Genomic DNA, 65,299 nt, shown 5'->3' with positions numbered 1-65,299 from the left:
ATTTTATTCTAAGAAATGAGGGGACTATCTGTAAACAGTAGAAATCGGGGCTACCCGATTTCATTCTTCGATGGAAAAAGTGATACCACGTCGGAAGGCCAGGACGTCGAGCTCGAGGTCGAAGCTCCTTTTCAATGTCGAGGTCGATATCATTACCGAGGTCAGAAGAAGGCATGCTTTGAGATGATACCGTTATGATTCAGTAACGAAAAGAGCGAGATACCCGCAACGGGCCGAAGATCATGGTGATTTTGGAATGGATTGGTCTTTGGCGGTTAGACAACTGTCAAATATGATTTCCTACTGTAATTAGAAGTGTACCTTATTTAGGACTCCCCTATTATATAAAGGGGGATCCCATTCATTTTTAACCCATTGTTCACTGATAAGAAAATATACACATATTACTCTCTTGCTATTTCAGTTACTGTTCTTTATAGTTATTTTATCATTTATTCCTATCATCATATCTCGAGACTGTCACAGGTCGAGGTCGAGATTTAGCTCACACACTGGTTTGACCTACTTTATTCTTTAATTTATCTATTTAATCCGTTACTTATCAATTGACGTTGAATAAAATCACATATCTTTAAAACCACAATACAAGTTTAATTATTACTTATATTTTAGGGTAAACAAGAGTGAGCACAACTAATCTAAGAGATTGTCTTTAATGTGATATCCCGCGGAAATAAGGAAGATTCTTTAAAACAGTCTTGAATGATTCATCAGTAAGATAGACAATTGTATATACATTCATAAACTTGTGTTCCTTATAGGTTAAAAAATAAGACGCGCGTTACATATGTTTTATGGGGTGGAGTATTAGTCAATCAAAAACTATCATATTCAGAAGATAAAAGTAATAGAAATAAGGATGTTGAGATGGATTTATAAATATACTAGGAGAAATATAGTTAGGAATGAAGATATTTGAGATAAAGTAGGAGTAGCCTCACACGGAAAACCAGGCTGAGATAGTTCGAAAATGTAAAGAGGAGATGAACACATGCTCCAGTAAGGAGGCGTAAGAGGTTGGCAGATTGAAAGAATGAGGAGGGGGGGGGGGGGAGGGGCTCAACATAATATGTGGCCTAATTAGGCGAAAATAAAAAGTGAGGTCTTAAATTTTTTTAATTAATTTTTTTGCTCTTATAATTTATCGAAATCTAAATAAGTTATAATTAGTTTTAACTATGCCAATGTCTAACCAAATTATTTAATGTCTCTTGTGTTATCATGTTGAACTTTATTGATTTAGTTTTAAAAACTTTTTAGCTGAGGCAAGTGATATAGAAATTGTTAAATGTAATTGTGTTAACACTTTTTACCCGATTGAGTTTGCCAATTAGAGTATTCATCTGCTTATACAGTTTCTCTTAGAACTTTTAATTCTAAATATAAGTTGAAACAAATAATTTTGTAGTAACTACTATGTTTCAAGAGTCATTCAATATTAAGGAAGAATTTTAATAGTTGCTTATCAAAGTAAAAATATCTACAAAGGCACTCAAAGAATTAAGAAAAATTGTTCTAAACTAACATCGTAAGAAAATTGATCTAAGTTGGGACGATTAAAGATAAAAAACAACTAGTAACTACAATTTAAGATGTGTAAAACTTTAGCTATAACTACTTTAACCAAATGATTTAAAAATTCTATCAATAATGCATAATTATTAAATCGATAGTGCATAATTATTAAATGTTATATATATTATTTATAGATTTTGGGGGCCTAAGGCCATTGCCTTAGTGGCCTTAGGCTTCAGCCGACCCTGATGAGAAGAGGTAGTGGTAGGCCGATAAAGTATTGGGGAGAAGTGATTAGGCAGGACATGACACATCTTCAACTTACCGAGGACATGACCCTTGATAGGAGGGTTTAGAGGTCGAGAATTAGGATATATGGTTAGTAGGTAGTCAAGTCTATTTCTTTCCTATACTAGTAGTATTAGTATTATTCTCGTATTACCTTATCCTTAGAACTCTTTTACTACATGTTGTTTTCTTGTGCTTCGATTATCTTATTATCTTGTTATTATTATTGTTTTCTTTTTGCTTCTATACTATTATATTTTTTCTTAAAACTGCTATGATTTTGCTTTACTTGAGCGGATATAGAAAATATCTCTACCTTCACAAAATAGAGCTAAGGTCTGCATATATATTACCCTTCCGCGACCTTATCGATAAGATTATACTAGATATATGGTTGTTATTATTGTTGCTACACATACTCTTCTCAAATCAATTATGAATTTGGAATCTAATTTCATGTTGGTGTTATTCATACAATGTGAGACATGATCTCATAATGGTAATTTTTATATGGGGTATAAGTGGTAATGATGGTATTATGTCAGGTTTGATCCTATCCTAGGTAAATTTCATAATTTTCAAACCTCATCATATCTTTTCATTTTTCATGTCTTGTCGAGTTAACCCAAATGAAATCAAACTAAAAGAGCATCCCCTAGAAAGTAAAATAAAGTGAAAGAAAACTAAAGAGAGAAAAGAAGAAGACGACGACGACTCCTCATTTGTCTTGCTTTAATATTTACATAATACTCAGAGGCGAATTCAGGATATAAATCTCATGAGTTCAACCTTTAAAATTTTTGTCATTGAACCCATTATAGTTTTAAAGTTATAGATCATATTTACTATTTTTGTAATTTTAATAAATTTTTACTCCGCGTAGAAAGTTATGAGTTCAATTAAACCTGTCGAATATACGCTACATCCACCCCGGTAGTAGTTAATACTCTTGACACAACCATTTTTCAGAAGGATAACTAAAGAGATAGTAGATATATGTCAATAAATTTAAAAATGGCCAGTTAATATGATTAGATCACTTAGAAAAATAACGCGCGAAAAACATAGAAGATGAACGAAAATTTATATAGCATTCGTAAATGATCCACAAATATTGTTAAAAACTTATCGTCCTTGATCCTCGGATCGGTGATCTATACGATGTGGCTGTTGCAAATAGTTCCCTCTAACTTTAGCAATAATTTAATTATATCCGCTAAAGTTTTTGAAACTAAATTTATTTTCTCTGAGTTATATAGTTGATTCACAACTCAATTATAGCATGTTTGGCCAAGCTTTTTTGTGACCTATTTTTCTTTGGGGGTCACTAGTATTTTTTTCTTTTAAAGTTAAGGTGTTTGGCCAAGCTTTTAGAAGGAAAAAAAATACTTTTGAACAGAAGCACAAGTAGATTTTGAGAAGTAAAAAAAAATAATTCTTCGCAAAAGTACTTATTGAAAAATACTTTTGAGAAAAATATACTTAAAAACGTTTTTTAAATGTTGAAAGAATTACAAGAAAATACACGTGACTTCACACCATAACAAAAAATGACCTATGTTTTTAAGTTTTATCCGACCTAGCCCATATTATGCACATTTTGAAAGCACTAGCAAATTCAAAATCCGTGTTCTTACAATCATTGCTTCTAAAAGCTATGGAGTTAAATGTGTGTTCTCACAACCATTGCTTTCACTCTCTCTTCTTTTCACATCTTCTACATATGCTTCAATGAGCCGTGTATTTTTTACTTCTCCCCCCTGTTTTACCTGGTTGCAATGTAAGAAAATTGAATAGTAGAAGTGCACCATTGAAGGCCATTCAAAACTTTGTTTTCGAAAATAGGATTTTTTGAGTTTGTTAGTTGTTTGGATTGAGTGTTGTTCCAATTGATTGAAAATATCACAAAGAGTTCAAAATTTAAATTTGAAGTGATTTGGAGCAGATTTGAGCAAGATTTGAGTTAAATTTCAAAAAAGACGCAAGGAAGAAGACGAAGTAAGTTTTTTTGTATAATTATGTATAATATTGTATAATAGTGTATATAAGTGTACAAATACATCTTATACACTATTATACACTTTTATATACCTTTATTCAAGCGTATGTAGACGAACTTCTTCCACGATTTTCAGTTGCAATTCTTGTTCAAAACTAGTCAAAATCTCCATTAAATGACTTCAAATTTTATGTACAACCTCTTTATACTATTTCTCACAAGTTTAAATAACACCCACTCCAAATTTCTCATAAAATCAAATTTAGAATTTAAATCCACATATTTAAGCTTGTTAAAAATTTAATTTTCACCACCTAAATGAATTTGGTTTGTTGAACTAATATTTGAGTCACAATTACTGATTCAAAAATTAACTTAAAAACTTGAGCAATTTTTTTTAAAAATAAATAGTAATTTCGAGAACCTATTGGAGTTGGATGTTGAATCTTATCCTATTATTTTTGGGTTTGTTGGTTGTAAATTGAAAAGTAGGGAGCACAGTTGCTCTTATGTGAAATTTTCCCTTAAAAGTTTGGCTAGATACTAATTACTCTCAAAAGTACTTTTCAAATTAACTTACCAAATATAAAATGTTTTTCACAAAATATTTTTTTGAAAAACACTTTAAAAAAATATTTTTTGAAAATGTTAAGAGAGGCATAGCCATTAAAGGAGCCACAGAAAAAGGAAGCAGAGGAAGAAGGAAGAGAGCGAATGAGCTGAGTATGGGAAATATCGAATCTCATTTCTCATGTACTATACATGTATATATTTATACAACACTTAATCACCTAATAATATATTAGTTGTTGACAGCTGTACGTATGGCCCACTAACTAACTTCTAACAACCTAACTAACTTCTACACTATACGTTCTTCTAAACACTCTCCCTCAAGCTGATGAATGGAAAAGGTTCTTCATTCCCAGCTTGCTAATCAAATACTCATGTTGTGGTTTGCATAGACTCTTGGTAAGTAGATCAGTATGTTGTTTTTTAGTCCCTATGTGTTGTGTTTGAATTTGACCACTCTGAATTTTCTCCCTTACAAAGTGACAATCAATATCAAAGTGTTTTGTTCTTTCATGGAATATGGGATGTGCTGTAATCTGTATAGCAGCCTTACTATCACAGAACAACTGCACAGGATTGGTTACTGCAATTCCAAGCTCTCCAAATAAACCAACTAGCCAAGTGACTTCAGCAACAGTAGCTGCCATACTCTTGAATTCTGATTCTGCTGAGCTCCTGGAAATTGTGCTTTGTTTCTTAGACTTCCAGGAAATTACAGCTTCACCAAACTTGACTATATAACCAGTGATGGATTTCCTTGTTTCCACACACGAACCCCAGTCTGAACCACAATAGGCAACTAGTTCCTTATTACCTTTTGCTAGCATAAACAGGCCCAAACCTGCAGTTCCATTGATGTACTTGACTACTCTTATAGCTGCTCCCAAATGTGACTGCTTAGAAGCATGCATATGTTGACTCAATACCTGAACAACAAAGGCAATGTCTGGCCTTGTCATTGTCAGGTACAACAGTCTACCAACAAGTCTTTGATAGCTTCCTGGGTCCTCAAGTTGTACATCTGTAGAGGCTTCCCCTTTGTTCATAAATTCATCAAATGCTACTGAGGTGAGTTTATGATTAAACTCAAGAGGTGTATCAACAGGCTTACTGCCAGCCAATCCCATCTCAGACACAAACTCAAGAGCATATTTCCTTTGATTCATCAGAATGCCTTCCTTAGATTTAAAGAACTCAATTCCCAGAAAGAACTTTAATTCCCCCAAGTCCTTCATTTTAAATCTAGCCTGCAAGTCTATTCTCACTTGATGAATGAGCTTCACATTGTTCCCAGTGACCAATAGGTCATCAATATACACTAAGATTACTATTAGATCACCACCTACCCTTTGCATGAAGAGTGAGTAATCATAATGAGATTGAACAAATCCCATATCCTTGAGAGCAGAAGTCAGCTTCAGGTTCCATTGTCTGGGAGCCTGCTTGAGTTTCCATACAAGGACTTATGCAATCTGCACTTTCATTTGATGACACTCCCCCTGGCTGGCAAAGCCATCTTGGATCTGCATATAAACTTTCTCAAGAAGGTCTCCTAGGAGGAAAGCATTGTGCACATCTATTTGAAAAATGAACCATCCAGATGCTAAAGCAAAAGCCACCACAGACCTTACTGTCACCATTTTGGCCACAGGAGAAAAGGTCTTTTTGTAATCCAACCCTTCAAGCTGACTATACCCCTTAGCAACCAGTCGAGCCTTATACCTCTCCACCTCCGCATTAGACTTATATTTGACTTTGAACACCCACTTACAGCCAATATGAGACTTGCCAGGAGGCAGATCAACAATGGACCAGGTCTGATTTTCCTCAAGAGCTACAATTTCACACTACATGGCTTCTATCCACTTAGGATCAGTGCTGGACTCAACATAGAAAGTAGGTTCAAACACAGCAGAATATGCAGCAATACAAGTCTGATAGGTAGGATACAGCTTGTCATAACAGACATACTGGGAAATGGAATAATTGCAAACTGCTCCTTTAGAGGGGACAACATAGTCTTTTAACCATATAGGAGGAACAAAGGTCCTGGATGATTTTCTAATAGGATGAGGAGGAGCAATAGGAGAAGGACTGGATAATGGAGGGTAAGAAGATGTCTGAGGAGAATCAACTGATGGACCTGAAGTAAAATAAGGAGAGTTAGATGGAGGAGGTATATGAGAAGGGATGAACTGACGAGGTAAATAATCAGGTTTTATCATATCCAAAATAGGAAATAGAGGGGAAGAGCCAGAGAGGTCATGCTTAAAAGGGAAGATATCCTCCTGGAAAACAATATCCCTGCTTACAAAGAATGATTTGGAGTGAAGACCATGGAGAATGTATCCCTTTTGCACAGAGGAATAGCCAAGATGGACATCAGGAATAGCTCTGGGACTAAACTTATCAGATTTACTAGTAGAGGTGGCATAGCAAAGACTTCCAAAGACTTTCAAGTGCTGGAGAGAGGGGACCTTACCATAAAGTTTCTCAAATGGGGAGGCTCCTTTCAACAAGACAGTAGGTAATCTATTCAAAAGATATACTGATGTGGAAACACACTCACCCCAGAAATGGAGTGGAATAAAGGCTTGAAATCTCAAAGCCCTTGCCATGTTAAGAATAAACCTGTGCTTTCTCTCAACTTTACCATTTTGCTGAGGTGTGTACACACAAGAACTCTGATGAATGATTCCATGCAACTACAGGAGACTAGTTACCTGCTCATTGAAGAACTCAGTACCATTGTCAGACCTGAGACACTTAACCTTGTTATCAAATTGAGTCTAAACTAGTGATAAAAACATTTTTAGCACAACAACAGATTTTGCCTTTGTGTTTATTAAGAAAATCCAGGTATACTTAGAAAAGTCATCCACCAATGTCATTTAGTACCTTTTACCATTATGAGTTGGGACCCTGTATGGACCACATACATCAGTATGCACAAGTTCAAAAGGAAGAGTAGAACTAGAGGTGCTGTGAGAAAATGGCAGTCTAGATTGCTTAGCAATAAGACAGACAGTACAATGATGATCTTACATAGGAATGTAAGGTAAACTACTAAATTTCTGTAGAACTTTCAGAGGTGCATATCCCAATCTCTTGTTCCATAGAGACACACTACAATTCTTAGTAGGCTTACAAGAAACTGTCTTATTAGAACTAGAGATATTATTTGCAGAAAATGCTAGCTTGTTACTGTGCTTTGCATTCAGCTGTTGTACTGGTCCTTCAGGAATATCTGGCTTCAGGATGTAAAGTCCACATTCTTCCTTACCAATCCCCATTACGTTCCCACTCAAGAGATCCTGAAAAAGACAGAAATCAAGAAAGAAGGCAACAAGATATCTTTAACTCCTTTGTAAGCTTTGAGACTGAAAGCAAGTTGTATTTGAAGTCTGGAATGTATAATACATTTTGTAATGATTTAGTTTTGAAGATTGTGGAGACTCATGAGTAACCGATAGCAATCTGCTCACCATTAGGAAGGTGAACCTTATTATGGCCTATACTAGTCAGATCTTTGATTTCACTTAGTAGTTTGAAATTGTGCACCATATGGTTGGAGGCCCCTATATCTATTATCCAGTTACCATTAACTAGATGAGACATGAAGGCTCTTATAGTACCTGTGTTATTCATAGTTGCTGCATTAGCCACTGATTCTACCTGCTTTCCTTTGTTCAGCATATGCAATATCTGATCATATTGTTCTTGAGTAAACACTGGAGCAGGGGAAAACTGAGGGTAGGTTGTGGAGATGGTTGTGGAATAGGCTGAGGAAGGTCAGGAGATTGAAATCCCCTGGCAGTAAATGCATTGTTCACCTGAAGGCCTGAATAACCTCTTCTCTTGGCCTTTAAATCAGTAGGGTATCCATGGAGTTTATAGCAGGTGTCATTGGTATGACCTTTCAAGTGACAGTAGTCACATTATAGTGTATATCTCCCAACACTGTTTCTAAATTTGAAGTTGCTATTTCTATTTCCTGCATTAGCTTTACTCATCAGTGCTTTAGAATCACTAATGCCAACACTTAGATCTGCACTATTTTTACTTTGACTCTCAACATTAACTACCATAACATAAGCCTGATTGACATTTGGAAGTGGCCGAATCATAAGAATCTGATCTTTGGTAATGTTCTGCATGTTGCTTTGATTCAGGGCATCCACATGAAGGAGGAGGAGCTAAAGCTTCATACTCATCCCATAACTCTCTAAGTTTTGAGAAATACTTTGACACTGTTAGCAGATTTTGAGTCAAATTTGCAATTTCCTTGTGAAGATAAAACGATCTAGCAGCATTCACCTTATCAAATCTTTCACGAAGGTCATCCCAGACCTTGTAAGCATTAGATGCGTAGATCATAGTGCTTAGTAGATTAGGTGCTATAGTATTCATTATCCAAGTTAAAACGATAGCGTTACATCGATCCCAAAGTTCATGAAGACTTGGATCATAAAGCTCCTTTCTACAGGTTCCTAGCACAAAACCTAACTTGTTTTTGCCATGCAACACAATTTTCATAGATCTACTCCAAAGAGAGTAGTTTTCAGATCCTCGAAGTTGAATCGAAATGAGAACAACACCTTGAGTATTAGAAAGATGAATATACAAAGGATGATTGTGATGAACTAAGTCAATATTCTGAGTATCAGATGTAGGTGATGTAACAGTAGTCGACGCCGAATCATTTTCATTAATCGCCATATTAATTTTGTAGACTTGGAGATTGAAGAGAGTTACTTACTCAAATTGTTGTGAAAATCAGGAAGAAATTGGTGAATTTCTCAGAAATCAACAAACCCTAACTAGAAGAGGAGATCGTATCTTTAGCTGCAACTTGAACTAGATGAGAAAAAAATAATCCTCAATTGTACCTTCTCCTTACTCGTCTGCCATTGTTGAACCCGTCAGAATTAAGCCGAGCTCTGATACCAAGTTAAGAGAGGCATAGCCATTAAAGGATCCATAGAAAAAGGAAGCAGAGGAAGGAAGAAAAGAGTGAATGAGCTGAGTATGGGAAATGTCGAATCTCATTTCTCATGTACTGTACATGTGTATATTTATACAACACTTAATCACCTAATAATATATTAGTTGTTGACAACTGTATATATGGCCCACTAACTAACTTCTTACAACCTAACTAACTTCTACACTATACGTTCTTCTCAACAGAAAACAAACTGATCTTAGAATCTTGGCTCCCCTCGCTTAATTATTACTGTAGATAATTTAAAGCATACAAATAGTCATTCAATAAATAGTGTCACACAAATTTATCAAGTTTTCAACACTTCCAACCACCAAGAACAAAAGGAAACCCATTAACTACACTAAATTTAAGGAATCTAAACAGTCATAATCATTATATAAAAATTTCCTAAGCAAGATATTTTAATCCATGAAATTCAGCGAAATTGAAACAAAATTCAAAGAAAATGTAGAAATAATTGGGCCATGGCAAGAGGAGCTAGAAAGTTACCATTGCAGGAGCAGACCCCCTCCCCCCAATACAATTCTTGAATTTATCATTTTCTGTTTGGATTAAAGAAGTCTGCAGAAACTGAAAGTGTTGCTCTGAAAGTAAATTCACTCTTGAAACATGACGCACGTAGCAAACATAAGTTATTCTTGGTTTGTCCAATATTGAGCCATCAAATTATGTTGTCCATTTCTAGATATTGTTCTGTTAGAATTTGAAGGAATCAAAACTCAACACAGGAGAAAAATCGGAGAAGAATCGTCTCACAGAGAGAGAGAGAGAATTGATTTCAGCAAAATGATCGTCATGCTTCCTCTGGAAGCTTCTTAACTGGAAGCTTCTATTACTTATATAAGATCCAAAACGTTTAACTGACCCGAAATCTACTACAAATGAAAAGAACTAATAATTAATCCCAAAGCAGTCAGAGTCCAAATACAAGTAAAATATAACTGACTAATTCTAACACACCCTCTCCAAGTTGGAGGGGGTTTTGCCACAACCAACTTGCTCAAGATGAAGCGATGAACCACTCCAGGTAGAGGCTTGGTCAGCATGCCAGCAAGCTGCAATTTGCTAGGTACAAAAGACAATGAAATCAGACCCTCATGAAGCTTTTCTCGACAAAATGGCAGTCGAGTTTGATATGTTTGGTTAGAGTTGTCAAAACGGGCTAGCCCAGCCCAAGCCTAGTGGGCTTTTAATTTTTGTGGACTAGGATGGGCCTGCCCGCCATATGAGTGGGCCTTAAAACGATCAGCCCTACCCAACCCTAAGAGGGCCGCGGACTAGGGTAGACTGGCCCTTTAATTTTTTTTAGAAATCTTTTTTTCTTTAAATCCTTAAATATTTTTTTCGTGATATAGTCGATTAATCATGTAAACAACTTCTGTTTGCTTAGAGCGTACAAAAAGCTTGATATTTAACGAGGAATCTCGTAATTGAAATGCAAATTCTCTATATCTCTAGCTTTCTTTTTTAAAGTTACATGAATATTTTCTTAATACATTTCTTTCATTTTTCTCAGATTCAGGGATTGCTTTAATAAGCTTATATGCTGAGGTTTTTAAATTTAGGATTAACATCATTTGCTGATTTCATCATTATAATCCATAAAATTTTCAAAATTCCTAAAATTTGCTAGTTGTCAATTTTTTGTGTGTATATTTAAAATTGATCTTTTTTTATACTGAAGATCAGTTTAAATATTAATAATATATTAAATTAATCCAAACTGATCATTGGCCACTTAGAATAATACTTTCATTTGAAAAAAGATTATTATTGGCCACCTAAAACTTCTCGACTTCGTTATTAATTAAGCAAAAGAAAAATTAATTTTGTCATATTACATGCATGTCAAAACTCTAATTCTAGTTGATATGGAAGGGTAAATGAGCAATCTAGGTTTGTGGAATGGGGATTATAGTTAACAGTTTTTTTTTAGTTTTTACTTTTTTAAATATTAAATATTTAATAGTTAATTAATTTTTCGCCTACGGGCCGGCCTAGGCCCAGCCTCGGTCAAGCCTCAAGGGCCAGTGGGCTGACTTAGGCGGGGCTTAGGAGCCTCAGTTTTAAATTGGCTCAAACAATCCTAACCCAACCCTACCCAAGTAGCGGGTTGGGTTGGGTTGGCCTCATGGGCCTAGCCCATTTTGACGGCTCTATGTTTGGTGCACTCATGAAAAACTGGATTGCGAGCTATATAGATGGCAGATTGACTATCACAATGAAGAGGAACCGGAATAATAGAAGGTACAGACAATTCACTAAACAATCTGGTTAACAGGCCAATTCTGCAACCACTCAATGCATGGATGTATGTTCTGCTTCAGCAGAAGAGAGAGCAACATTGTTCTGTTTCTTGGACTTCTATGTAATAAGGGAACCCCCAAGTAAAACTAAAAAACCATTAACGAACCGCTAGGAAGAGGGACATGTGGCCCAATCTGAATCACAATAAGCTGGAAGGGAAAAAACAGGATCATTAGACATAAGTAATCCTTGACCCAAAGTCCCTTTGACATATCAAAGCATATGATAAGCAACATTAAGCTGAACAATAGAAGGAGTATGTATGAATTGGCTGAGAAACTGAACAGAGAAAGCAAGAGCAGATTCAATTTGCCAACTAATTTTCTGTAAAGTGTTGGATCAGACAAGGGCTCGCTAGGATTGTCTTTGAACTTTACAGTAATATCTATTGGACTAGCGACTGGAGGACAGTCTAGACAATTAAAATCAGATGAAAGGTCGAGAACAAATTTCCTTTGACAAACAATGACTCCTCCAGGTTCAGACAACATCTCCAAACCAAAAAAATTATGAAGATGGCCCAAATCTTTAATTTTGAACTGTTTGTCCAGAAGGAGTTTAAAAGAAAACATTTCTTGTGCATTATTGCCACTCAACAGAATGTTATCAACGTAAACAACTATAATGGTAATAAGGCCATTAACAGACTTAATGAAAGGTGAATAATCATTTTTAGAAATTGAATATCCCATGGACATAAGAAAATCACTTAACTTGGAATACCATTGTCGGGAGGCTTGTTTCAAACCATACAAAGAGTTCTTCAATTTGCATATCATATTATCCCCAGAAACCATCAAACCTTTAGAAATTCTCATGTATAACTCTTCATCTAAGTCCCCATGCAAGTAAGCATTATTTACATCTAACTGAAACATGTCCCAGCCCTTCTTAACAACAACAACTATGAGTGATTTAATGGTAGTCATCTTAACAAGTGGGGAAAAAGTTTTTGTGTAATTAACCCCTTCTTGTTGAGTATCCCCTCGCACAACTAACCTTGCCTTAAAGCTTTCTATACTCTCATCTCCCTTATGTTTTATTTTGTAAACCCATTTATTTCCAATGGCTTCTTACCACAGGGAAGGGGTATAATGTCCCAAGTTGCATTAGCCTCAAGGGCCTCAAATATTTTCAACATTGCTTCCTGCCAGGCAGGGTACATTGATTCCTGCTGATAAGTTGTTAGTTCATGAACATTATCTAAAGCCTTTAGGAGACCCTGATTAGATGAACTTAGACTACTGAAAACAGACTTCAAAAAAATAGGAATAGAAGTCAAAGTGATAGGTAAAGAAGAAGAAGCAGAACTACATACATAATCCTTTAAGTAAGAGGGTTGGTGATGCTGCCTAAAAGGATATCTAGGAGGAGTGTCAGGGGCAGGAATTGAAGGAGAAGTAGGAAAGTCAGGTGCAAGACTTGGAGATAAAGGAAGTATAGGAGAGAGATCAGGTGTAAAGTAAGAGGAGGACTGTGAAGAAGGAGATGGTGCAGAAACAGTCTGGTAAGGGAAGAAGTGTTTTGGTGGAAAAGAGTATTAGGGGTGAGATTAGTAGAAACATGATGGTCAAAGACAGAAGAATTAGGAATATTGGGGAACAAGGTCTTAGGGGAAGAGGACTTAGAATAAAGAAAGATATTTTCATGGAAAATAACATGTCTAGAAGTGAAGATCTTCTTGTCAGAAAGTTGCATCAGTTTGTATGCCTTTTTGCTAGGAGGATAACCAAGAAAAATACAAGGTATAAATCTGGGAGAAAATTTGTCTCTTAGAGGCTTGGGCACCATGGCATAACGTAAGCAACCAAAACTCCTGAAATGACTATATGAAGGTTGGACTCCATGTAAAACTTCAAATGGAGTTTTCCCAGATAATATAGAACTAGGAAATCTATTTATTAAGTAGGTAGCTGTGAGTATGCAATCCCCCCAAAAATGAAGTGGTAGTTTGGACTGGTATAAAAGTGCCCTAGCAGTCTCTAGGAGGTGTTTGTGTTTTCCCTCGACTACACCATTTTGTTGAGGTGTATAGAGACAAGAGGTCTAGTATAAAACTCCTTTGGATTGAAAAAATTAGGTGGCTTCAAGGTTGGTACCAAGTTCTAAGGCATTATTTGTTCTAATGGTTTTAATTTTGAGGTTGAATTGAGTCTCAACCATTGAAAAGAATAATTTTAAAATAGAAAGTACGTTTCCTTTATTGTTTAGAAGGTGGGTCCAGGTACCTCTACTGCAATCATCAATCAAGGTTAAAAAATATTTGCAGTTTCTATAGGTAGGAGTGTTATAAGGTGTTACAACCCATGTTTTTATTCGTGAAAGTACGTCGTAAGTCCGTTGATGTAAGCTCAGAAATGAGATCCTCTTAGAAAGTATATAAAGTGATTTTACGTCCCATATTTTTTTTGCAAGCCTTTGAGAGTTAATATTCAAGGATAAATGTTTGTAAGGGTACATGTTGTTACACCCCGTACTTCAGACGTTACTATTATTATAGGATTATCTAATATAAACTCAAAAAGGATGAAATTCTTCTACAAGGATAAGAAAGGTTTGCCGAAGTGTTAAGTAAGTTAAGCTGAATATGAGACTTGTTAACTATGATTTAAATGAGTTTAAAGCCATGATATGACTATATAGGATGTTTTTATATGAAGTATAAGGTTTGAGAAAAATCGGATCTATGTTGCGGAAAAACCGACTAAGGATTTGCCTTGTAACTGAGTTTTTGAGAAATATATTTTGTGTGCTATATGATGTTTTATTGGGACATATTATATACCAAATTGAAGGTCTTAGAATTTAGTTTCCAACGCTCTTAACCGTTTGCTCATACGACATCTGGATAAAAGGTTATAAGCGTTGGAAGACGAGCCAATTATAGGGTGCCAAGTAGCACCTTTTGACTTTTCAACAAAATGGAGATTTATCTCCTTTATCTCGTCTCTTTCTGCATATTTCCAGAGATCACGACCAAATAAGACCCCTAACATCACCCTTAAGCTATTTACAAGGAATTTTAACAATACTATCATCCGGGGCACGAAATCAAGTAGCGATAACATCAAAATGATCCCTGCGACGTAAGTATCGCTATATCACTTTTTTTCTTTATAGTTTGAGTTTAGAAGGTATTTTGAAGTTAATAAAAATGCCTAATTTATGGTTTTAAGATCTTAAATATAAAGGAAGGTTGATTAATTGATTTCATAATAGTTAGAACTCACGGGACGGTGATCGGAAGCCGTGAATTTGAGTTATTTGACTTGTAATGGACTGTTTTTGGGATGTTTCGTGTAGCTTTTGGGATGTCTATTTTGTTACTGTATGAGGTAATTATATTGTGTTCCTACAGGTTCTTAAGGTTATCTTGGCATTGGTTAAGTTAAATGGATGAACTAGACATGATCTAGTGAATAAAGTTGCTAATTAAGAATAATTGGAGTTGTGGATTATTTTCTTTGTGATGGATATATGGTATAAGGCTGGAAATATTGATGAATGACTTCATTATCATGTTAATGATACTATTAAGTTAAAGTAAAAAGTCTATAAGGGATGATATGGGGTATAGGAATTCCAATTGGAGCTTGTCGCTCGTCGTAAAATAGTTATGACTTGTTGTTGTTTTATGGTGTCTTGTTATTGATAATTATGTATTGCTGGATTTCTCTGGTAATTATTGTTGGTATATGATATTGGAGGAGGCTCTTGTTACAGGGGAGATGCTGCCCGAATTTATATGAATGAGCTACAAGTTTAAGTTGCAGACTTAGCCTTTATTCAACATTGATTTTGAATCTCCTTATGCAATGGTAGATTGAGTTGAGTTATTTGAAGAGTAGCTTGGGAGGTATTAAGGACTCACCATGGTTAAGGTATGTTAAGGCACTTACTTCTTTCTATTGGCATGATCTAAAGTGAAATGAACATAAACGTTATGCTAATTCATAACGGATCTACTCCTAGAAACTAAGGTTGTCCATGTTGTTATTTCCTTATAAAGTTATTCTAAGGTGTGTATGATCCTTAAATACTACTAAGGTTCATATTGATGGTAGGGATGTCCATAATGTTAATCGAAGGTGCAATGACCTTAAGTCACTCCAAAAGGTTTAGAACGTGATTCCATGAATCTAGCATGCATTATATATAGCATCTATTTTACTTTACTGAGCCGCGCTATAGTAGGCCGGGTACAACACCTATTGTGTAACCACTGATCAGTTGGGTTTACCAAGCTTCACGTAGCCGAGTATGATTCTACCGAGCCTTATGATGGCCCGGTACGTTTTTACCGAGTCCTCTTTGAGGCCGGGTACGATATGATGATTATGATGCCCACAGAGGCGTATGTTTTTAAAAGTTTATGTATATATATGTATTATGCATTTCATGTCAGTATCCCCTAGAGGCACTCAGATGTTACAGGTTGTATCTCCTCTATCTCTCTTTACATTAATGTTCTTGTTTATGGTTTCCTGCCTTACATACTCGGTTCTTTATTTGTACTGACATCCTTTTTACCCGGGGACACTGCGTTTCATGCCCGTAGGTCCTGAGTGATTAGTTAACAATCTTCCTAGTAGGCTATCAGCTCAGCGGATGTGTTGGTGCACTCCACTTGCTCCGGAGTTGCCTATTTGGTTAGTATGCTTTGGATATGTATTGATTGGTATGGCGGGACCTGTCCCAACCTTTATGATTTTATGTACTCTTAGAGGCTTGTAGACAGATGTCAGGTTTATGGATACTTGTATGGCCTATGTGTTGAGTTTACAAATGGTCATGTCGGCCTTATAGGACCGTATGTCATATGTATAAGTTTGTATATCATGTTGGGTTGTCATATGTTGAGTATTCCCTTTACGTTTTATTCTTGTTATCTCATGACGGGTTTCTGGCTCATTTACTCAAGATAGTATAATAAGAAAGATATGTTATGTTGGTACTCGATTGAGTAAGGCACCGGGTGCCCGTCGCGGCCCTTCGGTTTGGGTCGTGACAGAAGTGGTATCAGAGCAGTTCTATCCTAGGGAGTCTACAAGCCGTGCCTAGTAGAATCTTATTTATGGGTGTGTTTTGCACCACACTTATAAGCAGGAGGCTACAGGGCATTTAGGACTGTCACTCTTTCTTCTTACTCTAGATCGTGTTGTAGAGCTCAATTATAAGAATTCAAACTTCTAAATTCTATTGTATTCGTAATACAACGATACCTCATCCAAATAGATAGTTGGTATGAGATTGAATGTGGTTGTGGAAGAGTTGAGTCAGAGGAACTCGATTTTGCATCATGCTTATGACGAGCAAATATGGGGTCTTCAACTGATCATGTATGTATTAAGAAGTGTAAGCTTCTTGATAAGGAGTCATAAGGCAAGAATATATATCCACTCGTATGGTAAAAAAGAATAAGAGAATCGGAAAGTAGACACAAGTTTCAGCAAGTAAAACAAGCAAGATGACGAAGTGTACGATGTACCTGGTTAATGAAGATTATCAGTATTTACAATTCAGGCAGAGAAATGTAAGTATTGGTGTTACCTTCAATATTAATGGTGATATATACAATTGACCACACCCATCTCAGTTGTGCCCTATGGGAGCTAACAAATATAGTTTAAAAGAAGAAGGTGATATCAAGATTCAATTCGGGTTAGAGTAACGAAAAATTATGGATGGATTGTTATCATTAACTAATGTATCCGAAGGATAGTGCAAGTGTGGTAATAGATCTCCTTGTGAGACACCTAAATGGAGAACTTTAGAATAGTACAATCATATATGAATACTAGAATATTCAGAAATTTTAGAAGATAGGTAGTGGGATCCTAGAAGGGAAAAATATTTCCCTTAGTATGACTCCAGCCCCGAGTAAAAAAAAGGGAAAAATGTTAGGCATTCCGAAGATCCAGTGAGATAAAGCAAGGGGAACTAAAAGTGAAAGAACATTTTGTTCAAGTTTCAGAATAAAGTGATAGACAAAAATATTATCCGGAGAATAAGAAGAGAGTAAATGAAACATCATGAGTAAGATATGATATATGGGTGATAACAGTAAATCAAAATATGACACGATGATAGAGTCAATAGTCGATTGAAGGAAAATACAAGAGGTGATAGGCCTTGAGGCAATAAATGAGTATAGGCCATAAAGTCATATCCTTATTTCGAGAATGAGTTGGTGACTTCAACGTGATTACCAGGAGGAAAGGTTAGACCCCAGAGTAGTAGAAATTAGTATGGACTGGTGAACAAGATAAACTGAACATGAATTAGGGACTGAAGGATTTTATAATAGTTGATATCATGTGAATTTCAGAGATAACATTCCGATAATAATGGAATGGACAACAAAAGAATAACCTTTAAGGTTCATTTAGGAAGATGCTTCCCTAAAGCAAGCACGTGGAGCAAAGTTAAGCTTAAGGGACTAAGTGTGCCAGTTACATTAAGTGTCACCCTTGTGCGTAATAAATTCAATTATCCCTGGTATAGAGAGGTTACCACAAGGCGAGTAAGATGTTAGTGAAGATGTGAAAAAATACCAAGATGAAGAGGTAACTATGGAATGTAAATGAGGAACCGGTAAAAGGGTGAAAGGAATGAGATTGCATCTATTCAGATCCTATAGATATGATATGACTCCTGAACATTATGCAAGCAATATGCCGGAGAGAAGTGGTAAGGGTTACGCACCCGGTGATATTGATAAATAAGTGCAAATGAACACTTGATACATAAGGATCCAGTGCGAGAGGTAACTTAAGACAAAATAAATAACTAAAGAGAGATTACACGGAATATAGATATGAGATTAGATCAACGAGTAGTTTGTAGTTGATTCAGGAAGAGCCTAGTTATGGCTAGACAAGAGGGTATAAGCAAATCAACAGATCATGTAAGATAAACGTAGTAAATCCTAATCTAGTAAATTCAGTCTCGCAAATATGGTGTCGTAACCTTGAGAAATATTCAGATAGGAGTTGGGTTACTAAAGGTACCGTATAAGTGTTATAGAAATAATGGAGAGTGCTGTGAGCACGTGATTTTTGCCCTGCATGAAATACTCCCATAAATTCAAAACAAAGTAATTCTGTTTCATTATTTGCAATATTGTGGATTTTGTGGCATTTGCTGTTAATTATTTACATTTTTGTCTGTGCATTTCGTCTGTTAATTAATGAAAAATACAAAATATGCTGCATTTGCATTTAGGATTTAATTTTTTGCATGTTTGAAATAATTAGTAATTTATTGTTTTATAAAAATGGAAAAATTACAAAAAAATAGTTCATTTTGCATTTTAATTTTAATTTCTCGAATTTTGTTAGCTTTCTTTAATTTGGTATTTAATTAGTATGGTAATTATTTTTAGAGGTTAATTAGTTAATTTTGTAGGATAATACTAGTTTTAATAATTAATTTAGGATTTATTTCTAATTTTTGAAAAGAAAAGAAATTTGGAAATTGAAAAAAGAAGAAGAAAAGATTAAAAAAAACAAAGGGAAATTCAATTTGGGCCATTTATTTAAACCCCCCTTCAGCCCAATTGCCTCCCCCTCGTACCCGCCCAATTCCAGCCCAAACCCGCCTATACCCGGTCCGGATCCCCCTTTCAAGTGAAACGACGCCGTTTCGACCAGTGCCAATTTGAGCCGTTGATCCTCACTTGATCGAACGGCTCGGAACTAAAGCCGGGGGAGTATATATATGTCCGAACCCACACCCCCCTCAGTTTATCGTCCCCAACACCCCAACTTCAGAACCCTGCCCCCCAAACCCTAGTAGCCGCCTCATAATTCCCCACCGTCCGGTGGCGGCGCCGGCGTCCAATCGCCACCAAATTAACACCATGAACTCCTTTCCACCTCCCCATCCCAAATCTCCAAACAGTTCCTCTCGAATCCCCTTCCATCGCCTCGAATCTCAGATCTGAGGTTAGCACCAGAAACCCTAAAATTCCCAGATCCACCCAAAATCACACCATGCAACCCCTCATCTCCCTCCTGCCTCAAATACGTGTTTGTTTCATTTCAAAATGGTCCGTCAGTGGTAAAGCAGAAGGCCGGATAGCCAAGTTTCTCCTTGGGTTCCTTTCTGGCGTAGCAAGGTCAAGTGAACCTAATACCGTCATTAATCGTTTGTCTTTTGTTAAGGACAACCGATTAATGACCGTCAAAGGTTCACTGTCTCCTCCAAGGTTGTCCGAGTTCATGCAGTTCTTGCCGAAGCAGGTCTGGGATAATTTCCCTTTGCATCGATTGGTTTCTGTTGATCTCTTCTGTTTGTTTGCTTGGTTGTTTGTTTTACAGTTTTTCAGAATTTTCGTCTCTTGATTAATTGCATTATGTTCTGATTGCAAGTTTGTTAGTTAGATTGTTTGCATAGTTGTCGATGACAATCGGCTTCGTAAGTTTTGAGTTTAATTTGGTTTCAATTCACGAGATTTTCTTTTTTTCGCTGGGTTTCATTTCACATTTTGTGAATTAATTTTGGAACTGAGTCAAGTATAGTTCATCGTTCGCATTAATTCTTGTTTCAAGAACATTTTCTGAATTCATGTTTATGTGTGAAGGGTATTCAAGTTAGTTTCTCATAATTTCATTAGTTGTTTTGGATTTCAGTTTGTTTGAAAGTGTCATCCCGTTTGTTTACTGTTATTGAGATTGTGAGCATTGAGAATTTAAGGGGGTAAGTGAATAATGAGGAACTTTAGAGGTAATTTGGAGATTGTTTCAACTTAAAGAATCTTTAATAACTGATGAGAAGCTTCCTAAATGGACAATTGCCCAAAATGGTTAGGGAAAACAGGCTGTAAATTGAAAATATCTGAAGGGAATGGACAGCTGTCCAAAAGTCAGTTTTGAAAGATGCCCTATGAGGGTATTTTGGAAAAAAACTGCCTGCCTTGCCTTGGAAGGCACACAACAGACCCTCAGCCTTTAAAAGAAAGCCTTCTTCTCATTCAAGACAGTTTTTTTTTACACCTTAGAGAAACCAAAAAAGGGCTGAAATACAGGAGAAATCAGAACCACTAAAACAAAAAACAAAAATCACTGTTCCATTGAAAGTTTTTCTGTAATTCTTGAGGCTATCACTTCCGGAATGATCTCTGAACAATCGAGGGCTAAAATGGCTTGAGACTTAGTCAATAAGGATAGATGTTGGGTGTTTTCTTGTGTGAAAATGTGTTTGACACTGCAATTTGGTCTGCTGAATTGTATTTTCTGAGGTTTTGAGCTATTTTGGTACACTGTTCCATTGGATTTGAGGTTCACTTAGCTGCTGGTTACTCCTGCTGGGTTTCTGATTATCTCGCTGTTGCTTTCTTCACATTTTCAGGTAAACATGTTCTGAATTTAGAAGCTATGTATGAAGCTTTGATTTGCAGAATGAAATGAAATAGCTCCAATATGTCTGGGCTCCTTGATCAGTGCTACTGTTTTCGTGTCTCATGATTTGGTGTCTACTTAGTGTAGTGATTGTTTATTATGATGGCTGTAACTAATAGGTTGCTAACATGAAAATTAGCCGCAATAATTACTGTTTGATTAGTTGCGTAGTAGTTTAACAGGACTGGGAAAGACACTCAGCTGAATTGTGTTCATAAAACAGTCATGCAGTATTGTGCTTTTGGGTATGAGTTTCGCCGCATCTGCTATTTTGTTGCTTCTGTTTTGCAAATTATAGATTAATCTCAAGTTCACTGTGATGGGTTAAGCATATACGCTGTCCAAATGTTTAGGGGATGATAACTGGTAGCTGCAGTTTGTCAAATTCAGTTCAGTGGTGTTTGTACTTGGTCATTTCATGCATTATGGTCTGTCTATAGACGTTAAATCTTATATTTGTTTGCCCATTTGTTTGATGATTTAAAATGTGAAAATGTCAAAGATTAATCTCTTATTTGGTATGGTGAAATGCGAAATTAGAAACGTGAAATGCCCATTTGAGTTCTATTGAGCCTAAACTCAGAGGGCTGATCTGGGATGAGAATAAGGCATTAAGCCTTGATCCTGAATTTCTCCTTTTCTGCCTAGTGTGTACAAGCTGGGCCCGTTAACGAGTTTGGCCTAAATTATTTCAATTCTTAAGTGTTGTAATTGCAAATGCATCGTGGGGTTTAGACTCAAAAGGGGCGGACCCCTTGTTTATTTATCCCCTTTTAAGCTTAGTCTTAAGTTGTCATCTTTGAGTTCTTTTGGGTTTTCTCTTTATTTGAGTCAGGCCATTCCGAGTAATTAAGAAGTGAGCCATAATTATACACTTAGTAACAAATGGCTTCTTGTGCTAATCTCATAATATAAAGGTACAGTAACAAATATTCGTAGAGAAACCTTTAGGGCCGTTTAAAATACAATTGTGATTGTGTACACGTTCGCGTGACATGATTACAATTCTAAAAACAAATTCGGAGTATGCGTTCACGCAACTTCGAACAAACATTCTTAATAATAAAAATGGGTTTTCGTAGGTTATTAATTAAATTAGCTTATATAGTCCGAGGTGCGCCGTCTACCATTTAATCATACAAAAATGACAAATGTGCGTAGTTTGCCTTAGACATGTGCGACTTTGGCCAAATCTTTTATTTTTATTTTAATAAAGTGTTATTAATTGTGGACACGTTCACGTGGCATGATTTTTCACACGCCAAACAAATGGGTACACATACGCGTGACCCGTTTCGAGATAACTTTCTTAATTGAAAAGCGGTACAAGGTAAGTGCACATAGGTTCTAAAACGAGTAATTAAATAATTTAGTAAGCCAAGTATGATCAAAGCGACTGTGCTAGAACCATGGAGCTCGGGAGTGCCTGCCACCTTCTTCCGGGTTAACAGAATTCCTTACCCGAATTTCTGGTTCGCAGACTGTAATACAGAGTTAATCTTTTCCTCGACTCGGGATTTATACCGGTGACTTGGGACACCATAAATCTTCCAAGTGGCGACTCTGATTTTTAATAAACAAACGATCCCGTTTCGATTGTCCTTTAATTAGAAAAACTCCCTTGTATTTATACCCTTTACGGGGTGTAGGTAAAAAGGAGGTGTGATAGCTCTGGCGACTCTGCTGGGGACCGAACCCAGAATATCTGGTTCAGGGTTCAAGAATTCGAGCTTGTTTCATGATTTTTACTTGGCTTTATTTATTGTTCATAATACTGTATTCTGTGAACCTTTGTGCTAATTGCTATCTGTTTACCGCTTTGATATTGTTGGAATTGTATATAACTGTCTTCTTACGCCACCCATCTGAGTCTTCTGAAAATGGTGCATACGTTCGCGTAGCCCACTTTTTCTGTAGAAATTCTACCAAATAGAACGAGGCTGGGCAAGCGACAAGGCCGGGTAGACTTCAGGGCTCCCGGTACGTCGCCCCCTCCTTGGCCCTAGTTGTCCGCTCGGGTACCCCAAGTCTAGACCAAAACCCCAGGATTTAAACATAGAAAAACACAGCCCCATGCCGGATCCCTAGTAGGAACGTTTGTTTGCATCATGTGCATTTGACTTAGGGGACTCAACACAGGGGTTGGGTCTGTCTAGGACAGGTGCGCCCGAAATAACAGACCATCCTGATGCATCCTATGTGCTATGTGAATATTTATTTGTTTTGGCTTGCATACTGATCGGCTAGGGAGAATAAAGCGAAAAAAAGAAGAAAGGAAAACCAAGAGTGATAAAAGGAAGGAAATAAAACCTGGTTCTAAAACGTCCCGATATTTGAAAAACGTCCTGAAACTCTGCCCAAAAACTTTTCAAAAAAGTTTTTTTTTAAAAAAGAAAAAAGTCAAACACTGTGTTCTTTCAAATGTGTCAAAACTGACCGAACTACGAAGGTCTGATTCTCACTGGATGTGGGCTACGTAGGCAACCTACATTAGGTTCGGCCTTATTTTTGAAAATAAGAGAAAAGAAAAACAAGAAAAGAGAGTCGGAAAACAAGAAAAGAGAGTCGGTGGTCGAATGAATGCAATCTTGATTTTGGTCAAAATAAGCCGATCCAGCTTCGGCTATGTCTTAAACCGTTCTTGCCGAGGTAGCCTCAGAGTATTTTTCAGTTGTTGAAAGGCTATTTTCATAAAAGAATGGACAAGCTTGTGAGGGGTCTTAAAATAATTCCCCCGGCCTCAAAATTCGCGTGAAATTGAGAAGGGGCCGCATTTGCGGAAACAACTATTTGGCTAAAGTTGGCATATAGGGGAAGAGATTATGGTTATTTTCTTCTTTTATTTGTTCTTTTTCTTTTCTTTTTCGAAAAACTTTTTACAAAAGGGTCAACTCGAGTCAAACCCTAACCTTAATCCTCTACAGGAACAATGAGTACCATCCAAGAACTGCCAGAAGTGGTCAGGGAACAGGCTCGGCTACACTTGCGTATGTAGTGGAATGATCTAGACGAAGATGGTCAAAAATGGGTGAAAAAGCACTTGGGTGCTCTTATAGACATCTTTGAAATCAAGCCACGGGAAGATCTGATCAAAGCTTTGGTAACATTCTGGGATCCTGTCCACAATGTCTTTCGTTTCTCAGATTTCGAGATCACCCATACTGTGGAGGAGATAGCCGGGTACATTGAATTCGGACGGGACTTAAGGAAGCAACAACTCATATTTCCAAGGGCTCCATCGGTGCACAAGTTCTTTGACCTCTTGAATATTAGTAAACAGACAAATAAGGAACGTGTGAGCAACGAGTGCTGTACTTTCCATTTCTTATACTTCAGGTTCGGGCATTCCTCTGGTTTTGAAATGCATGAAAAGGGCCTGAGCAACAAACAAAACAAGGGCCTTTGGCAAATTCATCATCGGTTCACATTTATTGTGGCATTTTTGGGGATCATGGTTTTTTCGAATGAGAAAGGAACGGTGGATATTCGTATGGCTAGAATTGCACAAATCCTCACTACCAAGGAAGATCATACACTTGCCCCGTTAGTGCTAGCAGATATCTATCGCACATTGACTGTATGCAAAGCAGGGGCTCAATTTTTTGAGGGTTGCAGTATCATTCTGCAAATGTGGTTGATCGAGCATCTTCGCCATCATCCCAGATTCATGAGTTACGGTTTGAGCCCAAACAACTTCATCATTAGTTACGAGGAGAGGATAAAAGATTACAACACACCAGAAGGATTTGAAGCGTGGGTTTCTCATTTGAAAGCTCTTGACGTAGGTCAGGTTGAGTGGACTATAGGATGGCTCCTGAGGACAAAAGCCATCTATATGACTGCTACCAAAGAATTCCTGAGGTTAATGGGCGTCAGAAGTATTCAGCCATATGCACCGCAGAGGGTCTTGAGGCAATTGGGGAGATATCAGATTGTGCCTGAAGATGAAGATCTAAGTATCCAGGTCATAGAGTTGCATCCAGAAGCCGCATTTCCTGAGGTTGTAGTTCAGCAGGATTGGAATAGCTGCTGGTATCTCAAAAATGGCACCCAGGTACCAGACGTCACCAAGGGGGAAGTAGATCCAAATTATGCTGCTTGGTTTGAGGAAATGTCTTATGTAAACAACGAGCCAAAACACGAGAGGCCCGCCAAAAGGCCTCATGTTCAAGCCTTTGACGATAAAATTCAAGAGAGGTTAGCTTGGGGGGAGAAAGAGAAGGAACATAAGGCCATTATCCACGGTCTGCGAGAAGAATTGAGAAATGTCACCTTCAACAATGATTTGCAGGCACAAGAGGCCGAAGGTGAAAGGAGAAGATTGGTGCAAGAAAACTAGGACCTCAGAGCTCAGGTTCGACAGTTGAAAATTGAAGCCGAAAACCCAGGCCGAAGCAGGAAAGATGAGAGGCTCATTTACAACCTCACTCAAAAGGTACGTGACTATGAAGATGACCTGCAGAAAGCTGAGTCTAAACTAGAAAAAGCACGGGCAAGGTTGGCCCAAAGCGCCGAGGGGCATGCAATTTTTGTTCAACATATGAAATAAAGATATGAAAGAGGGGTCAGGGGTTGGGAAAAGGCAATCAGCAACCTCGAGGGGGAAATGGCTAAACAAGCCAAAAATTTTAAGGCTGAAAGAGAACATTGTTACGCCTTAATGGCACGGCTAGAAAGGGACTTGCAACAACTCCAAGAGCAGAACCAGGTAGTCGAACGAACTTTGGAAGCCAGAACCAAACAAATTGGGCATTTGTTGCAAGAGAAGGGTGTCATAAGAGAGCAAGTCAAAAGGGTTGCCAACTATATCGCAATGAAGTGTATTAGGTGTGAGGATATGACGAGATCCATGTTCTTCACCACTATGATGATTTTTGTTCGTCGGGTAATGGAAGATCTCTACCACCTTCAGGAAGACTTAGCAAGTCGGCCCACAGCAAGGCCGAATGCCGCCCCGTGGGTCCCAGTGACAGTTGAGGCATTGATGTATTCATGATTTCTTGAGTCTGTGTTTTCTTTCCGTTAAAGTCTGCCAACTATTTTGGAGTCTGTATTTCTGTTATTAGAGCATGCAGGTTGTTTGTTTTTGAGTCTGTATCTTGAGTCTGTTAGTTTCTTTCAATTCTGTTAGTTTCAGTCTTTGTAATAGCATTTTTATGAAAATCGAAAATCCTAAATGTTTTTACTTTATTTTACACTTATCCACCAGAACTACGCTCGGTCTGATTCATGCGGGGTCATGATACGTAGGAAATCTCCATAGAATTCGACCATAACCAAAAGAAAGAAAAGAAAGAAAAATAAAGAAAAAAGGGGGAAAGAAATAAGAGAAAGAAAAAAGGGGGAAAGAAATAAGAGGAAAAACAAGAGAGTAAAGAAAAAGAAAGAGCGGAAAAACAAGAAAGAAAAGAGAAAATAAGAGAGAGTAAAAACAAGGAGAGAACAGAGGCCAGAATGAAAGGGAGGGAAATGAAAGAAAAGAAGAGGGGATGTTTGCAACTAAAAGAAAGAAAAGGCCGGGATGATGCATGCAACCGATCAAATACATAATAGAGAGACGGTTAACTGTTTAGGTGCATTCATGCCCAATGTGCGGTTACCAATCTATTAAAGCCTAATCACTAATAAAGTTGTTTATTTGATGTATTAAGTTCAGGAAGGTGGTTAGTTGACTGGCATTCTAGCAACTCACTCCTACAACACCCGATCAAAAGACAGGCTGAATATGGTCGACCAGGAACCAGAAACAAGTATTATCGACCCATCGAAAGAGGTGGAAGAAATGGATGTTAATGCAATGAGGGAGGAAATGTATAAGCTGAAATAGCAGATGGCTGAAATGTACCAAGCTTGGGCGAAAGGGCATCCACCACCGGTTTATCCCGCCAATCCTGCTTATATCCCACCATCAGCCCAACCTCCGGAGCCTCCCACTGTGAACTCATCTCCAGCCTTTCCCCTCTACCAACAATGCCAAGGCACCACTTCCCATACTTCTCAAGCTCCACCACCCAAACAAGTCCCGTACCCTCCCCCGCCAATTACACCTGTTTTTGTGGCACCTCCACCTGCTACATTACATCGATCTTCCAGTGAACCCCTGTTCCAAACCCACGATAACCATTACTATCCCCCTGAACCCACCTTCAAAGTTCCAGAACCATATCCTTACACTCCTCATCTCGATATCCCGACAGAGACCGAGAAACCGCCCAAAAATCTTGAGCATGAAGAGATGATCAGAAAGGTCAAAAGCTTAGAGCAATCGTTCCGAGATATGAGGGGGCTGAGAGGCCAAATAAGTGTGGCCTATAAGGATTTATGTCTGTTCCCAGATGTTCAGTTGCCAGTGGGGTTCAAAATGCCCAAGTTTGATATGTACGATGGGCATGGTGACCCGGTAGCACACTTAAGAGGGTTCTGTAGCAAGATGAGAGGAGCAGGTGGAAGAGATGAATTGCTGATGGTGTATTTCAGCCAAAGTTTGAGTGGGTCAGCGCTAGAATGGTACACCAGACAAGATCATAGCAGGTGGTACACATGGGACGATTTGGACCAAGCCTTCGCCTGTCATTTTCAGTATAATCTCGAAATCATCCCAGATTTGGAGCCCATTTATTTTGGTCATTTGGTGTCAGCAGTGGGCAAGTCTTTTAATGAAGTTGTGAAAATGGGAGGCATGGTTGAGGAGGGACTCAAGTCCAATAAGATCATGAGTTACTCAGCAATCAAAGCAACCACCCAGGCCATTCAAAACGGTACTAGGGTGTCACGACCCAAACTGGAGGGCCATGACTAGCACCCGACCATACTTGCCGAGCACCAACGTACATTTCATCTAACCTTTATTATTATCTTTTAGGGATCACGAGATCAATATAAATGGTAGACCTGGATCATGGACAACCAACAATAAAATATGACGGCATGAACATACATAGCAGGGGCTGACCAGACAATCAAGAAACTACATATAAGGTATGAGCTACCACGCTACCATGAAAGACTATACAACAAAAACCAGCCGACAAGGCATACCAAACTATACATGAGTCGACACTTGTCTATGAGCCTATAAATGAACATAAGTGCTGCAACATAGCCGGAACAGGGCCCCGACATACCCATAATGTCTATAATAAAAATGCATACCAAGACCAAGGCAAGTCCGAAGAAGGGATCTCGCCAATCACCGCTAAACTGGACAGCCTACTGTGGTGGGGGAGCTGCACCTGCCTGTCTATCAGGACCTGCAGCACAACATGCAGCGTCCACAAATAAAAGGACGTCAGTACGAATAAAGTACTGAGTATGTAAGGCAAGGAACCATAAATACGATCAGTAATGTAAGCAAGGATAGAGAATATACAACCTGTAACATCTTAGTACCTCTGAGGGCTACTTACATGAAATGCATGATACATATGTATAAATACATAAACCTTTAAAGCATTCGCCTCTGTGGGCATCATCATCATCATATCGTACCCGGCCATAATAGGCTCGGTAGAATCGTACCCGGCCACGTGGAGCTCGGTAAAACCCAACTGATCAGTGGTTGCACAATAGGTGCCGTACCCGGCCAACTATAGCGTGGCTCGGTAGAGTAAAATAGATACATATATATAATGCATGCTCGACTCATGGAATCACATTCTAAACCTTTCGGAGTGACGTAAGGTCGGTATCCTCTGTACACGTTATTAGGACTAACTCTTCACTATGAACCTTATAAGAATCAGGAAGTACCAACAACATTGATAACATAAGAATAAGAGAAGCAACATTAACATCAATCGTTCCATAAGAGGGAAAACAATGTAAGTACTGCTAGCTTCTAAGAGTAGAGTATCTTGGAAGCTCGTTCATTACATTATGTACAATCGGAGTCGTGCAAAAGAAGGAAAGGGATAGCCTCACATACCTTGTATATACTGCCCCAATCTCAAGCTATGCAATTGTCAAAACTCCTTAGTCTACAATAAGAGAAACGATACTATCGTTATCATTTAAGCGTCATAACTATTATGTATCGACCACAACCTATTTTACGATGAAACGGACAGCACCTCCCCTATATATATGACCTCACACCATTCAAAACAGTCACCAAACAGCCCAAACAACATCAATAATAAACATATTGAGCCTCCCAAAATAGTCCACACACAGCCTAATCACTCCATACATACGACGACCACCGTAGTCGTGTCAAACAACCTGGAAATGTTACGAATAACTATCAGCCCATAACCCTACATATATATGGTGTTTCTCCACACCCTTCCTCCTCCAAAACTCCACAAGATAGTAGTAAAATACGCAGCCCAACAACAACGCAAAACAGTCCACAAAACAATAACATTACTACCAAGCCTTTCGATATATATCTCACAAGTTCTAGCTTCAATGGCTTAGCCGCAACTTGGATAATCTTAAATACATATAGAGTAAGAGGTTCCTTACCTTTATACAGAAAGAACAACTCCAATTTGACCTTAAATTTCCATGAAATATCCCTCCAATGCTGCCACAACAACAAAAAAGCGAAACTAGCGATCAATTAGTGTTTTTCGGCACTAGAATCACTTTAGAAGGCTTGAAATCAACTAGGATTGATATTAAGAACATTAGGGAGTATTTACAGAACATAAACCCTTTAAAAAAACCTCCCACATGAGCTGGAACGACACAAAAATGAGCAATAACAAGAAGAATAAGAGACTTACTAGCGCCACGGAATTCCCGACACTTGATTTGTGTTGTTTGCCCTTTTTTTGGGTCTTGAATCTTGAGAGAACCTTGAGAGGATGTGCCTAGGGTTCTAATGTCTTAAAATAGTGAGAAGAAATGACTTAAAACGGGTTGGAGGCATCCTATATAGGTCCAAATATCTTAAACCGACTTAGTGGGCCCCATAGAGAGGTGCTTGGCGCAATCTCGCGAAAATGCGAATATCTCTCTACTTCGAGATCGTATTGATGAACGGTTTAATGCGATGGAAACTAGACTCATAGATATTTAAATTTGTTGGTATATAACCCCGTAATTCCTTGTAAATTAGGAGAAAAGATTAGAAACATTTGACCTAATGTTTAAGTAAAATTATGAACCTAAGTTGCGACAACTTTTGTCGACTTTTGTTTCATAACTCGTTTGACTTCAAGACTTATGATACGGATATTATATGATTAAAATACCTTAATAAATGACCTCTTGAGTGTATTAAGCACCGCTAGATTACCTGAAAATACGAGTTACAACATCCTTGATTCGTTTAACTTCTAATACTGGTTAATCACCCTTATACACTCTTGTATCACTTAAGACCAATAGGATTGACTTCTTATCATCTCAAAGATAATTCCTTCTTGGATTTATGTTAACTAATATATGGCATGAACTAACACATGTGGATATGGGTTGTAACACCCTCCCCCCTTAGGAACATTCGTCCTCGAATGTAAGGGTTTATGGGGAGTTTAAATCATCGTGGATTCCAATGGAAATTTCCGATCAATTTTCCCCTTATAAAATGGTCACTAGCAAAACTTGCAATCAATTAAGCCCAACATATGGCTTCACAAGGCTACACAAAGCATTATGCATATTTACATTATCTACATATCACCATTTTGTATTAAGGAGGAGTATTATCAAATTATTGCTTACCTCATAGAGACGTTTCACCTTCCAATGTATCTTGTCTTCCACCAGCATCCTTGTTATCTTCATTCTGGAATAGGTAAGGGTATTTAGACTTCATCTCCTCTTCTGCCTCCCATGTCATTTCTTTCATATTTTTGTTCCTCCACAATACTTTGACGGAAGCTACATCTTTTGTTCTCAGCTTGCAGACTTGTCGATCTAATATCGCCACTGGCACTTCTTCATATGATAGGTCCTCTGTAACTTGTACATCTTTGATAGGGACGACTCGAGAAGGGTCTCCAATACATTTCCTCAACATAGATACATGGAATACCGGGTGGACAAATTCCAATTCGGATGGCAATTCTAACTCATAAGCAACCTGTCCAATCCGTCGAAGAATTTTATATGGCCCGATATACCTTGGACTCAGCTTACCTTTCTTCCCAAAACGCATAATACCCTTCATTGGTGAGATCCTCAGGAAAACCCAATCACCAACCTCAAACTCCAGATCACGACGTCGGACATCGGAATAAGATTTTTGCCTGCTTTGTGCCGTCCTCAATCGCTCCTGTATCACTTTCACCTTCTCAATAGCTTGGTGAATCAAATCTGGCCCATATAATTTTGTTTCACCGACTTCAAACCATCCAACTGGTGATCTACATCTTCTCCCGTATAGTGCCTCGTATGGGGCCATTTTAATACTGGAATGGTAGCTATTATTGTAGGCGAATTCTATGAGTGGAAGATGGTCATCCCAATTTCCCTTAAAATCTAGAACACATGCTCGTAGCATATCTTCCAGTGTCTGAATGGTACGTTCAGCCTGTCCGTCAGTCTGCGGATGAAATGCAGTGCTGAGATTCACTTGTGTGCCTAAACCCTTCTGAAAAGACCTCCAAAAGTTAGCTGTAAATTGAGCTCCTCGGTCTGATATAATAGATACCGGCACACCATGAAGCCTAACAATCTCCTTGATATACAACTTCGCATAATCTTCAGCCGTGTAAGTTGTCTTAACTGGCAGAAAATGGGCACATTTTGTAAGTCGATCAATTATCACCCAGATGGAGTCAAACTTATGATAAGAGCGAGGTAATCCAATAATGAAGTCCATATTAATCACCTCCCATTTCCAGGTCGGAATCTCTATATTCTGAAGCAATCCACCGGGTTTCTGATGTTCTATCTTTACTTGTTGACAATTGGGACACTGGGCTACAAATTCTGCAATAGACTTCTTCATGTTATCCCACCAATACTGCTCCTTGACATCATGATACATCTTTGTCGAGCCGGTATGGATGGAATATCGGGATTGATGAATCTCATTCATAATCTTCTCTCGCAACCCTGCCACATTAGGCACACATAATCGGCCCTGGTATCTCAGTGCCCCATCTCTTCCGATCTCAAAAGCCATACTTTTACACTGCTGAATGCTCTCTCTTAATCGTACTAAGATAGGATCTTCATATTGCCGTGCTTTTACCTCGGCTACCAAAGATGATTCTGATGTATTCTGTACAGTAACACCTCCGTCATCAGAGTCTAACAATCTGATTCTCATATTGGCTAGCTGATGAAGCTCTTTAGTCAACCCCCATCTACCTGCCTCAATATGTACTAAGCTTCCCATTGATTTACGGCTGAGAGCGTCTGCCACAACATTGGCTTTACCCGGATGATACAATATCTCGACGTCGTAGTCTTTCAATAATTCAAGCCACCTACGCTGCCTCAAATTCAACTCTTTCTGCTTGAAGATGTATTGTAAACTCTTGTGATCTGTGTAGATGTCAACATGGACGCCGTATAAGTAGTGCCGCCATATCTTCAAAGCATATATTACTGCAGCCAATTCCAAATCATGGGTTGGATAATTCTTTTCATGCTTCTTCAATTGTCTTGATGCATAAGCAATCACCTTCCCACGCTGCATCAATACGCACCCCAAACCTATACCTGAGGCATCACAATATACCACATAACCTTCTGTTCCTTCAGGAAGAGTGAGCACTGGTGCGGATGTCAATCGATTCTTCAGCTCCTGAAAACTACGTTCACAAGTGTCAGACCACTGGAACTTGGTAGCTTTCTGTGTTAACTTAGTCAATGGTGATGATATAGAGGAAAACCCTTCCACAAACCGCCTATAATATCCTACTAGCCCTAGGAAGCTGCGGACTTCTGATGGTGTTGTAGGTATCAGCCAATTCTTTACTGCATCGATCTTTTGAGTGTCGACACTAATACCCTCGTCAGATATCACATGGCCAAGGAACGCTACTGAGTTCAGCCAAAATTCACATTTGGAGAGCTTAGCATATAACTTACGATCCTGAAGCGTCTGTAATACTATCCGCAAGTGGCCCGCATGTTCCGCCTCCGAACGAGAATATACTAGAATGTCATCAATGAATACAATCACGAACACATCAAGATAGGGCCTAAATATAGTATTCATGAGATCCATAAAAGCTGCTGGGGAATTTGTTAGCCCGAACGACATCACCACGAACTCAAAGTGCCCGTATCTTGTCCGGAAGGCCGTCTTTGGAATATCCTTCTCCTTAACCCTCACCTGATGATACCCTGAACGTAAATCAATCTTGGAGAAATACTTAGCACCCTGGAGTTGGTCAAACAGGTTATCAATTCTTGGAAGTGGATACTTGTTCTTTATAGTAAACTTATTCAATTGTCGATAGTCGATACACATCCGTAACGACCCGTATTTCTTCCGCACGAATAGGACTGGCGCACCCCAAGGTGAATATTAGAGACGAACACTTACGACTCAACTCTACGCACGATCTAGATTCAGGAAGAAGGTAACAACCCTAGATGTCATGTAGCCTCCTGATTATAAATGTGGCGCGCTACACATCCATAATCAAGACTCTACTAGACATGGCTCATAGACAATCCCTAGGACAGACTTGCTCTGATACCAAGTTTGTCACGACCCAAACTGGAGGGCCATGACTAGCACCCGACCATACTTGCCGAGCACCAACGTACATTTCATCTAACCTTCATTATTATCTTTTAGGGCTGACGAGATCAATATAAATGGTAGACCTGGATCATGGACAACCAACAATAAAATATGACGGCATGAACATACATAGCAGGGGATGACCAGACAATCAAGAAACTACATATAAGGTATGAGCTACCACGCTACCATGAAAGACTATATAACAAAAACCAGCCGACAAGGCATACCAAACTATACATGAGTCGACACTTGTCTATGAGCCTCTAAATGAACATAAGTGCTGCAACATAGCCGGAACAGGGCCCCGACATACCCATAATGTCTATAACAAAAATGCATACCAAGACCAAGGCAAGTCCGGAGAAGGGATCTCGCCAATCACCGCTGAACTGGACAGTCTACTGTGGTGGGGGAGCTGCACCTGCCTGTCTATCAGGACCTGCAGCACGACATGCAGCGTCCACAAATAAAAGGACGTCAGTACGAATAAAGTACTGAGTATGTAAGGCAAGGAACCATAAATACGATCAGTAATGTAAGCAAGGATAGAGAATATACAACCTGTAACATCTTAGTACCTCTGAGGGCTACTTACATGAAATGCATGATACATATGTATAAATACATAAACCTTTAAAGCATTCGCCTCTGTGGGCATCATCATCATCATATCGTACCCGGCCATAATAGGCTCGGTAGAATCGTACCCGGCCACGTGGAGCTCGGTAAAACCCAACTGATCAGTGGTTGCACAATAGGTGTCGTACCCGGCCAACTATAGCGTGGCTCGGTAGAGTAAAATAGATACATATATATAATGCATGCTCGACTCATGGAATCACATTCTAAACCTTTCGGAGTGACGTAAGGTCGGTATCCTCTGTACACGTTATTAGGACTAACTCTTCACTATGAACCTTATAAGAATCAGGAAGTACCAACAACATTGATAACATAAGAATAAGAGAAGCAACATTAACATCAATCGTTCCATAAGAGGGAAAACAATGTAAGTACTGCTAGCTTCTAAGAGTAGAGTATCTTGGAAGCTCGTTCATTACATTATGTACAATCGGAGTCGTGCAAAAGAAGGAAAGGGATAGCCTCACATACCTTGTATATACTGCCCCAATCTCAAGCTATGCAATTGTCAAAACTCCTTAGTCTACAATAAGAGAAACGATACTATCGTTATCATTTAAGCGTCATAACTATTATGTATCGACCACAACCTATTTTACGATGAAACGGACAACACCTCCCCTATATATATGACCTCACACCATTCAAAACAATCACCAAACAGCCCAAACAACATCAATAATAAACATATTGAGCCTCCCAAAATAGTCCACACACAGCCTAATCACTCCATACATACGACGACCACCGTAGTCGTGTCAAACAACCTGGAAATGTTACGAATAACTATCAGCCCATAACCCTACATATATATGGTGTTTCTCCACACCCTTCCTCCTCCAAAACTCCACAAGATAGTAGTAAAATACGCAGCCCAACAACAACGCAAAACAGTCCACAAAACAATAACATTACTACCAAGCCTTTCGATATATATCTCACAAGTTCTAGCTTCAATGGCTTAGCCGCAACTTGGATAATCTTAAATACATATAGAGTAAGAGGTTCCTTACCTTTATACAGAAAGAACAACTCCAATTTGACCTTAAATTTCCATGAAATATCCCTCCAATGCTGCCACAACAACAAAAAAGCGAAACTAGCGATCAATTAGTGTTTTTCGGCACTAGAATCACTTTAGAAGGCTTGAAATCACCTAGGATTGATATTAAGAACATGAGGGAGTATTTACAGAACATAAACCCTTTAAAACAACCTCCCACACGAGCTGGAACGACACAAAAATGAGCAACAACAAGAAGAACAAGAGACTTACTAGCACCACGGAATTCCCAAGACTTGATTTGTGTTGTTTGCCCTTTTTTTGGGTCTTGAATCTTGAGAGAACCTTGAGAGGATGTTAATAGGGTTCTAAGTTCTGAAAATAGTGAGAATCAATGACATAAAATGGGTTGGAGGCATCCTATATAGGTCCAAATATCTTAAACCGCCTTAGTGGGCCCCATAGAGAGGTGCTTGGCGCAGTCTCGCGTAAATGCGAATATCTCTCTACTTCGAGATCGTATCGATGAACGGTTTAATGAGTTGGAAAATATACTCATAGATATTTAATTTGGTTGGTATATCACCACGTAATTCCTTGTAAATAAGGAGAAAAGATTAGAAACATTTGACCTAATGTTTAAGTAAAATTATGAACCTAAGTTGCGACAACTTTTGTCGACTTTTGTTTCATAACTCGTTTGACTTCAAGACTTATGATACGGATATTATATGATTAAAATACCTTAATACATGACCTCTTGAGTGTATTAAGCACCGCTAGATTTACCTGAAAATACGAGTTACAACATCCTTGATTCATTTAACTTCTAATACTTGTTAATCACCCTTATACACTCTTGTATCACTTAAGACCAATAGGATTGACTTCTTATCATCTCAAAGATAATTCCAAAGATTAGAAACATTTGACCTAATGTTTAAGTAAAATTATGAACCTAAGTTGCGACAACTTTTGTCGACTTTTGTTTCATAACTCGTTTGACTTCAAGACTTATGATACGGATATTATATGATTAAAATACCTTAATACATGACCTCTTGAGTGTATTAAGCACCGCTAGATTTACCTGAAAATACGAGTTACAACATCCTTGATTCATTTAACTTCTAATACTTGTTAATCACCCTTATACACTCTTGTATCACTTAAGACCAATATGATTGACTTCTTATCATCTCAAAGATAATTCCTTCTTGGATTTATGTTAACTAATATATGGCATGAACTAACACATGTGGATATGGGTTGTAACACCCTCCCCCCTTAGGAACATTCGTCCTCGAATGTAAGGGTTCATGGGGAGTTTAAATCATCGTGGATTCCAATGGAAATTTCCGATCAATTTTCCCCTATAAAATGGTCACTAGCAAAACTTGCAAGCAATTAAGCCCAACATATGGCTTCACAAGGCTACACAAAGCATTATGCATATTTACATTATCTACATATCACCATTTTGTATTAAGGAGGAGTATTCTCAAATTATTGCTTACCTCATAGAGCCGTTTCACCTTCCAATGTATCCTGTCTTCCACCAGCATCCTTGTTATCTTCATTCTGGAATAGGTAAGGGTATTTAGACTTCATCTCCTCTTCTGCTTCCCATGTCATTTCTTCCATATTTTTGTTCCTCCACAATACTTTGACGGAAGCTACATCTTTTGTTCTCAGCTTACGGACTTGTCGATCTAATATCGCCACTGGCACTTCTTCATATGATAGGTCCTCTTTATCTTGTACATCTTTGATAGGGACGACTCGAGAAGGGTCTCCAATACATTTCCTCAACATAGATACATGGAATACCGGGTAGACAAATTCTAATTCGGATGGCAATTCTAACTCATAAGCAACCTGTCCAATCCGTCGAAGAATTTTATATGGACCGATATACCTTGGACTCAGCTTACCTTTCTTCCCAAAACGCATAATACCCTTCATTGGTGAGATCCTCAGGAAAACCCAATCACCAACCTCAAACTCCAGATCACGACGTCGGACATCGGAATAAGATTTTTGCCTGCTTTGTGCCATCCTCAATCGCCCCTGTATCACTTTCACCTTCTCAATAGCTTGGTGAATCAAATTTGGCCCATATAATTCTGTTTCCCCGACTTCGAACCATCCAACTAGTGATCTACATCTTCTCCCGTATAGTGCCTCGTATGGGGCCATTTTAATACTGCAATGGTAGCTATTATTGTAGGCGAATTCTATGAGTGGAAGATGGTCATCCCAATTTCCCTTAAAATCTAGAACACATGCTCGTAGCATATCTTCCAGTGTCTGAATGGTACGTTCAGCCTGTCCGTCAGTCTGCGGATGAAATGCAGTGCTGAGATTCACTTGTGTGCCTAAACCCTTCTGAAAAGACCTCCAAAAGTTAGCTGTAAATTGAGCTCCTCGGTCTGATATAATAGATACCGGCACACCATGAAGCCTAACAATCTCCTTGATATACAACTTCGCATAATCTTCAGCCGTGTAAGTTGTCTTAACTGGCAGAAAATGGGCACATTTTGTAAGTCGATCAATTATCACCCAGATGGAGTCAAACTTATGATAAGAGCGAGGTAATCCAATAATGAAGTCCATATTAATCACCTCCCATTTCCAGGTCGGAATCTCTATATTCTGAAGCAATCCACCGGGTTTCTGATGTTCTATCTTTACTTGTTGACAATTGGGACACTGGGCTACAAATTCTGCAATAGACTTCTTCATGTTATCCCACCAATACTGCTCCTTGACATCATGATACATCTTTGTCGAGCCGGGATGGATGGAATATCGGGATTGATGAATCTCATTCATAATCTTCTCTCGCAACCCTGCCACATTAGGCACACACAATCGGCTCTGGTATCTCAGTGCCCCGTCTTTTCCGATCCCAAAAGCCATACTTTTACACTGTTGAATGCTTTCTCTTAATCGTACTAAGATAGGATCTTCATATTGTCGTGCTTTTACCTCGGCTACCAAAGATGATTCTGATGTATTCTGTACAGTAACACCTCCATCATCAGAGTCTAACAATCTGATTCTCATATTGGCTAGCTGATGAAGCTCTTTAATCAACCCCCATCTACCTGCCTCAATATGTACTAAGCTTCCCATTGATTTACGGCCTCTAAATGAACATAAGTGCTGCAACATATCCGGAATAGGGCCCCAACATACCCATAATGTCTATAACAAAAATGCATACCAAGACCAAGGCAAGTCCGGAAAAGGGATCTCACTAATCACCGCTGAACTGGACAGCCTACTGTGGTGGGGGAGCTGCACCTGCCTGTCTATCTGGACCTGCAGCATGACATGCAGCATCCACAAATAAAAGGACGTCAGTACGAATAAAGTACTGAGTATGTAAGGTAGGGAACCATAAATACGATCAGTAATGTAAGCAAGGATAGAGAATATACAACCTGTAACATCTTAGTACCTCTGAGGGCTACTGACATGAAATGCATGATACATATGTATAAATACATAAACCTTTAAAACATTCGCCTCTGTGGTCATCATCATCATCATATCGTACCCGACCATAATAGGCTCGGTAAAAAACGTACCCGTCCATCATAAGGCTCGGTAGAATCGTACCGGCCACGTGGAGCTCGGTAAAACCCAACTGATCAGTGGTTGCACAATAGGTGCCGTACCCGGCCAACTATAGCGTGGCTCGGTAGAGTAAAATAGATACATATATATAATGCATGCTCGACTCATGGAATCACATTCTAAACCTTTCGGAGTGACGTAAGGTCGGTATCCTCTGTACACGTTATTAGGACTAACTCTTCACTATGAACCTTATAAGAATCAGGAAGTACCAACAACATTGATAACATAAGAATAAGAGAAGCAACATTAACATCAATCGTTCCATAAGAGGGAAAACAATGTAAGTACTGCTAGCTTCTAAGAGTAGAGTATCTTGGAAGCTCGTTCATTACATTATGTACAATCGGAGTCGTGCAAAAGAAGGAAAGGGATAGCCTCACATACCTTGTATATACTGCCCCAATCTCAAGCTATGCAATTGTCAAAACTCCTTAGTCTACAATAAGAGAAACGATACTATCGTTATCATTTAAGCGTCATAACTATTATGTATCGACCACAACCTATTTTACGATGAAACGGACAGCACCTCCCCTATATATATGACCTCACACCATTCAAAACAATCACCAAACAGCCCAAACAACATCAATAATAAACATATTGAGCCTCCCAAAATAGTCCACGCACAGCCTAATCACTCCATACATACGACGACCACCGTAGTCGTGTCAAACGACCCGGAAATGTTACGAATAACTATCATCCCACAACCCTACATATATATGGTGTTTCTCCACACCCTTCCTCCTCCAAAACTCCACAAAATAGTAGTAAAATACGCAGCCCAACAGCAACGCAAAACAGTCCACAAAACAATAACATTACTACCAAGCCTTTCGATATATATTTCACAAGTTCTAGCTTCAATGGCTTAGCCGTAACTTGGATAATCTTAAATACATATAGAGTAAGAGGTTCCTTACCTTTATACAGAAATAACAACTCCAATTTGACCTTAAATTTCCATGAAATATCCCTCCAATGCTGCCACAACAACAAAAAAGCGAAACTAGCGATCAATTAGTGTTTTTCGGCACTAGAATCACTTTAGAAGGCTTGAAATCACCTAGGATTGATATTAAGAACATGAGGGAGTATTTACAGAACATAAACCCTTTAAAACAACCTCCCACATGAGCTGGAACGACACAAAAATGAGCAACAACAAGAAGAACAAGAGACTTACTAGCGCCACGGAATTCCCGACACTTGATTTGTGTTGTTTGCCCTTTTTTGGGTCTTGAATCTTGAGAGAACCTTGAGAGGATGTTCCTAGGGTTCTAAGGTCTGAAAATAGTGAGAATAAATGACTTAAAACGGGTTGGAGGCATCCTATATAGGTCCAAATATCTTAAACCGCCTTAGTGGGCCTCATAGAGAGGTGCTTGGCGCAGTCTCGTAAAAATGCAAATATCTCTCTACTTCGAGATCATATCGATGAACGGTTTAATGCGTTGGAAACTAGACTAATAGATCATTAATTTGGTTGGTATATCACCCCGTAATTCCTTGTAAATTAGGAGAAAAGATTAGAAACATTTGACCTAATGTTTAAGTAAAATTATGAACCTAAGTTGCGACAACTTTTGTCGACTTTTGTTTCATAACTCGTTTGACTTCAAGACTTATGATACGGATATTATATGATTAAAATACCTTAATAAATGAACTCTTGAGTGTATTAAGCACCGCTAGATTACTTGAAAATACGAGTTACAACATCCTTGATTCATTTAACTTCTAATACTTGTTAATCACCCTTATACACTCTTGTATCACTTAAGACCAATAGGATTGACTTCTTATCATCTCAAAGATAATTCCTTCTTGGATTTATGTTAACTAATATATGGCATGAACTAACACATGTGGATATGGGTTGTAACACCCTCCCCCTTAGGAACATTCGTCCTCGAATGTAAGGGTTCATGGGGAGTTTAAATCATCGTGGATTCCAATGGAAATTTCCGATCAATTTTCCCCTATAAAATGGTCACTAGCAAAACTTGCAAGCAATTAAGCCCAACATATGGCTTCACAAGGCTACACAAAGCATTATGCATATTTACATTATCTACATATCACCATTTTGTATTAAGGAGGAGTATTCTCAAATTATTGCTTACCTCATAGAGCCGTTTCACCTTCCAATGTATCCTGTCTTCCACCAGCATCCTTGTTATCTTCATTCTGGAATAGGTAAGGGTATTTAGACTTCATCTCCTCTTCTGCTTCCCATGTCATTTCTTCCATATTTTTGTTTCTCCACAATACTTTGACGAAAGCTACATCTTTTGTTCTCAGCTTGCGGACTTGTCGATCTAATATCGCCACTGGCACTTCTTCATATGATAGGTCCTCTGTAACTTGTACATATTTGATAGGGATGACTCGAGAAGGGTCTCCAATACATTTCCTCAACATAGATACATAGAATACCGGGTGGACAAATTTCAATTCGGATGGCAATTCTAACTCAGAAGCAACCTGTCCAATCCGTCGAAGAATTTTATATGGCCCGATATACCTTGGACTCAGCTTACCTTTCTTCCCAAAATGCATAATACCCTTCATTGGTGAGATCCTCAGGAAAACCCAATCACCAACCTCAAACTCCAGATCACGACGTCGGTCATCGGAATAAGATTTTTGCCTGCTTTGTGCCGTCCTCAATCGCTCCTGTATCACTTTCACCTTCTCAATAGCTTGGTGAATCAAATCTGGCCCATATAATTCTGTTTCACCGACTTCGAACCATCCAACTGGTGATCTACATCTTCTCCCGTATAGTGCCTCGTATGGGGCCATTTTAATACTGGAATGGTAGCTATTATTGTAGGCGAATTCTATGAGTGGAAGATGGTCATCCCAATTTCCCTTAAAATCTAGAACACATGCTCGTAGCATATCTTCCAGTGTCTGAATGGTACGTTCAGCCTGTCCGTCAGTCTGCGGATGAAATGCAGTGCTGAGATTCACTTGTGTGCCTAAACCCTTCTGAAAAGACCTCCAAAAGTTAGCTGTAAATTGAGCTCCTCGGTCTGATATAATAGATACCGGCACACCATGAAGCCTAACAATCTCCTTGATATACAACTTCGCATAATCTTCAGCCGTGTAAGTTGTCTTAACTGGCAGAAAATGGGCACATTTTGTAAGTCGATCAATTATCACCCAGATGGAGTCAAACTTATGATAAGAGCGAGGTAATCCAATAATGAAGTCCATATTAATCACCTCCCATTTCCAGGTCGGAATCTCTATATTCTGAAGCAATCCACCGGGTTTCTGATGTTCTATCTTTACTTGTTGACAATTGGGACACTGGGCTACAAATTCTGCAATAGACTTCTTCATGTTATCCCACCAATACTGCTCCTTGACATCATGATACATCTTTGTCGAGCCGGGATGGATGGAATATCGGGATTGATGAATCTCATTCATAATCTTCTCTCGCAACCCTGCCACATTAGGCACACATAATCGGCCCTGGTATCTCAGTGCCCCATCTCTTCCGATCTCAAAAGCCATACTTTTACACTGCTGAATGCTCTCTCTTAATCGTACTAAGATAGGATCTTCATATTGCCGTGCTTTTACCTCGGCTACCAAAGATGATTCTGATGTATTCTGTACAGTAACACCTCCGTCATCAGAGTCTAACAATCTGATTCTCATATTGGCTAGCTGATGAAGCTCTTTAGTCAACCCCCATCTACCTGCCTCAATATGTACTAAGCTTCCCATTGATTTACGGCTGAGAGCGTCTGCCACAACATTGGCTTTACCGGGATGATACAATATCTCGACGTCGTAGTCTTTCAATAATTCAAGCCACCTACGCTGCCTCAAATTCAACTCTTTCTGCTTGAAGATGTATTGTAAACTCTTGTGATCTGTGTAGATGTCAACATGGACGCCGTATAAGTAGTGCCGCCATATCTTCAAAGCATATATTACTGCAGCCAATTCCAAATCATGGGTTGGATAATTCTTTTCATGCTTCTTCAATTGTCTTGATGCATAAGCAATCACCTTCCCACGCTGCATCAATACGCACCCCAAACCTATACCTGAGGCATCACAATATACCACATAACCTTCTGTTCCTTCAGGAAGAGTGAGCACTGGTGCGGATGTCAATCGATTCTTCAGCTCCTGAAAACTACGTTCACAAGTGTCAGACCACTGGAACTTGGTAGCTTTCTGTGTTAACTTAGTCAATGGTGATGATATAGAGGAAAACCCTTCCACAAACCGCCTATAATATCCTGCTAGCCCTAGGAAGCTGCGGACTTCTGATGGTGTTGTAGGTCTCGGCCAATTCTTTACTGCATCGATCTTCTGAGTGTCGACACTAATACCCTCGTCAGATATCACATGGCCAAGGAACGCTACTGAGTTCAGCCAAAATTCACATTTGGAGAGCTTAGCATATAACTTACGATCCTGAAGCGTCTGTAATACTATCCGCAAGTGGCCCGCATGTTCCGCCTCCGAACGAGAATATACTAGAATGTCATCAATGAATACAATCACGAACACATCAAGATAGGGCCTAAATATAGTATTCATGAGATCCATAAAAGCTGCTGGGGCATTTGTTAGCCCGAACGACATCACCAAGAACTCAAAGTGCCCGTATCTTGTCCGGAAGGCCGTCTTTGGAATATCCTTCTCCTTAACCCTCACCTGATGATACCCTGAACGTAAATCAATCTTGGAGAAATACTTGGCACCCTGGAGTTGGTCAAACAGGTCATCAATTCTTGGAAGTGGATACTTGTTCTTTATAGTAAACTTATTCAACTGCTGTATCAAGCCGTCTACTAATCGTTTGCTTCCTAGTCGAAGGCATCACTGAAAAAAACAAGGTGAATATTAGAGACGAACACTTACGACTCAACTCTACGCACGATCTAGATTCAGGAAGAAGGTAACAACCCTAGATGTCATGTAGCCTCCTGATTATAAATGTGGCGCGCTACACATCCATAATCAAGACTCTACTAGACATGGCTCATAGACAATCCCTAGGACAGACTTGCTCTGATACCAAGTTTGTCACGACCCAAACTGGAGGGCCATGACTAGCACCCGACCATACTTGCCGAGCACCAACGTACATTTCATCTAACCTTCATTATTATCTTTTAGGGCTGACGAGATCAATATAAATGGTAGACCTGGATCATGGACAACCAGCAATAAAATATGACGGCATGAACATACATAGCAGGGGATGACCAGACAATCAAGAAACTACATATAAGGTATGAGCTACCACGCTACCATGAAAGACTATATAACAAAAACCAGCCGACAAGGCATACCAAACTATACATGAGTCGACACTTGTCTATGAGCCTCTAAATGAACATAAGTGCTGCAACATAGCCGGAACAGGGCCCCGACATACCCATAATGTCTATAACAAAAATGCATACCAAGACCAAGGCAAGTCCGGAGAAGGGATCTCGCCAATCACCGCTGAACTGGACAGCCTACTGTGGTGGGGGAGCTGCACCTGCCTGTCTATCTGGACCTGCAGCATGACATGCAGCGTCCACAAATAAAAGGACGTCAGTACGAATAAAGTACTGAGTATGTAAGGTAGGGAACCATAAATACGATCAGTAATGTAAGCAAGGATAGAGAATATACAACCTGTAACATCTTAGTACCTCTGAGGGCTACTGACATGAAATGCATGATACATATGTATAAATACATAAACCTTTAAAACATTCGCCTCTGTGGGCATCATCATCATCATATCGTACCCGGCCATAATAGGCTCGGTAGAATCGTACCCGGCCACGTGGAGCTCGGTAAAACCCAACTGATCAGTGGTTGCACAATAGGTGTCGTACCCGGCCAACTATAGCGTGGCTCGGTAGAGTAAAATAGATACATATATATAATGCATGCTCGACTCATGGAATCACATTCTAAACCTTTCGGAGTGACGTAAGGTCGGTATCCTCTATACACGTTATTAGGACTAACTCTTCACTATGAACCTTATAAGAATCAGGAAGTACCAACAACATTGATAACATAAGAATAAGAGAAGCAACATTAACATCAATCGTTCCATAAGAGGGAAAACAATGTAAGTACTGCTAGCTTCTAAGAGTAGAGTATCTTGGAAGCTCGTTCATTACATTATGTACAATCGGAGTCGTGCAAAAGAAGGAAAGGGATAGCCTCACATACCTTGTATATACTGCCCCAATCTCAAGCTATGCAATTGTCAAAACTCCTTAGTCTACAATAAGAGAAACGATACTATCGTTATCATTTAAGCGTCATAACTATTATGTATCGACCACAACCTATTTTACGATGAAACGGACAGCACCTCCCCTATATATATGACTTCACACCATTCAAAACAATCACCAAACAGCCCAAACAACATCAATAATAAACATATTGAGCCTCCCAAAATAGTCCACGCACAGCCTAATCACTCCATACATACGACGACCACCGTAGTCGTGTCAAACGACCCGGAAATGTTACGAATAACTATCATCCCACAACCCTACATATATATGGTGTTTCTCCACACCCTTCCTCCTCCAAAACTCCACAAAACAGTAGTAAAATACGCAGCCCAACAGCAACGCAAAACAGTCCACAAAACAATAACATTACTACCAAGCCTTTCGATATATATTTCACAAGTTCTAGCTTCAATGGCTTAGCCGCAACTTGGATAATCTTAAATACATATAGAGTAAGAGGTTACTTACCTTTATACAGAAAGAACAACTCCAATTTGACCTTAAATTTCCATGAAATATCCCTCCAATGCTGCCACAACAACAAAAAAGCGAAACTAGCGATCAATTAGTGTTTTTCGGCACTAGAATCACTTTAGAAGGCTTGAAATCACCTAGGATTGATATTAAGAACATGAGGGAGTATTTACAGAACATAAACCCTTTAAAACAACCTCCCACACGAGCTGGAACGACACAAAAATGAGCAACAACAAGAAGAACAAGAGACTTACTAGCGCCACAGAATTCCCGACACTTGATTTGTGTTGTTTGCCCTTTTTTTGGGTCTTGAATCTTGAGAGAACCTTGAGAGGATGTTCCTAGGGTTCTAAGGTCTAAAAGTAGTAAGAAGAAATGACTTAAAATGGGTTGGAGACATCCTATATAGGTCCAAATATCATTAACCGCCTTAGAGGGCGCCACAGAGAGGTGCATGGCGCAGTCTCGCGAAAATGCGAATATCTCTCTACTTCCAGATCGTATCGATGAAAGGTTTAATGCGTTGGAAACTAGACTCATAGATCTTTAATTTGGTTGGTATATAACCCCGTAATTCCTTGTAAATTAGGAGAAAAGATTAGATACATTTGACATAATATTTAAGTAAAATTATGAACCTAAGTTGCGACAACTTTTGTCGACTTTTGTTTCATAACTCGTTTGACTTCAAGACTTATGATACGGATATTATATGATTAAAATACCCTAATACATGACCTCTTGAGTGTATTAAGCACCGCTAGATTTACCTGAAAATACGAGTTACAACATCCTTGATTCATTTAACTTCTAATACTTGTTAATCACCCTTATACACTCTTGTATCACTTAAGACCAATATGATTGACTTTTTATAATCTCAAAGATAATTCCTTCTTGGATTTATGTTAACTAATATATGGCATGAACTAACACATATAGATATGGGTTGTAACATAGGGGTGTACTCGGAAAGAAGAAGAAAGAGGATGTTGCAACGATTGAGTCGGCAGCTTGGGGTGGAGCCAGGAACCTTCCACCATTCTACAACCAGCCTCGACCCTATCCCCAAACACACCCCCACACTCCATATGGCCCACCACAATATTACTACCCACCGCCAAATCCCCATTTTTCTGTCTATCACGCACAAACCTATACCCAACCTCCCGCTCACACGCAATGGCGTGCGCCAGCTCCACAGAGTCCCTACCAAGCTCCACAAAATACCCATCCACCCCCAAAAGCCTACAAAACCCTCCCTGGAACAGGTTTTCGACACAATCAAGCCTTTAAGAATGAAAGGGTGCAGAAGCAGAAGACTTTCACTCCTTTGGGAGAATCATATACCAGCCTATTCCACATATTAAGGCAGTTGGTATGTTGAATCCGATCGAGGCTAAAATGCCGAATCCCCTTCCCAGAAATCTTGATCGCTCGGTAAATTGTGAGTATTGTTCAGGGGCCCTGGGCCACGACACAGATAAATGCTGGAAACTAAAAACAGCTGTACAAGAGCTCATTGATAATCATCGGATCGAGGTTCAGGCCCCAGAAACACCAAACATCAACCAGAATCCGCGACCAGCTCACCATGAAACCCATATGATTGAGTTGATACACAAGGGAGGGTAGGCTAAGAAACCCTCACAGACGGTGATGATGATCCGCTCCAGTGAAACCAATTCAAAGGGGAAAGTAACCAATGAGAAGTCAGTGGTCTAGCGGAAAGAGGTAGACAACAAGCCAGCTGTGGTAGCCGAGAAAGGGTCGTCAAGTGCTATTGTAGTGAAACTAGAGAAAGCTAAAGTGGTGGTACCAGGGGTTACAAGTAAACCTGTCGTGGTCGTGAAGGGTGCTCGCACAGAGCCTGTTATTATAAAACCGGTAACTCAGCTTCTAGTGATCAGCAGCAAGGCGGTCCCGTGGAATTATGAATGAGTGACAGTAACTTACCAGGGGAAAGAGGTTAGAGAAGAAGTGTGTGAGACCCATGGTTTGACTCGATCGGGGAGATGCTTCGCCCCCGAAGAGTTGAGAAAAGCTAAAACTCCCAAAGACAATCCGGTGACGGTGAAGAAAGTTGTGTCCGAGGAAGAGGCAGAGGAATTTTTGAAAAAGATGAAAGTACAGGACTATTCCATTGTGGAGCAGTTGAGGAAAACACTGTCTCAGATCTCGCTCTTGTCATTACTGATCCATTCCGACGAGCACCGTCGAGCTTTGATGAAGATCTTGAACGAAGCCCACGTTCCTGACAAAATCTCAGTAAACCACTTGGAAAAGATAGCTAATAAGATATTTGAGGTAAGCCGAGTCACCTTTTCCGATGATGAGTTGCCCGTGGAGGGCACCGAGCACAATAGAGCTCTCTATCTGACGGTGAAATGTGAAGACTCCGTGGTTACTGGGGTACTGGTTGACAACGGGTCTAGCGCGAACATCTGTCCTCTCGCCACATTGAACAAGATGTAAGTGGAGGATGAAAGAATTCACAAGAACAATATTTGCGTTCGGGGATTCGACGGTGGAGGGAAGGATTCAGTCGGGGACATAGTGCTTGAGCTCACAATAGGGCCAGTTGAATTTACTATGGAATTCTAGGTGCTCGATGTGGCTGTTTCGTACAATCTGTTGTTGGGACAACCCTGGATCCATGCTGCCAAAGCAGTCCCGTCTACTCTGCATCAAATGGTCAAGTTTGAATGGGAACGACAGGAAATTGTTGTACATGGCAAATGTAATTTGTGTGTGCCCAATGGCGCCATTATGCCGTTCATAGAGGTTAACGATGGTAAGGGACCATGGGTTTATCAGGTTTCCGACACAGTATCGGTAGAGAAAATTTCGGAAGGAAAGTGCGTGTCAACTCCAAAGATGGCTACGACATCAATCATGGTAGCTGTCGAAATGTTGAAAAATGGTTTTGTACCGGGCAAGGGTTTGGGTGCGTCTCTGCAAGGTATTGTGCAGCCAGTTTCTCTTCCAAAGCATCTAGATACTTTTGGTCTGGGGTTCAAGCCTACCGTTGCAGACATGAGAAGAGCTAGGAAAATGAAAAAGAAAGCATGGGCATTGCCAAAGCCAGTCTCGCGTCTGTCTAGGTCATTCGTTAGGCCGGGTACCAGGAAGCAACTATTGTCAAGGGTCCCTGGACCATTGATTGGAGCCGATGGAGATTTGGAGAAGGGGTTCGAAAGGTTATTCGCCGAGGTCAATATGGTTCAGGATGGGTAAGGGTCCAGCAAGGCAGATGTGCAATTTGTGGGACCACGTGCAAAAGTCAACAACTGGAAAACTACTCCTCTTCCTATCCGGAGGGAGTCTTGGTAGTGGGTTTTGATTTTCTTTTAGTTGTTTGGATTATTCCAGGGTCTGTAATTCAGATATTATGTTCCGTCCAGTTGGATGTGTTAAAACCCTGTTATCTTTATATTCAATGAAATGCAATTGTTCCTTTTCCTTCAGTTCTTCTAATTTTATTTTGTTTTCTTCTTTTGTACAGTTTTTTATGCTGATATCAATGACATGACATGCATAAGGAATCTTCAGCCCGGTTTCAAAAGCCAATCTAACTCTGAAATAATAATACAAAAAATTGAGTGTGGTGACGAGTTGGAACTTGATGATGATGAGGCCTATGAAGAAATCAGTAAGGAACTAAGTCATTTTGAGGAAAAGCCCAAACCTAATTTGATCGATACAGAAGCAGTTAATCTAGGGGACCAAGAAAATGTCCGTGAAACTAAAATAAGTGTCCATTTGGAACCTCAACTCAGGGGGGAGATAATCAAAGCACTGTCGAATACAAAGATGTTTTTGCATGGTCCTATGATGACATGCCGGGTCTAAGCACTGATTTAGTGGTTCACAAGTTGCCCACGGACCCGACATTCCCTCCTGTCAAGCAGAAGCTAAGAAAATTCAAGACAGATATGAGTGTAAAAATCAAGGAAGAAGTCACCAAGCAGTTCGATGCCAAAGTCATTCGGGTCACCCGGTATCCCACCTGGTTAGCCAGTGTTGTGCCTGTACCGAAGAAAGATGGCAAGACCAGGGTGTGTGTTGACTATCGGGATCTCAACAAGGCAAGTCCAAAAGACAATTTCCCATTGCCGAACATCCATATCTTGATTGACAATTGCGCCAAACATGAGATTGGTTCTTTTGTGGATTGCTACGCGGGTTATCATCAGATCTTAATGGACGAGGAAGATGCAAAAAAGACGGTATTCATCACGCTGTTGGAACGTACTGCTATCGGGTCATACCATTCGGTTTGAAAAATGTTGGGGCAACCTACATGAGGGCAATGACAACAATATTCCATGATATGATACACCAGGAAATCGAGGTGTGCGTGGATGATGTGATCGTGAAGTCTAGAAAGCAATTTGACCATGTCAGGGATCTGAAGAAGTTCTTCCGAAGGCTTCGCAGTTACAATCTCAAGCTTAATCCTGCCAAGTGTGCTTTTGGGGTGCTGTCTGGAAAGTTGCTGGGGTTTGTGGTCAGCCGCCGGGGTATCGAACTGGATCCATCGAAAGTCAAGGCCATACAGGAATTGCCACCTCCAAGGAACAAGACCGAGGTGATGAGTTTGTTAGGGAGATTGAATTATATCAGCAGGTTCATCGCTCAGCTCACGACAACTTGTGAGCCCATCTTCAAGCTATTAAAGAAAGATGCTGCGGTCAAGTGGATAGATGAATGTCAGGAGGCGTTTGATAAGATAAAAGGGTATTTGTCAAATCCACCCGTGTTGGTCCCACCAGAACCAGGGCGACCTTTGATTCTATATTTGACGGTATTGGACAATTCATTCGGCTATGTATTGGGTCAACATGATATCACTGGCAGGAAGGAGCAGGCCATATATTATCTCAGCAAGAAATTCACACCATACGAGGTTAAGTACAACCAGCTTGAGAGGACATGTTGCGCTTTAACTTGGGTGGCGCAGAAGTTGAAACATTATTTGTCATCTTATACTACTTACCTCATATCTCGCTTGGATCCATTAAAGTATATCTTTTAGAAGCCTATGCCCACAGGGAGGCTTGTAAAGTGGCAGATCCTACTCACAGAGTTTGACATTGTCTACGTGACCTAAACTACAATGAAAGCACAGGCCTTGGCGGACAATTTGGCCGAGAACCCGGTTGATGAAGATTATGAACCTTTGAAAACTTATTTCCCTGATGAAGAGGTGATACACATTGATGAGTTAGAACAAGTCGAGAAGCCTGGATGGAAACTTTTCTGTGATGGAGCCGCAAACATGAATAGCGTGGGGATAGGAGCAGTACTTATTTCTGAAACAGAGAAGCACTACCCTGTTACGGCTCAGCTTCATTTTTACTGTACCAACAACATGGCTGAGTACGAGGCATGTATTTTGGGTTTGAGGTTATCTGTGGATATGGGTGTCTAATAAGTCTTGGTCTTGGGTGACTCGGACATCCTGGTGCACCAGATTCAAGGAAAATAGGAAACACGGGATTTGAAACTCATACCGTACAGAGAATGTTTGCATGATCTTTGTCAACGATTTCAGTCAATAGAGTTCAGGCATATCCAAAGAATACATAATGAAGTCGCCGATGCTTTGGCCACTCTGGCATCAATGTTACATCATCCAAATAAGGCTTATATGAACTCTTTGTAGATTCAGGTCCGTGATCATCATGCTTAATGTAATATGGTAGAAGAAGAACTTGATGGGGAGCCATGGTTCCATGATATCAAAGAATACCTCCGGATGGGGGTATATCCAATACAGGCCACATGTGATCAGAAAATAGCAATTCGACGATTGGCAAACGGATTTTTCTTCAGTGGAGGGGTATTGTACAAAAGAACTCCAGATCTTGGATTGCTAAGATGCATAGATGCAAGACATGCCACATCTATCATGACTGAGGTACATTCCGGAGTTTGTGGACCACACATGAGTGGGTACGTCCTGGCAAAGAAGATTCTCCGAGCAGGTTATTACTGGCTCACTATGGAATGGGATTGCATCAGTTTTGCGCGTAAATGTCATCAGTGCCAAGTGCACGGAGATTTGATTCATTCTCCACCATCTGAATTACATACATTGTCTGCACCATGGCCTTTTATTGCTTGGGGCATGGATGTCATTGGGCCAATCGAGCCAACAATATCGAACGGACACCGGTTTATCCTGGTAGCCATTGATTATTTCACCAAGTGGTTGAAGCGAAAACTTTCAAATCTGTGACCAAGAAAGTAATGGTCGATTTTGTGCATTCAAATATCATCTGTCGATTTGGGATTTCGAAGGTAATTAACACAGACAATGGCGCTAACCTCAATAGTCATCTAATGACAGAGACATGTCAGCAGTTTAAGATTATACATCACAATTCCACCCCATATCGCCCTAAGGCGAATGGAGCAGTCGAGGCAGCCAACAAGAATATAAAGAAGATACTTCGAAAAATGGTGGAAGGTTCTAGGCAGTGGCATGAAAAGCTGTCGTTTGCATTGCTGGGTTATCGCACTAATGTCCGTACTTCAGTAAGGGCCACTCCTTATTTGTTGGTGTATGGCACGGAGGCAGTACTACTAACAGAAATTGAAATCCCATCCCTTCGGATTGCGCTGAAGCAGAAATTGATGACGTTGAATGGGTCAAAACCCGCTTGGAGCAATTAAGTCTGATTGATGAAAAAAGATTGGCAGCAGTATGTCACGGCCAATTGTACCAACAGAGAATGGCGAGGGCATAAAACAAGAAGGTACGTCCACGGAAGTTCGAAGTGGGTCAGTTAGTGTTGAAACGTATTTTGCCTCATCAGGCTGAAGCAAAAGGAAAGTTCGCCCCAAACTGGCAGGGGCCATTTGTTGTAACTAGAGTGTTGTCCAATGGCGCATTATATTTGACAGATGTAGAAGGGAAATGTGTAGAAATGGCTATCAATTCCGACGTAGTCAAAAGATACTATGTATGATTTCTTTCTTTGATTGCACTTGTTTGTATTTGGCATATTTTGAAGATTGAAATGACGAAGGAGTTTTGTTCTGCTATCTAAACACTTTATCCCTTTCACCCCTTTTGAGCCTTATTTATTTTCTTTCATACCCCTCTTTCAGGATCAACGGCACAATTCAGAAATGCAAGTCGGATGATAAGTAAGTAAAAAGAAAAGAAAGAACGAACAAGAAAGGAAAAAGGAGAAGAAAAATGAAAAGAGAGAAGAAAGAGAAAGAAAAGAAAAGAAAAGATAAAAGCGAAAAAAAGAGAAAAAGAAAAAAGAGAGAAAAGAAGAATAACAGAACAAAAAGAAGAAAGAAGAGAAAGAAAAAGAAAAGAAAAATCACAACAAACAAAGTAATTCCTATGACATGAACTACGTTCGACCTGATTCCTTTTAAGGATACGTAGGCAGCCTCACGGTTCGGTCCCATCAAAATAAAAATCCAAAAGTTCCCAAACAGGAAACTGGGGCAGAAGTTGTGGTTATTGTAAGAAATATGATTTCGAAAGTTGTAATTCTAAACCCATGTGAATTTTTTTGAGCCTTTGATATCCTTTCTTCTTAACCCTATCCAAAAACCCACGTTACGGTCCAAATAAAGACCTTCCAATCAATCTTTGAGAGATGCCAAGTCGAGCAGGTAAATGTAATTCATGTCAGGGGCGACACTCTGGTTCAAGCAGGAAAAATAAAAATGAGAGAGTCTTATTAGTGAAAACCTTTACAGGCACCGTAAGGTGACGGGAGTTGAGAGAAATAAAAATAAGGGAGTCTTATTGGTGAAAACCTTCACAGGCACCGTAAGGCGACGGGAGTTGAGAGAAATAAAAATAAGAGAGTCTTATTGGTGAAAACCTTCACAGGTACCGTAGGGCGACGAGAGTTGAGAGAAATTAAAATGAGAGAGTCTTATCGATGAAAACCCACACGGGCACCTTGAGGCGAAAGTGAGTTGAGAAGCGAAATGAGAAAGGTCTGTTGGTGGAAAACTGTTGCAAGGCACCGCAGGATGAACAAGATCAAGGATTGGGTGAAGTAATCAGATCATGGAAATTTTAAGGCAACATAGTACGACGACTGAAAGTTGATTGGTCGGACAAATTGGGCCGATTAATCCGAAATGCATGTCATGATCATCGGTACCAGCTGTTCCACTTATATAAGTTTCTTTTTTTTCCCTTTGTAGCAGTCATCTGGTTTTGGATTCTTCCTATCCTTAACTCGTCAAAGTCATTGCATTTCATTTTCTTTTGGGGTTTATTTGTCTAAGATGTTTCAATGCCAGTCTTGTTCAAATCGAGTGAAAAGGATTTCAAAGCTCACTACCTACTTCCAAAATTGCAAATCACGGAGTGGTCAAAGCATACTAAGGATAACACAACGAAAGAGGGAAATGCAAGGAATCACCGGAAGCTTCATCGGTGGAATGGTTTGGTAATGTCATGGGAGACGCAAAAGTTCCGATAAAGGGGTCAGAGGTAAGACAACAGCCGGGTATAGAACACTCGGCTCATCAATGTCATGAGGTTTGAAATTTAGTCAGAAAGTCAAAGCGGTTTAGGGACAGTTCGGAAAAACCAGTCAGAACAAAACAATGCAGCGGAAAGATCTTCAGCAAGAATGCCATCAGCTAACCACCATTTTAAACTGACAAAATTTTCTTTGATTGAAACAGGGGCAGGAAATTTCGGTTGTTCTGGAGAAACTCTCCGTGGAGAAAGGCAGTCACCAAACAGGTTTGTTTTGATTTTCAGGACCCTCCTGGAAAATAGGACCTAGTTTAAAGTTCAGAAATAGCATAATCTAGCATAAATGTATCCCAGAGGAATATAAGTTGGCTTAGAAGTTTGCATGTTCGAGATATGATTCAATTAGGAGTTTTCAGGACCCTCTTGAATAGTGGGACTTAGCTTTAAGATTTCGATTAGATAACAACATTTAGCGTAAGTTCTGCTGTAGGGTAGTATAGTTCAACTATTAAAGTTGTCACTCTTAATATAAAATTTGACTTTTGATTTTCAGGACCCTCCTGGGTAATGGGGAGTAGTGTAAGACCTTCTTAGATAACAAGACGTAGCGGAAGTCATGCCTCTAAAAGTTATAGCTTAGATTTAAAATTGTCGTTTAGTTAAGAGTTGTCAGGACCCCCCCGGATAATGGGACCTAGCTTTCAAATTCTTAGTAATATTTGGTAATATGATTCAGTTTAACACTCACATATGTGCCCAGCTACCAAATTGGGGCAGAAAGTTTTCTTTGTTTTGTCTATTTTGTTGAAATCAGGTACCCGCTTGGAAAATAGGGAGAAGACATTCAAATGCAGCAGTCAGGAACCCGCCTGGATAACAGGGAATACATTTCAAGTTGAAGTCAGGAGCCCGCCTGGAGAGCAGGGAATACTGTCAAGCGCAGCAGCCAGGAGCCCGCCTGGAAAACAAGGGAGTACAATTTAAAGTTTTAGTTTTCAAATTCTTTGCTTTGTTTATTCTGAAGTCAGGAGCCCGCCTGGAGAGCAGGGAATACATTTCAAGTTGAAGTCAGGAGCCCGCCTGAAGAGCAGGGAATACTTTCAAGTCAGCAGTTAGGAGCCCTCTTGGAGAGCAGGGAATACATATCAAGTTCAGCAGTCAGGCACCCACCTGAAGAAGGGGAAAACATCTCAGTTTACAATTCAAGATGGCAACAAACGGATGTCTCCGAAAGAATGGAGAACAACAAGGCAACAAGAAGCACACGATCAAGTTTGAAGATATAGATAGGACTTTTGTAATCCGTAGATCATAGTCTAGTATAGCTTTTTGTTTTATTTTGACATGGTGTAATAAGGAGGTTCAGTAAGCAGAAGCAGCAACAACAGCAACAGTGAAATCACAGCTTCATGGTAGTCCCAACTACCAAAACTTCCCGAACTACACTGACCTGATTCCTTTTTAGCCAAGGATATGTAGGCAACCTCAGAGGCAGGGTGCGGTCAAATCTTTCAAAAATGTTTCCCATGGAGTATTCAAACGGGCAAAAATCGCTCGTATCCGCTCACTTTATCTTTTCACGAAAACTCTTCGTGTTTCCGAACAAAGAGGGGCAGCTGTGAGCACGTGATTTTTGCCCTGCATGAAATACTCCCATAAATTCAAAACAAAGTAATTTCGTTTCATTATTTGCAATATTGTGGATTTTGTGGCATTTGCTGTTAATTATTTGAATTTTTATCTGTGCATTTCGTCTGTTAATTAATGGAAAATACAAAATATGCTGCATTTGCATTTATGATTTAATTTTTTGCATGTTTGAAATAATTAGTAATTTAGTGTTTTACAAAAATGGAAAAATTACAAAAAAATAGTTCATTTTTCATTTAATTTCTCGAATTTTGTTAGCTTTCTTTAATTTGGTATTTAATTAGTATGGTAATTATTTTTAGAGGTTAATTAGTTAATTTGGTAGGATAATACTAGTTTTAATAATTAATTTAGGATTTATTTCTAATTTTTGAAAAGAAAATAAATTTGGAAATTGAAAAAAAAGAAGAAAAGATTCAAAAAGAACAAAGGGAAATTCGATTTAGGCCATTTATTTAAACCCCCCTTCAGCCCAATTGCCTCCCCCTCGTACCCGCCCAATTCCATCCCAAACCCGCTTATACCCGGTCCGGATCCCCCTTTCAAGTGAAACGACGCCGTTTCGACCAGTGCCAATCTGAGCCGTTGATCCTCACTTGATCGAACGGCTCGGAACTAAAGCCGGGGGAGTATATATATGTCCGAACACATACCCCCCGTCAGTTCATCGTCCCCAAAACCCCAACTTCAGAACTCTGCCCCCCAAACCCTAGTAGCCGCCTCAGAATTCCCCACCGTCCGATGGCGGCACCGGCGTCCAATCGCCACCAAATTAACACCATGAACTCCTTTCCACCTCCTCATCCCAAATCTCCTAACAGTTCCTCTCGTATCCCCTTCCATCGCCTCGAATCTCAGATCTGAGGTTAGCACCGGAAACCCTAAAATTCCCAGATCCATCCAAAATCACACCATGCAACCCCTCATCTCCCTCCTGCCTCAAATACGTGTTTGTTTTGTTTCAAAATGGTCCGTTAGTGGTAAAGCAGAAGGCCGGATAGCCAAGTTTCTCCTTGGGTTCCTTTCTGGCGTAACAAGGTCAAGTGAACCTAATACCGTCATTAATCGTTTGTCTTTTGTTAAGGACAACCGATTAATGACCGTCAAAGGTTCACTGTCTCCTCCAAGGTTGTTCGAGTTCATGCAGTTCTTGCCGAAGCAGGTCTGGGATAATTTCCCTTTGCATCGATTGGTTTCTGTTGATCTCTTCTGTTTGTTTGCTTGGTTGTTTGTTTTACAGTTTTTCAGAATTTTCGTCTCTTGATTAATTGCATTATGTTCTGATTGCAAGTTTGTTAGTTAGCTTGTTTGTGTAGTTGTCGATGACAATCGGCTTCGTAAGGTTTGAGTTTAATTTGGTTTCAATTCACGAGATTTTCTTTTTTCCGTTGGGTTTCATTTCACATTTTGTGAATTAATTTTGGAACTGAGTCAAGTATAGTTCATCGTTCGCATTAATTCTTGTTTCAAAAACATTTTCTGAATTCATGTTTATGTGTGAAGGGTATTCAAGCTAGTTTCTCATAATTTCAATAGTTGTTTTGGATTTCAATTTGTTTGAAAGTGTCAGCCCGTTTGTTTACTGTTATTGAGATTGTGAGCATTCAGAATTTAAGGGGGTAAGTGAATAATGGGGAACTTTAGGGGGTAATTTGGAGATTGTTTCAACTTAAAGAATCTTTAATAACTGATGGGAAGCTTCCTAAATGGACAGCTGCCCAAAATGGTTAGGGAATACAGGCTGTAAATTGAAAATATCTGAAGGGTAATGGACAGTTGTCCAAAAATCAATTTTGAAAGATGCCCTATGAGGGCATTTTGGAAAAAATCTGACTGCCTTGCCTTGGAAAGCACACAACAGACCCTCAGCCTTTAAAAGAAAGTCTTCTTCTCATTCAAGAAAGTTTTTTTTACACCTTAGAGAGACCAAAAAAGGGCTGAAATACAGGAGAAATCAGAACCACTAAAACAAAAAACAAAAATCACTGTTCCATTGAAAGTTTTTCTGTAATTCTTGAGGCTATCACTTCCGGAATGATCTCTGAACAATCAAGGGCTAAAATGGCTTGAGACTTAGTCAATAAGGATAGGTGTTGGGTGTTTGCTTGTGTGAAAGTGTGTTTGACACTGCAATTTGGTCTACTAAATTGTATTTTCTGGGGTTTTGAGCTGTTTTGGTACATTGTTCCATTGGATTTGAGGTTCACTTTGCTGTTGGTTACTGCTGCTGGGTTTCTGATTATCTTGTTTTTGCTTTCTTCACATTTTCAGGTACACATGTTCTGAATTTACAAGCTATGTATGAAGCTTTGATTTGCAGAATGAAATGAAATAACTCCAATATGTCTGGGCTCCTTTGATCAGTGCTACTGTTTCCGTGTCTCATGATTTGGTGTCTACTTAGTGTAGTGATTGTTTATTATGATAGATGTAACCAATAGGTTGTTAACATGAAAATTAGCCGCAATAATTACTGTTTGATTAGTTGCATAGTAGTTTAACAGGACTGGGAAAGACACTCAGCTGAATTGTGTTCATAAAACAGTCATACAGTTTTGTGCTTTTGGGTATGAGTTTCGCCGCATCTGCTATTTTGTTGCTTCTGTTTTGCAAATTATAGATTAATCTCAAGTTGACTGTGATGGGTTAAGCATATACGCTGTCCAAATGTTTAGAGGATGATAACTGGTAGCTGCAGTTTGTCAAATAAAGTTTAGTGGTGTTTGTACTTGGTCATTTCATGCATTATGGTCTGTCCATAGACGTTAAATCTTATATTTGTTTGCCCATTTGTTTGATGATTTAAAATGTGAAAATGCCAAAGATTAATCTCTTATTTGGTATGGTGAAATGCGAAATTGGAAACGTGAAATGCCCATTTGGGCTCTATTGAGCCTAAAGTCAGAGGGCTGGTCTGGGATGAGAATAAGGCATTAAGCCTTGATCCTGAATTTCTCCTTTTCTGCCTAGTGTGTACAAGCTGGGCCCGTTAACGAGTTTGGCCCAAATTATTTCAATTCTTAAGTGTTGTAATTGCAAATGCATCGTGGGGTTTAGACTCAAAAGGGCCGGACCCCTTGTTTATTTATCCCCTTTTAAGCTTAGTCTTAAGTTGTCATCTTTGAGTTCTTTTGGGTTTTCTCTTTATTTGAGTCAAGCCATTCCGAGTAATTAAGAAGTGAGCCATAATTAGACACTTAGTAACAAATGGCTTCTTGTGCTAATCTCATAATATAAAGGTACAGTAACAAATATTCGTAGAGAAACCTTTAGGGCCGTTTAAAATACAATTGTGATTGTGTACACGTTCGCGTGACATGATTACAATTCTAAAAACCAATTCGTAGTATGCGTTCGCGTAACTTCGAACAAACATTCTTAATAATAGAAATGGATTTTCATAGGTTATTAATTAAATTAGCTTATATAGTCCGAGGTGCACCGTCTACCATTTAATCATACAAAAATGACAAATGTGCGTAGTTTGCTTTAGACATGTGCGACTTTGGCCAAATCTTTTTTTTATTTATAAAGTGTTATTAATTGTGGACACGTTCGCGTGACATGATTTTTCACATGCCAAACAAATGGGTACACGTACGCGTGACCCGTTTCGAGATAACTTTCTTAATTGATAAACGGTACAAAGTTAGTGCACATAGGTTCTAAAATGAGTAATTAGACAATTTAGTAAGCCAAGTATGATCAAAGCGACCGTGCTAGAACCACGGAGCTCGGGAGTGCCTAACACCTTCTCCCGGGTTAACAGAATTCCTTACCCGGATTTTTGGTTCGCGGACTGTAATACAGAGTTAATCTTTTCCTCGTCTCGGGATTTAAACCGGTGACTTGAGACACCATAAATCTTCCAAGTGGCGACTCTGATTTTTAATAAACAAACGATCCCGTTTCGATTGTCCTTTAATTGGAAAAACTCCCTTGTATTTATACCCTTTACGGGGTGTAGGTAAAAAGGAGGTGTGACAAGTGCCACTAAAGAGACAATCAAAATCTGAGTTTAGAAGTAACCCTACGAGCACAAGGGCACGAAGGTATATAACTAAGGATGTTTGTAGGCGAGTAAGAACATCGAAAATTCTTTCGGGTATACAGTATAACAAGATCGTAACTTTACAAGATCCAGAAGGTCTCCTTAAGTACTACAAAGAAAGACTAGCTGAGGAAATAAGGAAAAAGGCTTCAACTTAAGCATAACGATATAAAGAAGAAATGGTCTTGTAACAACAATCTCACTACAATATGGTATACAATCCATAAGAAAGTGTCACCTATCGTGGATAATGAACGGGAAGTCAAAAGTGCTATTTGAGATTATATGAGTTACAACAAATTCAAGTATTCGTGGGCAATAAGATAAGCCAATTATTCATGTAACAAGTGACGTAACGGCCATGAAAAGTGATTGCTTACATTTAAAGAAATTTGAGAAGGCACGAATTGAATTATTCAATCAATGACCCAGAGTTGGTTAAGTTGTGAACGCACTTAAGATTCAGATTTATATCCATGACATTCATACAACTATAGGAGACTCTAGTATAAGTAAAAGAAAGAATTAAGTCCACGTCACCAACAAGGACTTGAATTGTTAGAAGATTATATCATGGATGCTACATAGAGTCCATGAAAGGCTAATGTAATAGTTAATACCCTAAGCTGAAGATTGGAAGATAGCCTAAGCTTAATTAAAGGCTGATAAGGAAGAGGAAGCTCGAAAGTTACATCATGAGTCTGATTGTTCGACCCAGATGATTATAGAAATCGTGACTCAAACAATAGCAGGAGAACTTTTAATAGCAGAGGTATAAGAGAGATAGTACAACAATCATATTCTATAAAAGCTCTACGATAAAGCAATTAGAAGAGTACCAACCTCATAAGACGTTAATACGAAGCTCCCACCAGATTGTGTATGCACCAGGGTTGCAAGTATTATACTAGAGCTTTAAGGTATGGATGTGAATTCCACCAATGTATAAGGGAGGTTATGAAATCGATAGAAGATACAATGCGAGATTTAAAGGTAAGTATGGTAAATGTGAGTAAGAAGGTGACAATAATAGGCAAGGTCTCAGGATTAAACCCGTCAAAACAAGAGAGCTGATGCTTTCCATGAGCTATAGAAAGCTCGGTACACTCTGAATGAACTCAAAGGAGTGTAAGAATAGGAGCAATTAGAAGAAATGGAATACTGCCCTGGTAGTAGAATAAAGGTGTAATTGTGATAGTTAAGAGAATGATGTTTGGGCCTTCGATTGAGTAATGATTTAAAGAAAAGGGATTTCATGGATGGCACGGTATTAGAATGCCCCCGTAAGAAGAATACGTTGGGATGTTATGAAAATGCAGTTATTGAAGTATAGTATAGTCCCTAGTGTATCAAGAAAATCACTTCAGATGTTCCCCGATGAGACGCGAGCCTTAGTGACAATGTATTACATCTAAGGCGATGGTTGGACTTAGTGAAAGACTATGATGTTTATATTTTATATCATCCAGTGAAGGCGAATGTAGTAGTCAACGCCCTCAATCGTAGATCTATGTGTAGCCTATCATATTTACAAGCATAGAAGAGTGAGATAGCTTGTGAGATTCATCTGCTAGCTAATCTTGGAATTCGATTACTAGATGCAGGTTGTACCAGAGTTACTACTTAGGACATGGAAACCTCCTCTTTAGTAACTAAAGTGAAGGAATGCCAGTATGAAGATCATGTGCTAGATCATTAAAGAGATACAACCCCTCAAAAGGATAAGACACTATTTGAGATTACAGGAGATGGAGTCCTCAGATATTGAGGTCGATTATATGTTCCTAATGTGGCAGGGTGAGATGGAGTACTCAGATATCGAGGTCGATTATATGTTCCTAATGTGGCAGGGTTGCGCTGACAGGTTATGGTACAAGCAATGAGAAAGTAACCTATAGTTGTGTAGCACACCTCGGTAATAATATCAAGGCTATAAAACGAACTATAGCAATAGTTGTACATTCAGCAAAATACCAAGCGAAGAGCTTAAATATACCTATATATTCCCAGAGGGACATCATGTCATAGTTCTATATATGTATTCACAAAGTGAAGCCAAGCGATTGGCAAAAAGCTGGAGGAAAAAAGGAGAGAAGAGTCGTGCATAAAAGGACATGGTCATATAGGATACATCATAGAAGGTAGTCGAAGTTACGAGATTGGAAGAACTCCGGCCATAATTCGCGAGGTGAGAATAGGACTAAAAAGGGGAATGCCCTGGTTTTTAAATTTATTCACAGAACAATTGCCTAGATAACAAAGGACAATATTAAAGTATTCATAAGAGCCATATGGTATGAGAATGAGAAGCGCATCAGTCAATATTCGAGGACGAATGTTCCAAAGGGGGGAATAATGTTACAACCCATGTTTTTGTACGTGAAAGTACGTCGTAAATCCGTTGATGTAAGCTTAGAAATGAGATCCTCTTGGAAAGTATATAAAGTGATTTTACGTCCCATATTTTTTTTGCAAGCCTTTGAGAGTTAATATTCAAGGATAGATGTTTATAAGGGTACATGTTGTTACACCCCGTACTTCAGATGTTACTATCATTATAGGATTATCTAATGTAAACTCAAAAAGGATGAAATCCTTTTACAAGGATAAGAAAGGTTTGTTGAAGTGTTAAGTAAGTTAAGATGAATATGAGACTTGTTAACCATGATTTAAATGAGTTTAAAGCCATGATATAACTATATATGATGTTTGTATATGAAGTATAAAGTTTGAGAAAAATCGGATCTATGTTGCGGAAAAACAGACTAAGGATTTGCCTTGTAACTGAGTTTTTGAGAAATATATTTCGTGTGCTATATGATGTTTTTTTGGGACATATTATATACCAAATTGAAGGTCTTGGAATGTAGTTTCCAATTCTCTTAACCGTTTGCTCATACGACACCTGGATAAAACGTTATAAGCGTTGGAAGACGAGCCAATTATAGGGTGCCAAGTAACACCTTTTGACTTTTGAACAAAATGGAAATTTATCCCCTTTATCTCGTCTCTTTCTGCATATTTTCAGAGAGCACGACCAAATAAGACCCCTAACATCACCCTTAAGCTCTATACAAGAATTTTCAATGATACTATCATCCGGGGCACGAAATCAAGTAGCGATAACATCAAAATGATCCCTGCGACGTAAGTATCGCTATATCACTTTTTTTTCTTTATAGTTTGAGTTTAGAAGGTATTTTGAAGTTAATAAAAATGCCTAATTTCTGGTTTTAATATATTAAATATCACGGAAGGTTGATTAATTGATTTCATAATAGTTAGAACTCACGGGACGGTGATCGGAAGCCGTGAGTTCGAGTTATTTGACTTGTAATGGACTATTTTTGGGTTGTTTCGTGTAGCTTTTGGGATGTCTATTTTGTTTCTGTTAAATGGAGTTTTTTGAGGATAAATAGTGTGGAGAAACACCACATAATGGCAAAATCATGGATTAGTCATTATGTTTGACACTACTATAGTCGTCGTTTTGGATATGAATTGATTGGGGTGTATTGGGCTGTTGTAAGCTAAATATAATATGTATTTCGACTTGCATCTACTGTATGAGGTAATTATATTGTGTTCCTACAGGTTCTTAAGATTATCTTGGCATTGGTTAAGTTAAATGGGTGAACTAGACATGATCTAGTGAATAAAGTTGCTAACTAAGAATAATTGGAGTTGTGGATCATTCTCTTTGTTATGGATATATGGTATAAGGATGGAATTATTGATGAATGAATTAATTATCATGTTAATAATACTATTAATTTAAAGTAAAAAGTCTATAAGGGATGATATGGGGTATACGAATTCCAATTGGAGCTTGTCGCTCATCGTAAAATAGTTATGCCTTGTTGTTGTTTTATGGTGTCTTGTTATTGATAATTATGTATTGCTGGATTTCTCTGGTAATTGTTGTTGGTATATGATATTGGAGGAGGCTCTTGTTACAGGGGAGATGCTGCCCGAATTTATATAAACGAGCTACAAGTTTAAGTTGCAGACTTGGCCTTTATTCAATTTGAATCTCCTTATGCAATGGTAGATTGAGTTGAGTTTTTTGAAGAGTAGCTTGGGAGGTATTAAGGACTCACCATGTTTAAGGTATGTTAAGACACTTACTTCTTTCTATTGGCATGATCTAAAGTGAAACGAATATAAACGTTATGCTAATTCATAACGGATCTACTCCTAGAAACTAAGGTTGTCCATATTGTTCTTTCCTTATAAAGTTATTCTAAGCAAGTGTGTAGGATCCTTAAATCCTACTAAGGTTCATATTGATGGTAGGGATGTCCATAATGTTAATCGAAGGTGCAATGACCTTAAGTCACTCCAAAAGGTTTAGAACGTGATTCCATGAGTCTAGCATGCATTATATATAACATTTATTTTACTCTATCGAGTTGCGCTATAGTAGGACGGGTACGACACCTATTGTGCAACCACTGATCAGTTGGGTTTACCAAGCTCCACGTGGTCGGGTACAATTCTACCGAGCCTTATGATGGCCGAGCACGTTTTTACCGAGTCCTCTTTGAGGCTGGGTACGATATGATGATGATGCCCACAGAGACGTATGTTTTTAAAAGTTTATGTATATATATGTATTATGCATTTCATGTCAGTATCCCCTAGAGGCACTCAGATGTTACAGGTTGTATCTCCTCTATCTCTCTTTACATTAATGTTCTTGTTTATGCTTTCCTGCCTTACATACTCGGTACTTTATTTGTACTGACGTCCCTTTTGCTTGGGGACGCTGCGTTTCATGCCCGCAGGTCCCGATTGATAGGTTGACAGTCTTCCTAGTAGGCTATCAGCTCAGCGGAGGTGTTGGTGCACTCCACTTGCTCCGGAGTTGCCTATTTGGTCAGTATGCTTTGGATATGTATTGATTGGTATGGCGGGCCCTGTCCCGACCTTTATGATTTTATGTACTCTTAGAGACTTGTATACAGATGTTAGGTTTATGGATACTTTTATGGCCTTGTTGGCCTATGTGTTGAGTTTACAAATGGTCATGTCGGCCTTATAGGCCCGTATGTCACATGTATAAGTTTGTATATCATGTTGGGTCGTCATATGTTGAGTATTCCCTTACGTTTTATTCTTGTTATCTCATGATGGGTTTCTGGCTCATTTACTCAAGATAGTATAATAAGAAAGATATGTTATGTTGGTACTCGGTTGAGTAAGGCACCGGGTGCCCGTCGCGGCCCTTCAGTTTGGGTCGTGACATAAGGGGCCCATATATCCACATGAACAAGATAA

At 39.1% G+C, this 65,299-nt stretch overlaps 2 protein-coding genes across 2 annotated transcripts; both read right to left on the bottom strand.

The window, feature by feature from the left end:
• Positions 1-4,716: 4,716 nt before the first annotated feature.
• On the bottom strand, positions 4,717-6,036 carry LOC138888418 (uncharacterized mitochondrial protein AtMg00810-like). Its single transcript, XM_070170277.1, has 2 exons — positions 5,932-6,036; positions 4,717-5,835 (listed from the first exon to the last, which is right to left on the bottom strand). Exons 1-2 carry the CDS (start codon positions 6,034-6,036, stop codon positions 4,717-4,719), a joined length of 1,224 nt encoding a protein of 407 aa, XP_070026378.1.
• Positions 6,037-6,243: 207 nt separating this feature from the next.
• Positions 6,244-9,115, bottom strand: LOC138888417 (uncharacterized). The gene is made up of 6 exons (XM_070170276.1): positions 8,482-9,115; positions 7,898-8,178; positions 7,545-7,710; positions 7,295-7,436; positions 7,120-7,153; positions 6,244-7,056 (listed from the first exon to the last, which is right to left on the bottom strand). Exons 1-6 carry the CDS (start codon positions 9,113-9,115, stop codon positions 6,244-6,246), a joined length of 2,070 nt encoding a protein of 689 aa, XP_070026377.1.
• Between the last annotated feature and the right edge of the window lie 56,184 nt (positions 9,116-65,299).

The sequence above is a fragment of the Nicotiana sylvestris genome, chromosome 3 (assembly GCF_000393655.2).
Source record: "Nicotiana sylvestris chromosome 3, ASM39365v2, whole genome shotgun sequence".
Lineage (NCBI taxonomy): Eukaryota > Viridiplantae > Streptophyta > Magnoliopsida > Solanales > Solanaceae > Nicotiana > Nicotiana sylvestris.
The sequence above is the reverse complement of the archived record's forward strand: the minus strand, read 5'-3'. Positions and strand labels throughout refer to the sequence as shown.

Excerpts from the sequence above, each read along its gene's own strand:
- LOC138888418 (XM_070170277.1), bottom strand. The coding sequence starts at position 6,036 with ATGGTGACAGTAAGGTCTGTGGTGGCTTTTGCTTTAGCATCTGGATGG. Across the intron at positions 5,836-5,931 it reads TAGGAGACCTTCTTGAGAAA|GCTCCCAGACAATGGAACCT; the intron begins GTTTATATGCAG and ends AAACTCAAGCAG.
- LOC138888417 (XM_070170276.1), bottom strand. The coding sequence starts at position 9,115 with ATGGCGATTAATGAAAATGATTCGGCGTCGACTACTGTTACATCACCT. Across the intron at positions 8,179-8,481 it reads TCAATCAGGCTTATGTTATG|CCTATTCCACAACCATCTCC; the intron begins GTAGTTAATGTT and ends GACCTTCCTCAG. Across the intron at positions 7,711-7,897 it reads CTAGTATAGGCCATAATAAG|GATCTCTTGAGTGGGAACGT; the intron begins GTTCACCTTCCT and ends TGTCTTTTTCAG.